The sequence below is a fragment of the Oncorhynchus keta genome, chromosome 10, assembly GCF_023373465.1.
Source record: "Oncorhynchus keta strain PuntledgeMale-10-30-2019 chromosome 10, Oket_V2, whole genome shotgun sequence".
Lineage (NCBI taxonomy): Eukaryota > Metazoa > Chordata > Actinopteri > Salmoniformes > Salmonidae > Oncorhynchus > Oncorhynchus keta.
The window spans coordinates 80007677-80079765 of record NC_068430.1 but is presented as its reverse complement, the minus strand read 5'-3'; the positions used below and the strand labels follow the sequence as shown (position 1 = coordinate 80079765).

At 45.2% G+C, this 72089-nt stretch overlaps 3 protein-coding genes and 4 long non-coding RNA genes across 14 annotated transcripts; 3 read left to right on the top strand and 4 right to left on the bottom strand.

Annotated features, from left to right (window-relative positions):
• Window positions 1-13324: 13324 nt before the first annotated feature.
• On the bottom strand, window positions 13325-54360 carry LOC127931957 (uncharacterized). Its single transcript, XM_052526114.1, has 18 exons — window positions 54211-54360; window positions 52931-53129; window positions 52369-52471; window positions 51629-51778; window positions 51398-51525; window positions 43759-43907; window positions 43226-43673; window positions 43034-43109; window positions 42698-42779; window positions 42438-42595; window positions 42081-42239; window positions 39947-40106; window positions 37875-37950; window positions 31710-31784; window positions 30342-30995; window positions 29866-30054; window positions 28924-29129; window positions 13325-13500 (listed from the first exon to the last, which is right to left on the bottom strand). The coding sequence occupies exons 1-18, from the start codon at window positions 54358-54360 to the stop codon at window positions 13345-13347; spliced, it is 3318 nt and encodes a 1105-aa protein (XP_052382074.1). The 3' UTR covers window positions 13325-13344.
• LOC127932487 (pancreatic secretory granule membrane major glycoprotein GP2-like) lies at window positions 37659-40287 on the bottom strand. The gene is made up of 3 exons (XM_052528371.1): window positions 39947-40287; window positions 37875-37950; window positions 37659-37759 (listed from the first exon to the last, which is right to left on the bottom strand). The coding sequence occupies exons 1-3, from the start codon at window positions 40133-40135 to the stop codon at window positions 37740-37742; spliced, it is 285 nt and encodes a 94-aa protein (XP_052384331.1). The 5' UTR covers window positions 40136-40287; the 3' UTR covers window positions 37659-37739.
• Window positions 54361-55303: 943 nt separating the features above from the next.
• Window positions 55304-56333, top strand: LOC127932493 (uncharacterized). 2 transcript variants are annotated; one of them, XR_008145630.1, is made up of 3 exons: window positions 55304-55807; window positions 55925-55963; window positions 56081-56333. It is a non-coding gene; the product is annotated as an uncharacterized LOC127932493 (long non-coding RNA). The 2 variants fall into 2 exon arrangements; XR_008145629.1 differs by having other exon boundaries at window positions 55304-55836; window positions 55915-55963.
• A 2304-nt stretch (window positions 56334-58637) lies between these two features.
• Window positions 58638-59780, top strand: LOC127932498 (uncharacterized). Of its 4 annotated transcripts, XR_008145649.1 has the most exons (5): window positions 58638-58761; window positions 58872-58983; window positions 59039-59149; window positions 59429-59595; window positions 59652-59771. It is a non-coding gene; the product is annotated as an uncharacterized LOC127932498 (long non-coding RNA). The 4 variants fall into 4 exon arrangements; XR_008145648.1 differs by lacking the exon at window positions 59429-59595 and having other exon boundaries at window positions 59094-59372; window positions 59652-59780; XR_008145647.1 differs by lacking the exon at window positions 59429-59595 and having other exon boundaries at window positions 59039-59372; window positions 59652-59780.
• A 2618-nt stretch (window positions 59781-62398) lies between these two features.
• On the bottom strand, window positions 62399-63616 carry LOC127932504 (uncharacterized). Its single transcript, XR_008145668.1, has 4 exons — window positions 63541-63616; window positions 63257-63326; window positions 62694-63031; window positions 62399-62453 (listed from the first exon to the last, which is right to left on the bottom strand). It is a non-coding gene; the product is annotated as an uncharacterized LOC127932504 (long non-coding RNA).
• A 2878-nt stretch (window positions 63617-66494) lies between these two features.
• LOC127931956 (uncharacterized) lies at window positions 66495-71198 on the bottom strand. The gene is made up of 5 exons (XM_052526113.1): window positions 70826-71198; window positions 70517-70712; window positions 68557-68698; window positions 67851-67965; window positions 66495-66709 (listed from the first exon to the last, which is right to left on the bottom strand). Exons 1-5 carry the CDS (start codon window positions 71085-71087, stop codon window positions 66495-66497), a joined length of 930 nt encoding a protein of 309 aa, XP_052382073.1. The 5' UTR covers window positions 71088-71198.
• On the top strand, window positions 67127-67789 carry LOC127932490 (uncharacterized). Of its 4 annotated transcripts, none has more exons than XR_008145618.1 (3): window positions 67127-67246; window positions 67407-67622; window positions 67757-67789. It is a non-coding gene; the product is annotated as an uncharacterized LOC127932490 (long non-coding RNA). The 4 variants fall into 4 exon arrangements; XR_008145617.1 differs by having other exon boundaries at window positions 67407-67649; XR_008145615.1 differs by having other exon boundaries at window positions 67407-67676.
• Window positions 71199-72089: the final 891 nt, after the last annotated feature.

Below are 72089 nucleotides of genomic sequence, written 5' to 3'. Positions count from 1 at the left end.
GGATGGAGCATCCTCCTTCCCTCTAAACATGACATGTTTCCACCAGTGGTAGTATATATATATATATATAGACCCCAATGTGGGTGGAGCATCCTCCTTCCCTCTAAACATTACATGTTTCCACCAGTGGTAGTATATATATATATATATATATATATATATATAGACCCCAATGTGGATGGAGCATCCTCCTTCCCTCTAAACATGACATGTTTCCACCAGTGGTAGTATATATATATATAGACCCCAATGTGGATGGAGCATCCTCCTTCCCTCTAAACATTACATGTTTCCACCAGTGGTAGTATATATATATATATATATATATAATGTGGATGACCCTCAATGTGGATGGATGCATCCTCCTTCCCTCTAAACATGACATGTTTCCACCAGTGGTAGTATATATATATATATATATATATATATATATATATATATATATATATATATATATATATATATATATATATATACCCCAATGTGGATGGAGCATCCTCCTTCCCTCTAAACATGACATGTTTCCACCAGTGGTAGTATATATATATATATATATATATATATAGACCCCAATGTGGATGGAGCATCCTCCTTCCCTCTAAACATGACATGTTTCTACCAGTGGTAGTATATATATATATATATATATAGACCCCAATGTGGATGGAGCATCCTCCTTCCCTCTAAACATGACATGTTTCTACCAGTGGTAGTATATATATATATATATATATATATATATATATATATATATATAGACCCCAATGTGGGTGGAGCATCCTCCTTCCCTCTAAACATGACATGTTTCTACCAGTGGTAGTATATATATATATATATATATATATATATATATATAGACTCCAATGTGGATGGAGCATCCTCCTTCCCTCTAAACATGACATGTTTCCACCAGTGGTAGTATATATATATATATAAACCCCAATGTGGATGGAGCATCCTCCTTCCCTCTAAACATGACATGTTTCCACCAGTGGTAGTATATATATATATATATATATATATATAAACCCCAATGTGGATGGAGCATCCTCCTTCCCTCTAAACATGACATGTTTCCACCAGTGGTAGTATATATATATATATATAGACCCCAATGTGGATGGAGCATCCTCCTTCCCTCTAAACATGACATGTTTCCACCAGTGGTAGTATATATATATATATATATATATATAGACCCCAATGTGGATGGAGCATCCTCCTTCCCTCTAAACATGACATGTTTCCACCAGTGGTAGTATATATATATATATATATATAGACCCCAATGTGGATGGAGCATCCTCCTTCCCTCTAAACATGACATGTTTCCACCAGTGGTAGTATATATATATATATATATATATATATATATATATATATATATATATATATATATAAACTCCAATGTGGATGGAGCATCCTCCTTCCCTCTAAACATGACATGTTTCCACCAGTGGTAGTATATATATATATATAAACCCCAATGTGGATGGAGCATCCTCCTTCCCTCTAAACATGACATGTTTCCACCAGTGGTAATATATATATATATATATATATAGACCCCAATGTGGATGGAGCATCCTCCTTCCCTCTAAACATGACATGTTTCCACCAGTGGTAGTATATATATATATATATATATATAAACTCCAATGTGGATGGAGCATCCTCCTTCCCTCTAAACATGACATGTTTCCACCAGTGGTAGTATATATATATATATATATACCCCAATGTGGATGGAGCATCCTCCTTCCCTCTAAACCTGACATGTTTCCACCAGTGGTAGTATATATATATATATAAATATATATATAGACCCCAATGTGGATGGAGCATCCTCCTTCCCTCTAAACATGACATGTTTCCACCAGTGGTAGTATATATATATATATATATATATATAGACCCCAATGTGGATGGAGCATCCTCCTTCCTTCTAAACATGACATGTTTCTACCAGTGGTAGTATATATATATATATATATATATAGACCCCAATGTGGATGGAGCATCCTCCTTCCCTCTAAACATGACATGTTTCCACCAGTGGTAGTATATATATATATATATAGACCCCAATGTGGATGGAGCATCCTCCTTCCCTCTAAACATGACATGTTTCTACCAGTGGTAGTATATATATATATATATATATATAGACCCCAATGTGGATGGAGCATCCTCCTTCCCTCTAAACATGACATGTTTCTACCAGTGGTAGTATATATATATATATATATATATATAGACCCCAATGTGGATGGAGCATCCTCCTTCCTTCTAAACATGACATGTTTCTACCAGTGGTAGTATATATATAAACATACATATAGACCCCAATGTGGGTGGAGCATCCTCCTTCCCTCTAAACATGACATGTTTCCACCAGTGGTAGTATATATATATATATAGACCCCAATGTGGGTGGAGCATCCTCCTTCCCTCTAAACATGACATGTTTCCACCAGTGGTAAGGAGCATCCTCCTTCCCTCTAAACATGACATGTTTCCACCAGTGGTAGTATATATATATATATATATAGACCCCAATGTGGATGGAGCATCCTCCTTCCCTCTAAACATGACATGTTTCCACCAGTGGTAGTATATATATATATATAGACCCCAATGTGGATGGAGCATCCTCCTTCCCTCTAAACATGACATGTTTCCACCAGTGGTAGTATATATATATATATAGACCCCAATGTGGATGGAGCATCCTCCTTCCCTCTAAACATGACATGTTTCCACCAGTGGTAGTATATATATATATATAAACCCCAATGTGGGTGGAGCATCCTCCTTCCCTCTAAACATGACATGTTTCCACCAGTGGTAGTATATATATATATAGACCCCAATGTGGATGGAGCATCCTCCTTCCCACCAGTGGTAGTATATATATATATAGACTAAACATGACATGTTTCCACCAGTGGTAGTATATATATATATATAGACCCCAATGTGGGTGGAGCATCCTCCTTCCCTCTAAACATGACATGTTTCATATATAGACCCCAATGTGGATGGAGCATCCTCCTTCCCTCTAAACATGACATGTTTCCACCAGTGGTAGTATATATATATATATAGACCCCAATGTGGATGGAGCATCCTCCTTCCCTCTAAACATGACATGTTTCCACCAGTGGTAGTATATATATATAGACCCCAATGTGGTTGGAGCATCCTCCTTCCCTCTAAACATGACATGTTTCCACCAGTGGTAGTATATATATATATAGACCCCAATGTGGATGGAGCATCCTCCTTCCCTCTAAACATGACATGTTTCCACCAGTGGTAGTATATATATATATATACCCCAATGTGGGTGGAGCATCCTCCTTCCCTCTAAACATGACATGTTTCCACCAGTGGTAGTATATATATATATATAGACCCCAATGTGGATGGAGCATCCTCCTTCCCTCTAAACATGACATGTTTCCACCAGTGGTAGTATATATATATATATAAACCCCAATGTGGGTGGAGCATCCTCCTTCCCTCTAAACATGACATGTTTCCACCAGTGGTAGTATATATATATATAGACCCCAATGTGGATGGAGCATCCTCCTTCCCTCTAAACATGACATGTTTCCACCAGTGGTAGTATATATATATATATAGACCCCAATGTGGATGGAGCATCCTCCTTCCCTCTAAACATGACATGTTTCCACCAGTGGTAGTATATATATATATATATATATATATATATATATAATAAACTCCAATGTGGGTGGAGCATCCTCCTTCCCTCTAAACATGACATGTTTCCACTATATATATAGACCCCAATGTGGATGGAGCATCCTCCTTCCCTCTAAACATGACATGTTTCCACCAGTGGTAGTATATATATATATATAGACCCCAATGTGGATGGAGCATCCTCCTTCCCTCTATACATGACATGTTTCTACCAGTGGTAGTATATATATATATATATAAACCCCAATGTGGATGGAGCATCCTCCTTCCCTCTAAACATGACATGTTTCCACCAGTGGTATATATATATATATATATATATATATAGACCCCAATGTGGATGGAGCATCCTCCTTCTCTCTAAACATGACATGTTTCCACCAGTGGTAGTATATATATATATATATATATATATAGACCCCAATGTGGATGGAGCATCCTCCTTCCCTCTAAACATGACATGTTTCCACCAGTGGTAGTATATATATATATATATAGACCCCAATGTGGGTGGAGCATCCTCCTTCCCTCTAAACATGACATGTTTCCACTATATATATAGACCCCAATGTGGATGGAGCATCCTCCTTCTCTCTAAACATGACATGTTTCCACCAGTGGTAGTATATATATATATATATATATATATAGACCCCAATGTGGATGGAGCATCCTCCTTCCCTCTAAACATGACATGTTTCCACCAGTGGTAGTATATATATATATATAGACCCCAATGTGGATGGAGCATCCTCCTTCCCTCTAAACATGACATGTTTCCACCAGTGGTAGTATATATATATATATATAAACCCCAATGTGGATGGAGCATCCTCCTTCCCTCTAAACATGACATGTTTCCACCAGTGGTAGTATATATATATATATATAAACCCCAATGTGGATGGAGCATCCTCCTTCCCTCTAAACATGACATGTTTCCACCAGTGGTAGTATATATATATATATATAAACCCCAATGTGGATGGAGCATCCTCCTTCCCTCTAAACATGACATGTTTCCACCAGTGGTAATATATATATATATATAAACCCCAATGTGGATGGAGAATCCTCCTTCCCTCTAAACATGACATGTTTCCACCAGTGGTAGTATATATATATATATAAACCCCAATGTGGATGGAGCATCCTCCTTCCCTCTAAACATGACATGTTTCCACCAGTGGTAATATATATATATATATATATAGACCCCAATGTGGATGGAGCATCCTCCTTCCCTCTAAACATGACATGTTTCCACCAGTGGTAGTATATATATATATATATAGACCCCAATGTGGGTGGAGCATCCTCCTTCCCTCTAAACATGACATGTTTCCACTAGTATATATAGACCCCAATGTGGATGGAGCATCCTCCTTCCCTCTAAACATGACATGTTTCCACCAGTGGTAGTATATATATATATATATATATATATAGACCCCAATGTGGATGGAGCATCCTCCTTCCCTCTAAACATGACATGTTTCTACCAGTGGTAGTATATATATATATATAGACCCCAATGTGGGTGGAGCATCCTCCTTCCCTCTAAACATGACATGTTTCCACCAGTGGTAGTATATATATATATAGACCCCAATGTGGGTGGAGCATCCTCCTTCCCTCTAAACATGACATGTTTCCACCAGTGGTAGTATATATATATATATATATAGACCCCAATGTGGATGGAGCATCCTCCTTCCCTCTAAACATGACATGTTTCCACTAGTGGTAGTATATATATATATATATATAGACCCCAATGTGGATGGAGCATCCTCCTTCCCTCTAAACATGACATGTTTCCACCAGTGGTAGTATATATATATATAGACCCCAATGTGGGTGGAGCATCCTCCTTCCCTCTAAACATGACATGTTTCCACCAGTGGTAGTATATATATATATAGACCCCAATGTGGATGGAGCATCCTCCTTCCCTCTAAACATGACATGTTTCCACCAGTGGTAGTATATATATATATAGACCTCAATGTGGATGGAGAATCCTCCTTCCCTCTAAACATGACATGTTTCCACCAGTGGTAGTATATATATATATATATAGACCCCAATGTGGGTGGAGCATCCTCCTTCCCTCTAAACATGACATGTTTCCACTATATATATAGACCCCAATGTGGATGGAGCATCCTCCTTCCCTCTAAACATGACATGTTTCCACCAGTGGTAGTATATATATATATATATAGACCCCAATGTGGATGGAGCATCCTCCTTCCCTCTAAACATGACATGTTTCCACCAGTGGTAGCATCCTCCTTCCCTCTAAACATGACATATGGTATATATATATATATAGACCCCAATGTGGATGGAGCATCCTCCTTCCCTCTAAACATGACATGTTTCCACCAGTGGTAGTATATATATATATATATATATAGACCCCAATGTGGATGGAGCATCCTCCTTCCCTCTAAACATGACATGTTTCCACCAGTGGTAGTATATATATATATATATCCTTCCCTCTAAACATGACATGTTTCCACCAGTGGTAGTATATATATATATATAACCCCAATGTGGATGGAGCATCCTCCTTCCCTCTAAACATGACATGTTTCCACCAGTGGTAGTATATATATATATATAAACCCCAATGTGGGTGGAGCATCCTCCTTCCCTCTAAACATGACATGTTTCCACCAGTGGTAGTATATATATATATATATAACCCCAATGTGGATGGAGCATCCTCCTTCCCTCTAAACATGACATGTTTCCACCAGTGGTAGTATATATATATATATATATAGACCCCAATGTGGGTGGAGCATCCTCCTTCCCTCTAAACATGACATGTTTCCACCAGTGGTAGTATATATATATATAGACCCCAATGTGGGTGGAGCATCCTCCTTCCCTCTAAACATGACATGTTTCCACCAGTGGTAGTATATATATATATATATATAGACCCCAATGTGGATGGAGCATCCTCCTTCCCTCTAAACATGACATGTTTCCACTAGTATATATATATATATATATATATATATATATAGACCCCAATGTGGATGGAGCATCCTCCTTCCCTCTAAACATGACATGTTTCCACCAGTGGTAGTATATATATATATATAGACCCCAATGTGGATGGAGCATCCTCCTTCCCTCTAAACATGACATGTTTCCACCAGTGGTAGTATATATATATATATAACCCCAATGTGGGTGGAGCATCCTCCTTCCCTCTAAACATGACATGTTTCCACCAGTGGTAGTATATATATATATAGACCCCAATGTGGATGGAGCATCCTCCTTCCCTCTAAACATGACATGTTTCCACCAGTGGTAGTATATATATATATATACCCCAATGTGGATGGAGCATCCTCCTTCCCTCTAAACATGACATGTTTCCACCAGTGGTAGTATATATATATATATAGACCCCAATGTGGATGGAGCATCCTCCTTCCCTCTAAACATGACATGTTTCCACCAGTGGTAGTATATATATATATATAGACCCCAATGTGGATGGAGCATCCTCCTTCCCTCTAAACATGACATGTTTCCACCAGTGGTAGTATATATATATATAGACCCCAATGTGGATGGAGCATCCTCCTTCCCTCTAAACATGACATGTTTCCACCAGTGGTAGTATATATATATATAGACCCCAATGTGGATGGAGCATCCTCCTTCCCTCTAAACATGACATGTTTCCACCAGTGGTAGTATATATATATATATATATAGACCCCAATGTGGGTGGAGCATCCTCCTTCCCTCTAAACATGACATGTTTCCACCAGTGGTAGTATATATATATATAGACCCCAATGTGGGTGGAGCATCCTCCTTCCCTCTAAACATGACATGTTTCCACCAGTGGTAGTATATATATATATATATATAGACCCCAATGTGGATGGAGCATCCTCCTTCCCTCTAAACATGACATGTTTCCACCAGTGGTAGTATATATATATATATATATATAGACCCCAATGTGGATGGAGCATCCTCCTTCCCTCTATACATGACATGTTTCCACCAGTGGTAGTATATATATATATATAGACCCCAATGTGGATGGAGCATCCTCCTTCCCTCTAAACATGACATGTTTCCACCAGTGGTAGTATATATATATATATATAAACCCCAATGTGGATGGAGCATCCTCCTTCCCTCTAAACATGACATGTTTCCACCAGTGGTAGTATATATATATATATAGACCCCAATGTGGATGGAGAATCCTCCTTCCCTCTAAACATGACATGTTTCCACCAGTGGTAGTATATATATATATATATAGACCCCAATGTGGATGGAGAATCCTCCTTCCCTCTAAACATGACATGTTTCCACCAGTGGTAGTATATATATATATATATAGACCCCAATGTGGATGGAGCATCCTCCTTCCCTCTAAACATGACATGTTTCCACCAGTGGTAGTATATATATATATATATAGACCCCAATGTGGATGGAGCATCCTCCTTCCCTCTAAACATGACATGTTTCCACCAGTGGTAGTATATATATATATATATATATATAGACCCCAATGTGGATGGAGCATCCTCCTTCCCTCTAAACATGACATGTTTCCACCAGTGGTAGTATATATATATATATATATATATAGACCCCAATGTGGATGGAGCATCCTCCTTCCCTCTAAACATGACATGTTTCCACCAGTGGTAGTATATATATATATATAAACCCCAATGTGGATGGAGCATCCTCCTTCCCTCTAAACATGACATGTTTCTACCAGTGGTAGTATATATATATATAGACCCCAATGTGGATGGAGCATCCTCCTTCCCTCTAAACATGACATGTTTCCACCAGTGGTAATATATATATATATATATAGACCCCAATGTGGATGGAGCATCCTCCTTCCCTCTAAACATGACATGTTTCCACCAGTGGTAGTATATATATATATATAGACCCCAATGTGGATGGAGCATCCTCCTTCCCTCTAAACATGACATGTTTCTACCAGTGGTAGTATATATATATATATATATATAGACCCCAATGTGGATGGAGCATCCTCCTTCCCTCTAAACATGACATGTTTCCACCAGTGGTAGTATATATATATATATATAGACCCCAATGTGGATGGAGCATCCTCCTTCCCTCTAAACATGACATGTTTCTACCAGTGGTAGTATATATATATATATAGACCCCAATGTGGATGGAGCATCCTCCTTCCCTCTAAACATGACATGTTTCCACCAGTGGTAGTATATATATATATAGACCCCAATGTGGATGGAGCATCCTCCTTCCCTCTAAACATGACATGTTTCCACCAGTGGTAGTATATATATATAGACCCCAATGTGGATGGAGCATCCTCCTTCCCTCTAAACATGACATGTTTCCACCAGTGGTAGTATATATATATATATATAGACCCCAATGTGGATGGAGCATCCTCCTTCCCTCTAAACATGACATGTTTCTACCAGTGGTAGTATATATATATATATATATAGACCCCAATGTGGATGGAGCATCCTCCTTCCCTCTAAACATGACATGTTTCTACCAGTGGTAGTATATATATATATAGACCCCAATGTGGATGGAGCATCCTCCTTCCCTCTAAACATGACATGTTTCCACCAGTGGTAGTATATATATATATATAGACCCCAATGTGGATGGAGCATCCTCCTTCCCTCTAAACATGACATGTTTCTACCAGTGGTAGTATATATATATATAGACCCCAATGTGGATGGAGAATCCTCCTTCCCTCTAAACATGACATGTTTCCACCAGTGGTAGTATATATATATATATATAGACCCCAATGTGGATGGAGCATCCTCCTTCCCACTAAACATGACATGTTTCCACCAGTGGTAGAATATATATATATATATAGACCCCAATGTGGATGGAGCATCCTCCTTCCCTCTAAACATGACATGTTTCCACCAGTGGTAATATATATATATATATATAGACCCCAATGTGGATGGAGCATCCTCCTTCCCTCTAAACATGACATGTTTCCACCAGTGGTAATATATATATATATATAGACCCCAATGTGGATGGAGCATCCTCCTTCCCTCTAAACATGACATGTTTCCACCAGTGGTAGTATATATATATATATATATAGACCCCAATGTGGATGGAGCATCCTCCTTCCCTCTAAACATGACATGTTTCCACCAGTGGTAGTATATATATATATATATATATATATAAACTCCAATGTGGATGGAGCATCCTCCTTCCCTCTAAACATGACATGTTTCCACCAGTGGTAGTATATATATATATATATAGACCCCAATGTGGATGGAGCATCCTCCTTCCCTCTAAACATGACATGTTTCCACCAGTGGTAGTATATATATATATATATATAGACCCCAATGTGGATGGAGCATCCTCCTTCCCTCTAAACATGACATGTTTCCACCAGTGGTAGTATATATATATAGACCCCAATGTGGATGGAGCATCCTCCTTCCCACTAAACATGACATGTTTCCACCAGTGGTAGTATATATATATATATATATATATATAGACCCCAATGTGGATGGAGCATCCTCCTTCCCTCTAAACATTACATGTTTAATGCTGGGCAGGAAGTTAAGTGATGCAGGCAATAAACTGTTCTTCTCCCAATGTGACCTGACTTCCATTCCTCACTAACCCACATCTCTCCATCCTTATCAGTTCCTGCAACCATGTGATTGCCTCTCCTTTACCCAAAACATTCCAAGCTTAACTGCCTCCACCACAAACATTCCTCCTTCAGATAACCATTAACATCTGGTGTAGAAACCTGACTATGGTACTCAATATTTGAGGTTAAGGAGTCAGAACCCATCAGTATAGTTTTAGCTCTATTACACAGCCAGCTTCAGCTACATATCTTGTATCAAAACATATCAAAACAACGAGATGATGACCATGCACTATGTAGCGCACAGAGGCACTCATACACAACCATATCCCACATCGCAGGTGGGAAAAGGGACACACTAAGTACGATCCCCAATTAGAGGTAACGATTATCAGCTGCCTCCAATTGGGAACCATACACACACAAACATAGAAATATAATACCTAGAAACCCCCCTAGTCACGCCATGGCCTATTACACCATAGAGAACCTAGAGGGCTCTCTATGGTCAGGGTGTGACAACAGAGGAGGTGATAAACTCTTAACTAGTCATCTAAAGGATCATCAAGAACCACGGGTTTAGAGGATAAACTGTCTATACATTAACAGGATAATGACAGCTTGACATGTGTTAGCCTGCATTAACAGAATACTGACAGCTTGACATGTGTTAGCCTGCATTAACAGAATACTGACAGCTTGACATGTGTTAGCCTGCATTAACAGAATACTGACAGCTTGACATGTGTTAGCCTGCATTAACAGAATACTGACAGCTTGACATGTGTTAGCCTGCATTAACAGAATACTGACAGCTTGACATGTGTTAGCCTGCATTAACAGAATACTGACAGCTTGACATGTGTTAGCCTGCATTGTACAGAATACTGACAGCTTGACATGTGTTAGCCTGCAATGTACAGAATACTGACAGCTTGACATGTGTTAGCCTGCATTGTACAGAATACTGACAGCTTGACATGTGTTAGCCTGCAATGTACAGAATACTGACAGCTTGACATGTGTTAGCCTGCAATGTACAGAATACTGACAGCTTGACATGTGTTAGCCTGCATTAACAGAATACTGACAGCTTGACATGTGTTAGCCTGCATTGTACAGAATACTGACAGCTTGACATGTGTTAGCCTGCATTAACAGAATACTGACAGCTTGACATGTGTTAGCCTGCATTGTACAGAATACTGACAGCTTGACATGTGTTAGCCTGCATTAACAGAATACTGACAGCTTGACATGTGTTAGCCTGCATTGTACAGAATACTGGCAGCTTGACATGTGTTAGCCTGCATTGTACAGAATACTGACAGCTTGACATGTGTTAGCCTGCATTGTACAGAATACTGACAGCTTGACATGTGTTAGCCTGCATTAACAGAATACTGACAGCTTGACATGTGTTAGCCTGCATTAACAGAATACTGACAGCTTGACATGTGTTAGCCTGCATTAACAGAATACTGACAGCTTGACATGTGTTAGCCTGCATTGTACAGAATACTGACAGCTTGACATGTGTTAGCCTGCATTAACAGAATACTGACAGCTTGACATGTGTTAGCCTGCATTAACAGAATACTGACAGCTTGACATGTGTTAGCCTGCATTAACAGAATACTGACAGCTTGACATGTGTTAGCCTGCATTAACATAATACTGACAGCTTGACATGTGTTAGCCTGCATTAACAGAATACTGACAGCTTGACATGTGTTAGCCTGCATTAACAGAATACTGACAGCTTGACATGTGTTAGCCTGCATTAACAGAATACTGACAGCTTGACATGTGTTAGCCTGCATTGTACAGAATACTGACAGCTTGACATGTGTTAGCCTGCAATGTACAGAATACTGACAGCTTGACATGTGTTAGCCTGCATTGTACAGAATACTGACATGTGTTAGCCTGCATTGTACAGAATACTGACAGCTTGACATTTGTTAGCCTGCATTAACAGGATACTGACAGCTTGACATGTGTTAGCCTGCATTGTACAGAATACTGACAGCTTGACATGTGTTAGCCTGCATTGTACAGAATACTGACAGCTTGACATGTGTTAGCCTGCATTGTACAGAATACTGACAGCTTGACATTTGTTAGCCTGCATTAACAGGATACTGACAGCTTGACATGTGTTAGCCTGCATTGTACAGAATACTGACAGCTTGACATGTGTTAGCCTGCATTAACAGGATACTGACAGCTTGACATGTGTTAGCCTGCATTGTACAGAATACTGACAGCTTGACATGTGTTAGCCTGCATTAACAGGATACTGACAGCTTGACATGTGTTAGCCTGCATTAACAGGATACTGACAGCTTGACATGTGTTAGCCTGCATTGTACAGAATACTGACAGCTTGACATGTGTTAGCCTGCATTAACAGGATACTGACAGCTTGACATGTGTTAGCCTGCATTAACAGGATACTGACAGCTTGACATGTGTTAGCCTGCATTGTACAGAATACTGACAGCTTGACATGTGTTAGCCTGCATTAACAGAATACTGACAGCTTGACATGTGTTAGCCTGCATTGTACAGAATACTGACAGCTTGACATGTGTTAGCCTGCATTAACAGAATACTGACAGCTTGACATGTGTTAGCCTGCATTGTACAGAATACTGACAGCTTGACATGTGTTAGCCTGCATTGCGTTACAGGGGCGCAACTTTGTTTTTAGAAGTTGGGGGGGCATAGTTATTATTGTTTTTAAATCGAGTCGGATACCCAGCCTACCCAACCACTCGGAGGCGTCCGCATGGTCCTAAAGTACACCGCTGCCTCGTATTGTATCACATTCCAATGATAAAACTGGTCAAAGATGCGCCCCTGTTGTGTTACATTGTCCATGTTTTACAGTGTTTACTGTAACGTCACGTCTCCACTTACGACAGGTAGGGTTTGATGGCCACATCCAGGCTGGTCTCTGATTCCAGAGGGTAGGCACAGGAGAAAGGCACGCTCACGGGTCGGCTGAAGGACACGTCGGGGACGTGGTAGATGAATAAACTGTTGGAAAAGATGGCGTCCGTTCCGTTTGTCTGGTGAAAGGGGGAAAAGGGAAGAAGATTAGAAGCCAGGAGAGGACCTCTCACCAGTTCTCACAATAATATCACTCTTGGACTATTTCAGTTCATCTGTTCATCATTTTCTGTTGATGGCAACATGTCTCTCTAGCCCGAGTCCCGTCTCTTTATCTCAAATTCCATTTGTTGCCACTCCTTGTCATTGCCAAAGAGACTTGGCTTTCGGCGATCTCGATGCTCAGTGTCCTGTCGTATTTACGGCGCAGTTGCTGATTGGTAGTTGGAAAAAACATTGATATTTTCCATGACAACGTTACGGAACATGAGGTGAGCGCAAATCTGGCACAATATAGAATAAGAATCTTATGAGCAACAACAAACAGCCGTTACGACCTGCTGCTGTAATTACCTTGTGAGAAGGCAGTGTCTATGATAACAGGATGAACAGGCAGTGTCTATGATAACAGGGTGAGAAGGCAGTGTCTATGATAACGGGGTGAGAAGGCAGTGTCTATGATAACGGGGTGAACAGGCAGTGTCTATGATAACGGGGTGAACAGGCAGTGTCTATGATAACGGGGTGAACAGGCAGTGTCTATGATAACGGGGTGAACAGGCAGTGTCTATGATAACGGGGTGAGAAGGCAGTGTCTATGATAACGGGGTGAACAGGCAGTGTCTATGATAACGGGGTGAACAGGCAGTGTCTATGATAACGGGGTGAGAAGGCAGTGTCTATGATAACGGGGTGAGAAGGCAGTGTCTATGATAACGGGGTGAACAGGCAGTGTCTATGATAACGGGGTGAACAGGCAGTGTCTATGATAACGGGGTGAGAAGGCAGTGTCTATGATAACGGGGTGAGAAGGCAGTGTCTATGATAACGGGGTGAACAGGCAGTGTCTATGATAACGGGGTGAGAAGGCAGTGTCTATGATAACGGGGTGAGAAGGCAGTGTCTATGATAACGGGGTGAGAAGGCAGTGTCTATGATAACGGGGTGAGAAGGCAGTGTCTATGATAACGGGGTGAACAGGCAGTGTCTATGATAACGGGGTGAGAAGGCAGTGTCTATGATAACGGGGTGAACAGGCAGTGTCTATGATAACGGGGTGAACAGGCAGTGTCTATGATAACGGGGTGAACAGGCAGTGTCTATGATAACGGGGTGAGAAGGCAGTGTCTATGATAACGGGGTGAGAAGGCAGTGTCTATGATAACGGGGTGAACAGGCAGTGTCTATGATAACGGGGTGAGAAGGCAGTGTCTATGATAACGGGGTGAACAGGCAGTGTCTATGATAACGGGGTGAGAAGGCAGTGTCTATGATAACGGGGTGAGAAGGCAGTGTCTATGATAACGGGGTGAACAGGCAGTGTCTATGATAACGGGGTGAGAAGGCAGTGTCTATGATAACGGGTGAACAGGCAGTGTCTATGATAACGGGGTGAACAGGCAGTGTCTATGATAACGGGGTGAACAGGCAGTGTCTATGATAACGGGGTGAACAGGCAGTGTCTATGATAACGGGGTGAACAGGCAGTGTCTATGATAACGGGGTGAGAAGGCAGTGTCTATGATAACGGGGTGAACAGGCAGTGTCTATGATAATGGGGTGAACAGGCAGTGTCTATGATAACGGGGTGAACAGGCAGTGTCTATGATAACGGGGTGAACAGGCAGTGTCTATGATAACGGGGTGAACAGGCAGTGTCTATGATAACGGGGTGAACAGGCAGTGTCTATGATAACGGGGTGAACAGGCAGTGTCTATGATAACGGGGTGAACAGGCAGTGTCTATGATAACGGGGTGAACAGGCAGTGTCTATGATAACGGGGTGAACAGGCAGTGTCTATGATAACGGGGTGAACAGGCAGTGTCTATGATAACGGGGTGAACAGGCAGTGTCTATGATAACGGGGTGAGAAGGCAGTGTCTATGATAACGGGGTGAACAGGCAGTGTCTATGATAACGGGGTGAACAGGCAGTGTCTATGATAACGGGGTGAACAGGCAGTGTCTATGATAACGGGGTGAACAGGCAGTGTCTATGATAACGGGGTGAACAGGCAGTGTCTATGATAACGGGGTGAACAGGCAGTGTCTATGATAACGGGGTGAACAGGCAGTGTCTATGATAACGGGGTGAACAGGCAGTGTCTATGATAACGGGGTGAGAAGGCAGTGTCTATGATAACGGGGTGAGAAGGCAGTGTCTATGATAACGGGGTGAACAGGCAGTGTCTATGATAACGGGGTGAGAAGGCAGTGTCTATGATAACGGGGTGAACAGGCAGTGTCTATGATAACGGGGTGAACAGGCAGTGTCTATGATAACGGGGTGAGAAGGCAGTGTCTATGATAACGGGGTGAACAGGCAGTGTCTATGATAACGGGGTGAACAGGCAGTGTCTATGATAACGGGGTGAACAGGCAGTGTCTATGATAACGGGGTGAACAGGCAGTGTCTATGATAACGGGGTGAACAGGCAGTGTCTATGATAACGGGGTGAACAGGCAGTGTCTATGATAACGGGGTGAACAGGCAGTGTCTATGATAACGGGGTGAACAGGCAGTGTCTATGATAACGGGTGAACAGGCAGTGTCTATGATAACGGGGTGAACAGGCAGTGTCTATGATAACGGGGTGAACAGGCAGTGTCTATGATAACGGGGTGAACAGGCAGTGTCTATGATAACGGGGTGAACAGGCAGTGTCTATGATAACGGGGTGAACAGGCAGTGTCTATGATAACGGGGTGAACAGGCAGTGTCTATGATAACGGGGTGAGAAGGCAGTGTCTATGATAACGGGGTGAGAAGGCAGTGTCTATGATAACGGGGTTAGAAGGCAGTGTCTATGATAACGGGGTGAGAAGGCAGTGTCTATGATAACGGGGTGAACAGGCAGTGTCTATGATAACGGGGTGAACAGGCAGTGTCTATGATAACGGGGTGAACAGGCAGTGTCTATGATAACGGGGTGAACAGGCAGTGTCTATGATAACGGGGTGAACAGGCAGTGTCTATGATAACGGGGTGAACAGGCAGTGTCTATGATAACGGGGTGAACAGGCAGTGTCTATGATAACGGGGTGAACAGGCAGTGTCTATGATAACGGGGTGAGAAGGCAGTGTCTATGATAACGGGGTGAGAAGGCAGTGTCTATGATAACGGGGTGAACAGGCAGTGTCTATGATAACGGGGTGAGAAGGCAGTGTCTATGATAACGGGGTGAGAAGGCAGTGTCTATGATAACGGGGTGAGAAGGCAGTGTCTATGATAACGGGGTTAGAAGGCAGTGTCTATGATAACGGGGTTAGAAGGCAGTGTCTATGATAACGGGGTGAGAAGGCAGTGTCTATGATAACGGGGTGAGAAGGCAGTGTCTATGATAACGGGGTGAACAGGCAGTGTCTATGATAACGGGGTGAACAGGCAGTGTCTATGATAACGGGGTGAACAGGCAGTGTCTATGATAACGGGGTGAACAGGCAGTGTCTATGATAACGGGGTGAACAGGCAGTGTCTATGATAATGGGGTGAACAGGCAGTGTCTATGATAACGGGGTGAACAGGCAGTGTCTATGATAACGGGGTGAACAGGCAGTGTCTATGATAACGGGGTGAACAGGCAGTGTCTATGATAACGGGGTGAACAGGCAGTGTCTATGATAACGGGGTGAACAGGCAGTGTCTATGATAACGGGGTGAGAAGGCAGTGTCTATGATAACGGGTGAGAAGGCAGTGTCTATGATAACGGGGTGAGAAGGCAGTGTCTATGATAACGGGGTGAGAAGGCAGTGTCTATGATAACGGGGTGAGAAGGCAGTGTCTATGATAACGGGGTGAACAGGCAGTGTCTATGATAACGGGGTGAACAGGCAGTGTCTATGATAACGGGGTGAACAGGCAGTGTCTATGATAACGGGGTGAGAAGGCAGTGTCTATGATAACGGGGTGAGAAGGCAGTGTCTATGATAACGGGGTGAACAGGCAGTGTCTATGATAACGGGGTGAGAAGGCAGTGTCTATGATAACGGGGTGAGAAGGCAGTGTCTATGATAACGGGGTGAGAAGGCAGTGTCTATGATAACGGGGTGAGAAGGCAGTGTCTATGATAACGGGGTGAACAGGCAGTGTCTATGATAACGGGGTGAACAGGCAGTGTCTATGATAATGGGGTGAACAGGCAGTGTCTATGATAACGGGGTGAGAAGGCAGTGTCTATGATAACGGGGTGAACAGGCAGTGTCTATGATAACGGGGTGAACAGGCAGTGTCTATGATAATGGGGTGAACAGGCAGTGTCTATGATAACGGGGTGAACAGGCAGTGTCTATGATAACGGGGTGAGAAGGCAGTGTCTATGATAACGGGGTGAACAGGCAGTGTCTATGATAACGGGGTGAACAGGCAGTGTCTATGATAACGGGGTGAGAAGGCAGTGTCTATGATAACGGGGTGAACAGGCAGTGTCTATGATAACGGGGTGAGAAGGCAGTGTCTATGATAACAGGGTGAGAAGGCAGTGTCTATGATAACGGGGTGAACAGGCAGTGTCTATGATAACGGGGTGAACAGGCAGTGTCTATGATAATGGGGTGAGAAGGCAGTGTCTATGATAACGGGGTGAACAGGCAGTGTCTATGATAACGGGGTGAACAGGCAGTGTCTATGATAACGGGGTGAACAGGCAGTGTCTATGATAACGGGGTGAACAGGCAGTGTCTATGATAACGGGGTGAGAAGGCAGTGTCTATGATAACGGGGTGAACAGGCAGTGTCTATGATAACGGGGTGAACAGGCAGTGTCTATGATAACGGGGTGAACAGGCAGTGTCTATGATAACGGGGTGAGAAGGCAGTGTCTATGATAACGGGGTGAACAGGCAGTGTCTATGATAACGGGGTGAACAGGCAGTGTCTATGATAACGGGGTGAACAGGCAGTGTCTATGATAACGGGGTGAGAAGGCAGTGTCTATGATAACGGGGTGAACAGGCAGTGTCTATGATAACGGGGTGAACAGGCAGTGTCTATGATAACGGGGTGAACAGGCAGTGTCTATGATAACGGGGTGAACAGGCAGTGTCTATGATAACGGGTGAACAGGCAGTGTCTATGATAACGGGGTGAACAGGCAGTGTCTATGATAACGGGGTGAACAGGCAGTGTCTATGATAATGGGGTGAACAGGCAGTGTCTATGATAACGGGGTGAGAAGGCAGTGTCTATGATAACGGGGTGAACAGGCAGTGTCTATGATAACGGGGTGAACAGGCAGTGTCTATGATAACGGGGTGAAAGGCAGTGTCTATGATAACGGGGTGAACAGGCAGTGTCTATGATAACGGGGTGAACAGGCAGTGTCTATGATAACGGGGTGAACAGGCAGTGTCTATGATAACGGGGTGAACAGGCAGTGTCTATGATAACGGGGTGAACAGGCAGTGTCTATGATAACGGGGTGAGAAGGCAGTGTCTATGATAACGGGGTGAACAGGCAGTGTCTATGATAACGGGGTTAGAAGGCAGTGTCTATGATAACGGGGTGAAAGGCAGTGTCTATGATAACGGGGTGAACAGGCAGTGTCTATGATAACGGGGTGAACAGGCAGTGTCTATGATAACGGGGTGAACAGGCAGTGTCTATGATAACGGGGTGAACAGGCAGTGTCTATGATAACGGGGTGAGAAGGCAGTGTCTATGATAACGGGGTGAACAGGCAGTGTCTATGATAACGGGGTGAACAGGCAGTGTCTATGATAACGGGGTTAGAAGGCAGTGTCTATGATAACGGGGTGAGAAGGCAGTGTCTATGATAACGGGGTGAGAAGGCAGTGTCTATGATAACGGGGTGAACAGGCAGTGTCTATGATAACGGGGTTAGAAGGCAGTGTCTATGATAACGGGGTGAGAAGGCAGTGTCTATGATAACGGGGTGAGAAGGCAGTGTCTATGATAACGGGGTGAACAGGCAGTGTCTATGATAACGGGGTGAACAGGCAGTGTCTATGATAACGGGGTGAACAGGCAGTGTCTATGATAACGGGGTGAACAGGCAGTGTCTATGATAATGGGGTGAACAGGCAGTGTCTATGATAACGGGGTGAACAGGCAGTGTCTATGATAACGGGGTGAACAGGCAGTGTCTATGATAACGGGGTGAACAGGCAGTGTCTATGATAACGGGGTGAACAGGCAGTGTCTATGATAACGGGGTTAACAGGCAGTGTCTATGATAATGGGGTGAGAAGGCAGTGTCTATGATAACGGGGTGAACAGGCAGTGTCTATGATAACGGGGTGAACAGGCAGTGTCTATGATAATGGGGTGAGAAGGCAGTGTCTATGATAACGGGGTGAACAGGCAGTGTCTATGATAACGGGGTGAACAGGCAGTGTCTATGATAATGGGGTGAGAAGGCAGTGTCTATGATAACGGGGTGAACAGGCAGTGTCTATGATAACGGGGTGAACAGGCAGTGTCTATGATAACGGGGTGAACAGGCAGTGTCTATGATAACGGGGTGAGAAGGCAGTGTCTATGATAACGGGGTGAACAGGCAGTGTCTATGATAATGGGGTGAAAGGCAGTGTCTATGATAACGGGGTGAACAGGCAGTGTCTATGATAACGGGGTGAACAGGCAGTGTCTATGATAACGGGGTGAACAGGCAGTGTCTATGATAACGGGGTGAACAGGCAGTGTCTATGATAACGGGTGAACAGGCAGTGTCTATGATAACGGGGTGAACAGGCAGTGTCTATGATAACGGGGTGAACAGGCAGTGTCTATGATAACGGGGTGAACAGGCAGTGTCTATGATAACGGGGTGAACAGGCAGTGTCTATGATAACGGGGTGAGAAGGCAGTGTCTATGATAACGGGGTGAGAAGGCAGTGTCTATGATAACGGGGTGAACAGGCAGTGTCTATGATAACGGGGTGAGAAGGCAGTGTCTATGATAACGGGGTGAGAAGGCAGTGTCTATGATAACGGGGTGAACAGGCAGTGTCTATGATAACGGGGTGAACAGGCAGTGTCTATGATAACGGGGTGAACAGGCAGTGTCTATGATAACGGGGTGAACAGGCAGTGTCTATGATAACGGGGTGAACAGGCAGTGTCTATGATAACGGGGTGAACAGGCAGTGTCTATGATAACGGGGTGAACAGGCAGTGTCTATGATAACGGGGTGAACAGGCAGTGTCTATGATAACGGGGTGAACAGGCAGTGTCTATGATAACGGGGTGAACAGGCAGTGTCTATGATAACGGGGTGAACAGGCAGTGTCTATGATAACGGGGTGAACAGGCAGTGTCTATGATAACGGGGTGAGAAGGCAGTGTCTATGATAACGGGGTGAACAGGCAGTGTCTATGATAACGGGGTGAACAGGCAGTGTCTATGATAACGGGGTGAACAGGCAGTGTCTATGATAACGGGGTGAACAGGCAGTGTCTATGATAACGGGGTGAACAGGCAGTGTCTATGATAACGGGGTGAACAGGCAGTGTCTATGATAACGGGGTGAACAGGCAGTGTCTATGATAACGGGGTGAACAGGCAGTGTCTATGATAACGGGGTGAGAAGGCAGTGTCTATGATAACGGGGTGAGAAGGCAGTGTCTATGATAACGGGGTGAACAGGCAGTGTCTATGATAACGGGGTGAACAGGCAGTGTCTATGATAACGGGGTGAACAGGCAGTGTCTATGATAACGGGGTGAACAGGCAGTGTCTATGATAATGGGGTGAGAAGGCAGTGTCTATGATAACGGGGTGAACAGGCAGTGTCTATGATAACGGGGTGAGAAGGCAGTGTCTATGATAACGGGGTGAACAGGCAGTGTCTATGATAACGGGGTGAACAGGCAGTGTCTATGATAACAGGGTGAGAAGGCAGTGTCTATGATAACGGGGTGAAAGGCAGTGTCTATGATAACGGGGTGAACAGGCAGTGTCTATGATAACGGGGTGAACAGGCAGTGTCTATGATAACGGGGTTAACAGGCAGTGTCTATGATAACGGGGTGAACAGGCAGTGTCTATGATAACGGGGTGAACAGGCAGTGTCTATGATAACGGGGTGAACAGGCAGTGTCTATGATAATGGGGTGAACAGGCAGTGTCTATGATAACGGGGTGAACAGGCAGTGTCTATGATAACTATGGGGTGAGAAGGCAGTGTCTATGATAACGGGGTGAACAGGCAGTGTCTATGATAACGGGGTGAACAGGCAGTGTCTATGATAACAGGGTGAGAAGGCAGTGTCTATGATAACGGGGTGAACAGGCAGTGTCTATGATAACGGGGTGAACAGGCAGTGTCTATGAACAGGCAGTGTCTATGATAACGGGGTGAACAGGCAGTGTCTATGATAACGGGGTGAACAGGCAGTGTCTATGATAACGGGGTGAACAGGCAGTGTCTATGATAACGGGGTGAACAGGCAGTGTCTATGATAACGGGGTGAACAGGCAGTGTCTATGATAACGGGGTGAACAGGCAGTGTCTATGATAACGGGGTGAACAGGCAGTGTCTATGATAATGGGGTGAACAGGCAGTGTCTATGATAATGGGGTGAACAGGCAGTGTCTATGATAACGGGGTGAACAGGCAGTGTCTATGATAACAGAAGGCAGTGTCTATGATAACGGGGTGAACAGGCAGTGTCTATGATAACGGGGTGAACAGGCAGTGTCTATGATAACGGGGTGAACAGGCAGTGTCTATGATAACGGGGTGAACAGGCAGTGTCTATGATAACGGGGTGAACAGGCAGTGTCTATGATAACAGGGTGTGAACAGGCAGTGTCTATGATAACGGGGTGAACAGGCAGTGTCTATGATAACGGGGTGAACAGGCAGTGTCTATGATAACGGGTGAACAGGCAGTGTCTATGATAACGGGGTGAACAGGCAGTGTCTATGATAACGGGGTGAACAGGCAGTGTCTATGATAACGGGGTGAACAGGCAGTGTCTATGATAACTGAACAGGCAGTGTCTATGATAACGGGGTGAACAGGCAGTGTCTATGATAACGGGGTGAACAGGCAGTGTCTATGATAACAGGGCAGTGTCTATGATAACGGGGTGAACAGGCAGTGTCTATGATAACAGGCAGTGGATAACGTGAACAGGCAGTGTCTATGATAACGGGGTGAACAGGCAGTGTCTATGATAACGTGAACAGGCAGTGTCTATGATAACAGGGGTGAACAGGCAGTGTCTATGATAACGGGGTGAACAGGCAGTGTCTATGATAACGGGGTGAACAGGCAGTGTCTATGATAACAGGGTGAACAGGCAGTGTCTATGATAACGGGGTGAACAGGCAGTGTCTATGATAACGGGGTGAACAGGCAGTGTCTATGATAACAGGGTGAACAGGCAGTGTCTATGATAACGGGGTGAACAGGCAGTGTCTATGATAACGGGGTGAACAGGCAGTGTCTATGATAACGGGGTGAACAGGCAGTGTCTATGATAACGGGCAGTGTCTAACAGGCAGTGTCTATGATAACGGGGTGAACAGGCAGTGTCTATGATAACAGGGTGAACAGGCAGTGTCTATGATAACAGGGTGAACAGGCAGTGTCTATGATAACGGGGTGAACAGGCAGTGTCTATGATAACGGGGTGAACAGGCAGTGTCTATGATAACGGGGTGAACAGGCAGTGTCTATGATAACAGGGTGAACAGGCAGTGTCTATGATAACGGGGTGAACAGGCAGTGTCTATGATAACGGGGTGAACAGGCAGTGTCTATGATAACGGGGTGAACAGGCAGTGTCTATGATAACGGGGTGAACAGGCAGTGTCTATGATAACGGGGTGAACAGGCAGTGTCTATGATAACGGGGTGAACAGGCAGTGTCTATGATAACAGGGTGAACAGGCAGTGTCTATGATAACGGGGTGAACAGGCAGTGTCTATGATAACGGGGTGAACAGGCAGTGTCTATGATAACGGGGTGAACAGGCAGTGTCTATGATAACGGGGTGAACAGGCAGTGTCTATGATAACGGGGTGAACAGGCAGTGTCTATGATAACGGGGTGAACAGGCAGTGTCTATGATAACGGGGTGAACAGGCAGTGTCTATGATAACGGGAGAAGGCAGTGAACAGGCAGTGTCTATGATAACGGGGTGAACAGGCAGTGTCTATGATAACGGGGTGAACAGGCAGTGTCTATGATAACAGGCAGGCAGTGTCTATGATAATGGGGTGAACAGGCAGTGTCTATGATAACGGGGTGAACAGGCAGTGTCTATGATAACGGGGTGAACAGGCAGTGTCTATGATAATGGGGTGAACAGGCAGTGTCTATGATAACAACAGGCAGTGTCTATGATAACGGTGAACAGGCAGTGTCTATGATAACGGGGTGAACAGGCAGTGTCTATGATAACGGGGTGAACAGGCAGTGTCTATGATAACGGGGTGAACAGGCAGTGTCTATGATAACGGGGTGAACAGGCAGTGTCTATGATAACGGGGTGAACAGGCAGTGTCTATGATAACGGGGTGAACAGGCAGTGTCTATGATAACGGGGTGAACAGGCAGTGTCTATGATAACGGGGTGAACAGGCAGTGTCTATGATAACGGGGTGAACAGGCAGTGTCTATGATAACGGGGTGAACAGGCAGTGTCTATGATAACGGGGTGAACAGGCAGTGTCTATGATAACGGGGTGAACAGGCAGTTGCTCGGGTGGTTGTTGGCCTTGATGATCTTTTGGCCTTCCTGTGACATCGGGTGCTGTAGGTGTTCTGGAAGGCAGGTCTTTTGTGATACAGTGCGACAGGATGCTCTCGAATGTGCATCTGTAAAAGTATGTGAGTGTTTCTTCAGACTTCTGAGGTTGAAGAGGCACTGTTGTGCCTTCTTCACCATGCTGTCTGTGTGGGTGGACCATTTCAGTTTGTCTGTGATGTGTTCGCCAAGGAACATAAAACTTTCCACCTTCTCCAATACTGTCCCATTGATGTGGATGCTCCCTCTGCTGTTTCCTGAAGTGTACCATCATCTCCTTTGTTTTGTTGACGTTGAGTGAGAGGTTATTTTCCTGACACCACACTCCGAGGGCCCTCACCTCCTCCCTGTAGACTGTCTCGTCGTTGTAGGTAATCAAGCCTACCACTGTCGTCTGTAAACTTGATGATTGAGTTGGAGGCGTGCATGGCCATGCAGTCATGGGTGAACAGGGAGTACAGGAGAGGGCTGAGCACGCACCCTTGTGGGGCCCCAGTGTTGAGAATCAGTGAAGTGGAGGTGTTGTTTCCTACCCTCACCACCTGGAGGCGGCCCGTCAGAAAATCCAGGACCCAGTTGCACAGGGTGGAGTTAAATGCTGAGCTGTAGTCAATGAACAGCATTCTTACATAGGTATTCCTCTTGTCCAGATAGGATAGGGCAGTGTGCAGTGTGATGGCGGTAAGCAAATTGTTTTGGGTCGGCCTCTGGGGTAAGATCCCATGTCCAGGGTGGAGGTCTGCTATTCCTGGGAAAGTGGTATTCCTGGTCGTACTGTAGGGAAGTGGTATTCCTGGTCGTACTGTAGGGAAGTGGTATTCCTGGTCGTACTGTAGGGAAGTGGTATTCCTGGTCGTACTGTAGGGAAGTGGTATTCCTGGTCGTACTGTAGGGAAGTGGTATTCCTGGATGTACTGTAGGGAAGTGGTATTCCTGGTCGTACTGTAGGAAGTGGTATTCCTGGTCGTACTGTAGGAAGTGGTATTCCTGGTGGTATTCCTGGTCTTACTGTAGGGAAGTGGTATTCCTGGTCGTACTGTAGGGAAGTGGTATTCCTGGTCGTACTGTAGGGAAGTGGTATTCCTGGTCGTACTGTAGGGAAGTGGTATTCCTGGTCGTACTGTAGGGAAGTGGTATTCCTGGTCGTACTGTAGGGAAGTGGTATTCCTGGTCTTACTGTAGGGAAGTGGTATTCCTGGTCGTACTGTAGGGAAGTGGTATTCCTGGTCGTACTGTAGGAAGTGGTATTCCTGGTCGTACTGTAGGGAAGTGGTATTCCTGGTCGTACTGTAGGGAAGTGGTATTCCTGGTCGTACTGTAGGGAAGTGGTATTCCTGGTCGTACTGTAGGGAAGTGGTATTCCTGGTCGTACTGTAGGGAAGTGGTATTCCTGGTTGTACTGTAGGGAAGTGGTATTCCTGGTCGTACTGTAGGGAAGTGGTATTCCTGGTCGTACTGTAGGAATTCCTGGTGGTATATTCCTGGTCTTACTGTAGGGAAGTGGTATTCCTGGTCGTACTGTAGGGAAGTGGTATTCCTGGTCTTACTGTAGGAAGTGGTATTCCTGGTCGTACTGTAGGGAAGTGGTATTCCTGGTCGTACTGTAGGAAGTGGTATTCCTGGTCGTACTGTAGGGAAGTGGTATTCCTGGTCGTACTGTAGGGAAGTGGTATTCCTGGTGGTATTCTGTAGGGAAGTGGTATTCCTGGTCGTACTGTAGGGAAGTGGTATTCCTGGTCTTACTGTAGGGAAGTGGTATTCCTGGTCGTACTGTAGGGAAGTGGTATTCCTGGTCGTACTGTAGGGAAGTGGTATTCTGGTCGTACTGTAGGGAAGTGGTATTCCTGGTCGTACTGTAGGGAAGTGGTATTCCTGGTCGTACTGTAGGAAGTGGTATTCCTGGTCGTACTGTAGGAAGTGGTATTCCTGGTCGTACTGTAGGGAAGTGGTATTCCTGGTTGTACTGTAGGGCAGTGGTATTCCTGCACAATCCAGGTGTGGAAAGCTCTAGGATATTTATTTTATTTTATTTGACCTTTATTTAACTAGGAAGTCAGTTTAAGAACAAATTCTTATTTACAAAGACGGCCTACCGGGGAACATTGGGTTAACTGCCTTGTTCGGGGCAGAATGACAGATTTGTACCTTGTCAGCTCTGTGATTCGATCCAGAAACCTTTCGGTTACTAGACCAACGTGGACTTACAGCTGTAATTGCTACCAAAGGTGCTTCTACAAAGTATTGGCTCAGCGGTGTAAATACTTGTGTAAATTAGATTTTTCTGTATTTCATTTTCAATACATTTGCAAAACTTTCTAAACACATGTTTTCACTTTGTCATCGTGGAGTATTGTGTGTAGATGTGAAAAAGTAATCTGTTGAATTCAGGCTGTAACACAACAACATGTGGAATATGTCAAGGGGTCTGAATACTTTCTGAAGGCTCTGTGCATCCTATAAGGAAACATCAATCAAATCCACCACCGCACCTCAGACACCCTCAAATGAAATTTCTCCTTTCCTAAAAACGTATCTTGGCTTCAATATAGCATAATGCTGAAATAATGTTTATTTGTGTATATGTTTCTAATTATTTATTATATTATTTGCCAATCATTATTTGTCCATCTTTAATCTTTTATTTTTAATTGGCCAGTCTGAGTTGTGGCTTTTTCTTTGCAACTCTGCCTAGAAGGCCAGCATCACGGAGTCGCCTCTTCACTGTTGGCGTTGAGACTGTTGAGACTGGTGTTTTGCCGGTACTATTTAATGAAACTGCCAGTTTACGACTGTTTCTCAAACTAGACACTCTAATGTACTTGTCTTCTTGCTCAGTTGTGCACCGGGGCCTCCCACTCCTCTCTATTCTGGTTAGCGCCAGTTTGCACTGTCCTGTGAAGGGACTAGTACACAGCGTTATACGAGATCTTCAGTTTCTTGGCAAATTTCCCAAGGAATAGCCTTCATTTCTCAGAACAGGAAAAGACTGATGAAATTCAGAAGAAAGTTATTTGTTTCTGGCCATTTTGAGCCTGTAATCGAACCCACAAATGCTGATGCTCCAGATACTCAACTAGTCTAAAGAAGGCCAGTTGTATTTCTTCTTTAAATCAGAACAACAGTTTTCAGCTGTGCTAACATAATTTCTAATGATCAATTAGCCATTTAAAATGATAAACTTGGATTAGCTAACACAACATGCCATTGGAACACAGGAGTGATGGTTGCTGATAATACGGTTCTGTCACCTACTTTTAGGGTCTCTGTACCTCCTCTGTAGATATTCCATTCAAAATCAGCCGTTTCCAGCTACAACAGTCATTTACAACATTAACAATGTCTACACTGTATTTCTGATCAATTTGATGTTATTTTAATGAATTTCTTTCTTTCCCAAACTTTTGAACGGTTGTGTATATGTATGTATATTTATGTTGTGTTACACAGCATTTGAAAAAAGAGACCTAGACCTCAATATGTCTTCCGTGTTAAAATGTAACATAAAAATAAACCGTCTGTTTTCACTGTTTCATTCTTACGCAATTCATGCATCTCCGCTGGCCTCTCTCTCTTCCAACCTCATGTCCCAGAAGTAGCCACCTACAGTATTCCTCTCAACCAGTAGCCCAATCATGTCCCAGAAGTAGCCACACTACAGTAGTTCTGTCACCTACTTTTAGCCCAAGCATGTCCCAGAAGTAGCCACCTACAGTAGTTCTGTCACCTACTTTTAGCCCAATCATGTCCCAGAAGTAGCAAACTACAGTAGTTCTGTCACCTACTTTTAGCCCAATCATGTCCCAGAAGTAGCCAACTACAGTAGTTCTGTCACCTACTTTTAGCCCAATCATGTCCCAGAAGTAGCCACCTACAGTAGTTCTGTCACCTATTTTTAGCCCAAGCATGTCCCACAGTAGCCAACTACAGTAGTTCTGTCACCTACTTTTAGCCCAAGCATGTCCCAGAAGTAGCCAACTACAGTAGTTCTGTCACCTACTTTTAGCCCAATCATGTCCCAGAATCATGTAGCCAACTACAGTAGTTCTGTCACCTACTTTTAGCCCAATCATGTCCCAGAAGTAGCCAACTACAGTAGTTCTGTCACCTACTTTTAGCCCAATCATGTCCCAGAAGTAGCAAACTACAGTAGTTCTGGCACCTACTTTTAGCCCAATCATGTCCCAGAAGTAGCAAACTACAGTAGTTCTGTCACCTACATTTAGCCCAATCATGTCCCAGAAGTAGCAAACTACAGTAGTTCTGGCACCTACTTTTAGCCCAATCATGTCCCAGAAGTAGCAAACTACAGTAGTTCTGTCACCTACTTTTAGCAATAAATAAATATGTATGTATATATATATTAGAGGGGAAAAGTACCTTCCTCTTACTGGACATAAAATAGGCTTCAGGCTCCAGCGCTCACAATGAACTGGCGGGGAAGTTTGAAGGGCGAGAGCTTCTCTGGTGTGACTGGTCACATTGGCTGGTGATAAACATGCAATAAATGGACTGTTCATAATTGAAGGCCTGTGTCTTTGGCAATGACAAGGATTGGCAATGAGTGGAATATTAGCTAAAGAGACTGGTATCCAGGGTTATGTCTCACAGCAAGTGCTCTCTTTTGATAGTTTTGGTGAGGGTCGGGGTCTGTTCTCACCACCAGGGTGTTTCCGCAGGCGCCCTCCTTGCGCTCCACCTGGTACCATACCATGCCGCCACGCTCTTCGTGAGCGTTACACCGGGGGTCGGCCAGGTTAGCGGTGGTGGCGTCCAGACCAGCGGCCTCCAGGTTAGTCCTGTTGAGACCCACCTGTACCAGGCTCCGCCCACATACTACCTCTGGGTGCAGCAAAACAGGCTGATCTGTAAGAGAGGAAGAGAGAGACAGAGGGATGAGAAACAGGCTGATCTGTAAGAGAGGAAGAGAGAGAGACAGAGGGATGAGAAACAGAGGGATGAGAAACGGGCTGATCTGTAAGAGAGGGAGAGAGAGGGATGAGAAACAGGCTGATCTGTAAGAGAGGAAGAGAGAGACAGAGGGATGAGAAACAGGCTGATCTGGAAGAGAGGAAGAGAGAGACAGAGGGATGAGAAACAGGCTGATCTATAAGAGAGGAAGAGAGAGACAGAGGGATGAGAAACAGGCTGATCTGTAAGAGAGGAAGAGAGAGACAAAGGGATGAGAAACAGGCTGATCTGGAAGAGAGGAAGAGAGAGACAGAGGGATGAGAAAATAAAGACAACAGAAAATAAGTTATTCAAGAACCCAAAATGAAAAGAAGGAATTACAAATGATCATATAAACTCTTCGAAAAAAGGGTTCCAAAAGGGTTCTTCGGCTGTCCCCATAAGAGAACCCTGTGAAGAACCCTTTTTGGTTCCAGGTAGAACCCTTTTTGGTTCCAGGCAGGGGTTCTACTTGGAACCCAATAGGGTTCTACCTGGAACCAAAATGGTTATAGCTGGCACCAAAAAAGGGTTCTTGACAGGGTTCTCTTATGGGGACAGCCGAAGAACCATTTTAGGTTCTAGATAGCACCTGTTTTTCTAAGAGAGTACAGTACATAGGTCCTCAAACAGGTGTTTTCTGAGAACTCACCTGGCCTCTCACACCGCCAAGTGACCCCATCGGTGCTCACGCAGGTCTCCCCCGCTCTGCAGGTACCACACATTGCTTTTGGCGTAGTCGTGGCAACCTGTGACTGTGTTGTTGTTGTGGTGCGATTGTTCTCTACTGGCATTTCTGTAGATGTGACTGGTTTTGGTGTTGTGGTGGGAGCTGACACATCTGGAACAAGGAGTTAAACAGGAGACACAGTTATGAGGGAACATTCATCGCTCATGTTTTGAAAGAACTAGTATGCTGGTATTACCAGAATCAATATGAATGAATGGATGAATATGCTGAGTACTGTTAATATCCAGGGCCATAAGAAAAACATCAAGGTGTATATAACCAGCTGATGAATGACTAAGTAGTAAACAGTTTAAAAATACAATAACTTCAATTCAAAAGGCAGAACAACATCAACAAGCCCCACTCAGAACTTGGCAAAGCAGCAGGCGAAACCTTACATGCACAATAGGCGAAGTAGCACCCGGGAGGCATGACGAACTTGTACACAAAGTAGTTCCCAGGGCATGCCTTGACGTGGATGGGCTGAGACTGCACCCAGCAGCAGTCCCCATTGAAGCTGGCGCAGACTGCACTCTGGACAATTTCATCCACCTGCTGGGGGGGAGGAAACGCCAGCCACAAGGGAGCCTGGGTGCCGCACTGGAAGGAATCCACGCACTTGTCCGGCATGGACACGCTCTGGTTGCCGATGAACATGCGGTAATAGCCGTCCCAGCGGACGTTGCGGTCGCAGTGCCTGTTGCCCCCGTGGTTGTTGGTGGAACGCCAGGCGTCGTTCAGGACCGTGTAGATCTTACAGGGGTTGGAGCACTGCTGGATGCCGGCGACCGTGATGCAGTCCTCCCCGTCGGCGCACTCGTTGAAGCCGCAGCTGAACCGGACATGGGCAAGGTTGGTGTTGGAGGTGGGGTAGGAGCGGCGGACACGGCGAGGGGCGTGGTGGTGGTCGGCGGTGGCGGTGTGGCCAGGTAAACAGATGAGGCCGTCTCCGGAGAAGCCCTTCTTACAGGTGCATGTGATGTCACCTGCCATGGGCGAGGTGTGGCAGACGGCTTGTTCGTGACACGCCTCGCAGCTGGTGACAATCGTATCTGTGGGAATTTGGGAATATATGAGTTCATCGTCTTTTTTTGAGGTTGAGGTATCAGTGTGTGGTGGGTTATATAATATTATACTGTATAAAAACACTTAACACACAATCCAATTTGTAAGTCAGCTCTGGATAAATGAGCGTCTGCTAAATGACTTAAATGTAAATGTAAATGTACCTGAGGTGTCCAGCTGTTGATTTATTAAATATATAGTATATATGTGTGTACCTGAGGTATGTCCAGCTGTTGATGTATTAAATATATAGTATATATGTGTGTACCTGAGGTATGTCCAGCTGTTGATGTATTAAATATATAGTATATTTGTGTGTACCTGAGGTATGTCCAGCTGTTGATTTATTAAATATATAGTATATTTGTGTGTACCTGAGAGTCTTGGTATGTCCAGCTGTTGATGTATTAAATATATAGTATATATGTGTGTACCTGAGGTATGTCCAGCTGTTGATGTATTAAATATATAGTATATTTGTGTGTACCTGAGGTATGTCCAGCTGCTGATGTATTAAATATATAGTATATTTGTGTGTTGACCTGAGGTATGTCCAGCTGTTGATGTATTAAATATATAGTATATATGTGTGTACCTGAGGTATGTCCAGCTGTTGATTTATTAAATATATAGTATATTTGTGTGTACCTGAGGTATGTCCAGCTGTTGATGTATTAAATATATAGTATATTTGTGTGTACCTGAGGGACGTCCAGCGCTGGACAGAACCAGTAGAGGCACCAGCAGAGCCACCAGGATCATCCTCATCAACACTAGTTACTTCTACAGGGGCAGAAACGGGGAACACAACCTGAAGGAAAATACACTTATTATATTAATCCACATTTTACATCTACTGGAACGTCAGGCACGTTTAAATGCAAGTTTGACCTGATTTAATTTGACTGTATCTATACAGGTCATCCTATGGTGATAAAACACATTTTATTTTCTGTCACAAGACTGCAATAAACCCCATTACAAAACATCTAATACAATAATAGATATTAAGCATGGACACACATTCTCTGGAGGATATTATAACATCTAATACAATAATAGATATTAAGCATGGACACACATTCTCTAGAGGATATTATAACATCTAATACAATAATAGATATTAAGCATGGACACACATTCTCTGGAGGATATTATAACATCTAATACAATAATAGATATTAAGCATGGACACACATTCTCTAGAGGATATTATAACATCTAATACAATAGTAGATATTAAGCATGGACACACATTCTCTAGAGGATATTATAACATCTAATACAATAATAGATATTAAGCATGGACACACATTCTCTGGAGGATATTATAACATTTCAAACTCAGTGCAGGTATATTAATTTCACCAAACCAAAAATAACTTTGTTTAACCATACAGTATGAATAGTGATCTGAGAGGAGTACTGACTTACCAAATGTTGATGCTGACTGCTGGAACCACCTGTAAACGAGGCATTTATACACTGGTTATCGGGGAGGGGGGAAGCAGGTCACATTGTGCAATATTCCCAGGGACAAGACCTTAGCCTGGGTCCCAGTCTTTCAGCTCTCATTCCACTCCTTGTCATGATAAACTGTTTGGCAATGACCCTGAGTAAAGGAGTGAAATGTCAGACAAAACTGACTGGATTTCAGACTAACAATAAGTGTGGAAGAGGTTGAATGACAACTATAGATCCCAACTACAGTATCATCTTAATTTGATCACTCTGTTGTTGCTGAACATTTCCCAGTGTATTAAGAAGGCTTCTAAAGTTTGTCATTTCCACTCAGAAATATCAGACTTGATTTTATTTTACAAAAAATGTATCAACCCCTAATTATAATCCACGTAGTCATTCACATTTTCTGTTGCTGCAGGATTATTTTCCTTCTGTAGCAAACTGGCTCAAATTACGATCCTACATCTGTATCATCGTTGAAATGTAAGGAATGCATAACCATAAAACCCTGGGGTGTGGTTAAGGTAAAGTCTATATGCTCTGTTGGGTGGCGGCAGATACAATGGATGTTTTCAAACTAATTAAGTGACAGGGCAAGTGGCTAGTGGCTGGCTGGTGGCTGGTGGCTGGTGGCTGGTGGCTGGTGGGTGGTGGCTGGTGGGTGGTGGGTGGTGGCTGGTGGCTGGTGGCTGGTGGTGGGTGGTGGCTGGTGGCTGGTGGGTGGTGGGTGGTGGCTGGTGGCTGGTGGCTGGGTGGTGGGTGGCTGGTGGCTGGTGGCTGGTGGGTGGTGGGTGGCTGGTGGCTGGTGGCTGGTGGCTGGTGGCTGGTGGCTGGTGGCTGGGTGGTGGGTGGCTGGTGGCTGGTGGCTGGTGGCTGGTGGCTGGTGGCTGGTGGCTGGTGGCTGGTGGCTGGGTGGTGGGTGGCTGGTGGCTGGTGGTGGGTGGTGGCTGGTGGCTGGGTGGCTGGTGGCTGGTGGGTGGTGGGTGGTGGCTGGTGGCTGGGTGGCTGGTGGCTGGTGGTGGTGGCTGGTGGGTGGTGGCTGGTGGCTGGTGGCTGGTGGCTGGGTGGCTGGGTGGCTGGTGGCTGGTGGCTGGTGGCTGGGTGGCTGGGTGGCTGGTGGCTGGTGGGTGGTGGCTGGGTGGCTGGTGGCTGGTGGCTGGTGGCTGGTGGCTGGTGGCTGGTGGCTGGTGGCTGGGTGGCTGGGTGGCTGGTGGCTGGTGGGTGGTGGCTGGGTGGCTGGTGGCTGGTGGGTGGTGGCTGGTGGCTGGTGGCTGGGTGGCTGGTGGCTGGGTGGCTGGGTGGCTGGTGGCTGGTGGCTGGTGGCTGGTGGCTGGTGGCTGGGTGGCTGGTGGCTGGTGGCTGGGTGGCTGGTGGCTGGTGGCTGGGTGGCTGGTGGCTGGTGGCTGGTGGCTGGTGGCTGGTGGCTGGTGGCTGGTGGGTGGTGGGTGGTGGCTGGTGGCTGGTGGCTGGTGGCTGGTGGGTGGTGGGTGGTGGCTGGTGGCTGGGTGGCTGGTGGGTGGTGGCTGGTGGCTGGTGGCTGGTGGCTGGGTGGCTGGTGGCTGGGTGGCTGGGTGGCTGGTGGGTGGTGGGTGGTGGCTGGTGGCTGGTGGGTGGTGGCTGGTGGCTGGTGGCTGGTGGCTGGTGGCTGGTGGCTGGTGGGTGGGTGGCATTAGGTCAACACCGTGTGATTAATGAGGTAAATAATGCCTCACAATATCCCAGAGAACCACTTAACATTTGGCTGACTTCTTACCTCTCGGGCTCTGTTATAAAGACCATGTGTCATGGGTTGCTGGTGCTATTGGATAGGCCAACACCCTTGTTTTAATGTCATTTCCACCCTCTTCCATCAGTTTTTCAATCAGTTTATTTGTCTTATGTTTGCACTGTAGATGTCTGTTTCAACTGTGCAGTATTTCAATCTGTTTTCTGTTGTTTGTATGTACTATATACACTGCTCAAAAAAATAAAGGGAACACTAAAATAACATATCCTAGATCTGAATGAATTAAATATTCTTATTAAATACTTTTTTCTTTACATAGTTGAATGTGCTGACAACAAAATCACACAAAAATTATCAATGGAAATCAAATTTATCAACCCATGGAGGTCTGGATTTGGAGTCACACTCAAAATTAAAGTGGAAAAACACTACGGGCTGATCCAACTTTGATGTAATGTCCTTAAAACAAGTCAAAATGAGGCTCAGTAGTGTGTGTGGCCTCCACGTGCCTGTATGACCTCCCTACAATGCCTGGGCATGCTCCTAATGAGGTGGTGGATGGTCTCCTGAGGGATCTCCTCCCAGACCTGGACTAAAGCATCCACCAACTCCTGGACAGTCTGTGGTGCAATGTGGCGTTGGTGGATGGAGCAAGACATGATGTCCCAGATGTGCTCAATTGGATTCAGGTCTGGGGAACGGGCAGGACAGTCCATAGCATCAATGCCTTCCTCTTGCAGGAACTGCTGACACACTCCAGCCACATGAGGTCTAGCATTGTCTTGCATTAGGAGGAACCCAGGGCCAACCGGCATATGGTCTCACAAGGGGTCTGAAGATCTCATCTCGGTACCTAATGGCAGTCAGGCTACCTCTGGGGAGCACATGGAAGGCTGTGCGGCCCCCAACGAAATGCCAACCCACACCATGACTGACCCACCGCCAAACCGGTCATGCTGGAGGATGTTGCAGGCAGCAGAACGTTCTCCACGGTGTCTCCAGACTCTGTCACGTCTGTCACATGTGCTCAGTGTGAACGTGCTTTCATCTGTGAAGAGCACAGGGCGCCAGTGGCGAATTTGCCAATCTTGGTGTTCTCTGGCAAATGAAAAACATCCTGCACGGTGTTGGGCTGTAAGCACAACCCCCACCTGTGGACGTCGGGCCCTCATTCCACCCTCATGGAGTCTGTTTTTGACCGTTTGAGCAGACACATGCACATTTGTGGCCTGCTGGAGGTCATTTTGCAGGGCTCTGGCAGTGCTCCTCCTGCTCCTCCTTGCACAAAGGCGGAGGTAGCGGTCCTGCTGCTGGGTTGTTGCCCTCCTACGGCCTCCTCCACGTCTCCTGATGTACTGGCCTGTCTCCTGGTAGCGCCTCCATGCTCTGGACACTACGCTGACAGACACAGCAAACCTTCTTGCCACAGCTCGCATTGATGTGCCATCCTGGATGAGCTGCACTACCTGAGCCACTTGTGTGGGTTGTAGACTCCGTCTCATGCTACACTAAAGTGAAAGCACCGCCAGCATTCAAAAGTGACCAAAACATCAGCCAGGAAGCATAGGAACTGAGAAGTGGTCTGTGGTCCCCACCTGCAGAACCACTCCTTTATTGGGGGTGTCTTGCTAAATGCCTATAATTTCCACCTGTTGTCTATTCCATTTGCACAACAGCATGTGAAATTTATTGTCAATCAGTGTTGCTTTCTTAAGTGGACAGTTTGATTTCACAAAAGTGTGATTGACTTGGAGTTACATTGTGTTGTTTAAGTGTTCCCTTTATTTTTTTGAGCAGTGTATATATGCTTCTTTCGACCTGGCCATGCTTTCGGATACACCCTAGCTGGATAACCATTGTCCCATTTTTATCAATCAGTTTTTTTTTTGTCTTCTGTTTGTGATATAGATATGCCTGTTTCAACTGTGCCGTGCTGACAGATAGGCTACCTCTAAGTGTTCTTGACATTGTTCCCTTTATCTTTAAGTTTTTTGTCTTCTGTTTGTATTATAGATATGCCTGTTTCAACTCTCTCCATTTAATACATCTCCATTTAGTCACGCTGAATCAGCGGATGAATAACAAGAAAAGATCTGACCTGATCCCTTTGTCTTATTCCAAACCCTTTTCTCTTTGCTCTAGATGACCAACAATAGCCAGTTGTCACCATGGTGACATCATATCAACTATTCACACTGAGGGAAAGGTGACCTGTTCCCACTCATCTAAACACAGACTCAAATGGCACCCTATTCCCTATATAGTGCACTACTTTTGTTTACTAAGATGGTCAAAAGTAGTGCACTAAATAGGAATAGGGTGCCATAAATAGGGAATAGGGTGTCATTTGAAACGGAGCCATAGTGTTCCACAGGCATTATCCCTCTCTCTATGGCTTATAGACGATACAGCAAGTTTTGCTATTTGTTTTAGTGTTAAGTCACTTCTACATGCCTGAACAATTTGAGAGCTTGGTATTTAATGTTTAGAGTCCCTGGGAATCCATGAGTATGAAGTTGGCATATGCTTAAAAAATGTCTCCATCAAAAAATGTCTCCATAAGGGAATACAAATAACATTAAGCCTTAGTAAATAACATACTCAACACCTTAGCAACGAGCCTAAAACCAAATATGGTCATATCAGGAAGTCTACTTGATGAAGAAGGAAGCAAACCCTCAATGCTTTAGATCCTGCTGTTTAGTCAAGTTAAGTGTGAAACTGTCACGACTTCCGCCGAAGTCGGTCCCTCTCCTTGTTCGAGTGGCGTTCGGCGGTCGAGGTCACCGGCCTTCTAGCCACCTCTGATCCACTTTTCATTTTCCATTTGTTTCGTCTTACACACCTGGTTTCAATCCCCTAATTACTTGTTCATTGTTTAACCCTCTGCCCCCCCCATGTTTGTTTGTGAGTAATTGTTTGTATGTAAGACGGTCCGTTATGTGGGCTCGCTTTATTGTATTATATTTGTCTATTTTGAGTAAATTACGTTTATTTACTCACATCTGCTGTCCTGCACCTGACTCCTCTACACACAGAGCACATTACAGAAACAATAAGTAGAAAATAATAAAGAAAATAAAAGACAGGAACAAGATTAAATTATATCAGATTCTCTGTTTACAGGTGTTGTATCTTAATTTGATCAGTTTCTCACAGCAGGAAAATAATACCGCAGCAACAGGAAATACTAATTATTGTGTGGCTTATATTTAAATTGACACTTTTGTAGGGGTTGATATTTTTTTAGTTAGAGCAAATTAAGTCTGAAATGTTCAAGTGGAAATTACAAACTTTAGATGCCTTTTTAAACTTTGAATACATGAGACATGTGCATTTCCTGCAACAACAAGGTGATCAAATTAAGATTTAACATCTGTAACCCTAACTCTGCTTCGCCAACAGACCAGACCAAGAGATAACAGAGAACATACATTGATATAATGACACAAGACTGATATAATAGTAAAGTTTCACTTTATTATCTAATAATCATTAAGATACAGAAGCTCTCTGCTGTCCCATTGCAGTGCTGTTTGGTTCACTCTGGCCCTTTGGTCCCTAGAAGACAAACAGTGCAAAGAGAAGGTTACTAGTGAGGGGTGTGTGTGTATGTGTGTGTATGACTGCTCACAAGTTACTTTGAGGTGAGTGTGATGATATCAAAAATACTCACAGGTGATTGGTCCGATGGTAAGGGGCTTTTGGGAGGCCGAGGTGGAGACAGAGCGGGATATTCTTCTACCACAGTTCTGAGGAGAGAGACCAAAGACAGTCAGAGAGAACTGACCTTGAGGAGAGAGACCAGGGAGACACCAGACACTGAGGCAGAAACACCAGGAGACACCAGACACTGAGGCAGAAACACCAGGGAGACACCAGACCCTGAGGCAGAAACACTGGGGAGACACCAGGAGACACCAGACACTGAGGCAGAAACACCAGGGAGAGACCAGACACTGAGGCAGAAACACCAGGGAGAGACCAGACACTGAGGCAGAAACACCAGGGAGACACCAGACCCTGAGGCAGAAACACCAGGGAGACACCAGACACTGAGGCAGAAACACCAGGGAGACACCAGACACTGAGGCAGAAACACCAGGAGACACCAGGGAGACACCAGACACTGAGGCAGAAAAACCAGGAGACACCAGACACTGAAGTAGAAACACCAGGGAGACACCAGGGCGACACCAGACACTGAGGCAGAAACACCAGGGAGACACCAGACAATGATGAAGAAACACCAGGAGACACCAGACACTGAGGCAGAAACACCAGGAGACACCAGACACTGAGGCAGAAACACTGGGGGAGACACCAGACACTGATGCAGAAACACCAGGAGACACCAGACACTGAGGCAGAAACACCAGGGAGACACCAGACACTGATGCAGAAACACCAGGGAGACACCAGACACTGATGCAGAAACACCAGGGAGACACCAGACACTGATGCAGAAACACCAGGGGAGACACCAGACACTGATGCAGAAACACCAGGGAGACACCAGACACTGAGGCAGAAACACCAGGGAGACACCAGACACTGAGGCAGAAACACCAGAGAGACACCAGACACTGAGGCAGCAACACCAGGGAGACACCAGACACTGAGGCAGAAACACCAGGGAGACACCAGACACTGAGGCAGAAACACCAGAGAGACACCAGACACTGAGGCAGCAACACCAGGGAGACACCAGACACTGAGGCAGAAACACCAGGGAGACACCAGACACTGAGGCAGAAACACCAGAGAGACACCAGACACTGAGGCAGCAACACCAGGGAGACACCAGACACTGAGGCAGAAACACCAGGAGACACCAGGGAGACACCAGACACTGAGGCAGAAACACCGGGAGACACCAGACACTGAGGCAGAAACACCAGGGAGACACCAGACACTGAGGCAGAAACACCAGGGAGAGACCAGACACTGAGGCAGAAACACCAGGGAGACACCAGACACTGAGGCAGAAACACCAGGGAGAGACCAGACACTGAGGCAGAAACACCAGGGAGACACCAGGGAGACACCAGACACTGAGGCAGAAACACCAGGGAGACACCAGACACTGAAGCAGAAACACTGGGGGAGACACCAAACCCTGAGGCAGAAACACCAGGGAGACACCAGACCCTGAGGCAGAAACACCAGGGAGACACCAGACACTGATGCAGAAACACCAGGGAGACACCAGACACTGAAGCAGAGACACCAGGGAGACACCAGACACTGAAGCAGAGACACCAGGGAGACACCAGACACTGAGGCAGAAACACTGGGGAGAGACCAGACACTGAGGCAGAAACACCAGGGAGACACCAGACCCTGAGGCAGAAACACCAGGGAGACACCAGACCCTGAAGCAGAAACACTGGGGAGACACCAGGAGACACCAGACACTGATGCAGAAACACCAGGGAGAGACCAGACACTGAGGCAGAAACACCAGGGAGACACCAGGGAGACACCAGACACTGATGCAGAAACACCAGGGAGAGACCAGACACTGAGGCAGAAACACTGGGGAGACACCAGACCCTGAGGCAGAAACTACAGGGAGAGACCAGACACTGAGGCAGAAACACTGGGGAGAGACCAGACACTGATGCAGAAACACCAGGGAGAGACCAGACCCTGATGCAGAAACACCAGGGAGACACCAGGAGACATCAGGGAGACATCAGCGACACACTCAGTAGGACTAGAGAGAGAGATGAGTTGAGGACTAACCGGAGTGCAGGAGGAGCTCCTCTGGTCACACAGGCTGAGTCTGCAGTGCAGGAAGACATCCCGGTAGTCCCCCTGGTACAGGAACAGCAGAGCAGAGAAGCGAGCCCTGAGAGACGAGCCGCTCTCCTCCACCCTCACCTGATGATGGTCGCTAGGGCACCTGTGACAGAATAATTTCACGCAGAGCATAGAAAAACTCTATTAAATACAATGCCTTCAGAAAGTATTCACACCCCTTGACTTTTTCCATATGTTGTTGTGTTACAGCCTGAATTTAAAATGGATTAAACTGTGATTGTGTTTCACTGGCCTACACACAATACCCCATAATGTCAAAGTGGAAATATATATTTTTTTTAAATGTTTACAAATTCGTTAAAATGTTAAGCTAAAATGTCTTGAGTCAATAAGTGTTCAACCACTTTGTTATGACAAGCCTTAATAAATTCAAGTAAAAATCTACTTATCAAGTTATGTCCCTTTGAGTATTGTGAAGTTATTATTTACACTTTAGATGGTGTATTAATAAACCCAGTCACTACAAAGATACAGGCATCCTTCCTCAGTTGCCGGAGAGGAAGGAAACTGCTCAGGGATTTCATCATGCAATGGTAACTTTAAAACAGTTAGAGTTAGTTTAATGGCTGTGATGGAAGAAAACGATGCGTGGATCAAGAACATTGTAGATACTCCACAATCCTAACCTAAATCACACAGTGAAAATAAGGAATCCTGTACAGAATACAAATATTCCAAAACATACAATCTGTTTGCAATAAGGCACGAAAGTAAAACTGCAAAACATTTGGCAAAGAAATTAACTTTACGTCCTGAATACAACTTGTTATGTTTGGGGCAAATCCAACACAACACATCACTGAGACCCACTGGCCATATTTTCAAGCATGGTGGTGGCTGCATCATGTTATGAGTATGATTGTCATCGGCAAGGACTGGGGAGGTTTTTAGGATAAATAGAAACGGAATAGAGCTAAACACAGGCAAAATCATAGAGGAAAACCTGGTTCAGTCTGTTTTCCAACAGTCACAGGGAGACAAATTCACCTTTCAGCAGGACAATAACATAAAACACAAAGCCAAATATACACTGGAGTTACTTACCAAGATGACATTGAATGTTGCTGAGTGGCCTAGTTAAAGTTTTGACTTAAATCAGCTTCAAAATCTATGGCAAGACTTGTCTAGCAATGATCAACAACCAACCTGACAGAGCCTGAAGAAGGACTTTTTAAAATATGGATTTTTTTAAATAATAATGTGTCAATATTGTACAATCTATGTGTGCAAGGCCCTTAGAGACTTACCCAGAAAAAAAAAAAAAAGGCCCTTAGAGACTTGCAGAAAAACTCACCGTTGTAATCATTGCCAAAGGTGAGTCGAACATGTATTTACTCAAGGGGGTAAATGAGATATTTCTGTATTTCAGTTTCAATAAATGTGCACAGATAAACAGCACATTTTCACTTCGTCATTCTGTGTTATTGTGTGTAGATGGGTGAAACAAATACATATTTAATCCATGTTGAATTCAGGCTGTAACACAAAATGTGGAATAACTCAATGTATGAATACAATTAGTATTTTATGTATTTAACCAGGTAAGTTGACTGAGAACATTCTCATTTACAGCAACGACCTGGCGGAATTTGTATTAGGACACGGGGTTACCACCCCCTACTCTTACAATAAGTCCCATGGGATATTTAGTGACCACAGAGAGTCAGGACACCTGTTTAACATCCCATCAAAAAGACAGCACATCACACAGGGCAATGTCCCCAATCACTGTCCTGGGGCATTGGGATATTTTTTTTTAGACCAGAGGAAAGGGTGCCTCGTACTGGCCCTCCAACACCACTTCCAGCAGCATCTGGTCTCCCATCCAGGGACTGACCAGAACCAACCCTGTTTAGCTTCAGAAGCCAGCCAGCAGTGGGTGATATGCTGCTGGGAAATAAATATTTAAATATTCATACAGAAAAATAGTTTTAGTAAATGGTCAGACACAACTCAAGAAGGCACAGACAGACCTGTTCTGAATAAGGACGTATCGCATAAGATCATCAAAGTTGGGGTGTGAGTCGCGTAGCAATTCTCCAGCACCACCACTAACTGGTCGTATGTCTCGTCCACAGACACGCCCACGTGCAAGGCAGAGCCCACTGGCAGGAGGACTTCTCCAGGTGGGTACGCCTCTGTGAAGTTGGCGTTTCGATACAGAGACATGAAGGATTCGGCCTTGGCACCTAAACCTGAAACTCCACCCTCCGTCCTGTCGAGAGGTGAACATGAAGCAACCAGATATGAGACAGACTCATCCTTGTTACTGGCGTTTGGAAGTCAGATCTGTCATGGAATGATAAGACTAAATGTAGCTCATCATGACAGCTTGAGTTGATGATGAAGTTAGATGATGATGAGGAAATGCAAAACAAACCGTCCTACAAAAATACTCAATCCTATTTCTCACAGCAGGTAGGGTTTGATGGCCACATCCAGGCTGCTCTCTGTCTCCAGGGGATAGGCACAGGAGAATGGAATGCTCAGGGGTTGGGAGAGAGACTCGTTTCTTGCATTTAATGGGTAAACAAATAAGCTGTTGGAGTAGACAGCATGGGTGCTGTTGGTCTGGAGAAAAAAGACAAAAAAAGGTCATAAGATAGATGTAATACATGCATACTCCTCCAGTGCATCCATTTTTTGGGACAAATTGAGGTAACGTGTTCTCACCTCCAGAGTGTTTCCACAGCGTCCCTCCCTTCGCTCCACCTGGTACCACACCGTGCCGTTAGCCTCCTGGTGGGCGGAGCAGCTGGGGTCGCCAGGTGACCAGAGGAAGGATCCAGGCGTCCGGCCTCCAGGTTAACCATCTGAAGACCCACCCTGTATGAGTTAGGCCCACAGACCAGCTCCAGAGCTCAGCAAAAAACACAGAATGTTACAAAACAAAAACACACAAAACAAAGATATATGGATTCACTTCTGATCTTTGCTGTGGTGTCTCTGTTGGGACAATATTTACACCTCTTTATTTAGTTATTCTTTAACACTCACCTTTCCTCTCACACCTCCAGTTGATCTTTATCATCACTCACACAGGCGTCAAATACTCCACATGTAGAACACACCTTGGTGTTGACATCTAGAAGGACAGGAGGGAGAGGGGTAATAGATTTGATGTGACTAATTGGAGTGCATTCCAGACATCTTAAATATTCTTGTCGTCCTTAAGAATCAGAGACGATCATTGTACTATACCTGCACAGTAGGCCAAGTTGCATTGTGTTGGAGGGACAAACTTGTAGACATAGTAATTTCCATAGCAGGCTTTAACATGGATGGGATTTTCTCTAAAACGGCAGCATTCTGAGAACCAGTGTCCACAGACACCCCTCTGAACCACCCCATCTAACAGCTGGGGATGAGGTTCTGTGAGCCACATGGGGGCAGCGGTTCCACACATGTACCTTTCCACACACCTCTCTGGCATCTGAACACTGGTGTCCCCAAGGAACAGGCGATACCAGCCCTGCCAGTTGATGCTCTGGTCGCAATGCTCGCCATTAACGTTGCCGTTGTTGGTGGTGGAACGCCAGGCATCATTCAGTACAGTGTAGTGCAGGCAGGGGTCTGCACAGAGGACGTTCCACCAACACTGATACAGTCCTCTCCCACTGGACACCGTCTCCCCCGCACTGAAACTGCACTGAACGGGAGTCACCAGGACTGGAGTGGAGGTCGTCTTCAGGAGGCACCAAGCAGTTGAAGGATCCGGGGGTGTTCTCACAGACCTGAGGAGGGCTGCAGGGTTGGTCTGGGAGGGAACACTCGTCAACGTCCACACAGCCTAACTCCGTTGACCAGCTGTAACCTTGATGACAGCAGGAGCCGCCAGCGCAGAGCTTGAGGTCGTAGCAGGTGATGCCGTTGCCGACAAAGCCTGGTTTACAGTTGCAAGTGACTAACTTGAATGAGGAAGACTCAACCTCATTGTTGAGTAGAGAGGCAAGACAGGTAGCATGAGGGTGGCATGCCTCACAGCTGGTGACGACAGAACCTGTGAAGGAAACAACTACTATTGACTTTCCTTGAGTTAAAGCCATGGCTAATATCAAGGAGTTTAGAGACCGCTACGGGACAGTACAGCAACAGAACAGTAAAAAAAAATACAAGTAACAATAATATGGAGACCACAACGGAATCAAGTCTTTACTTTTTGTGTATGTCTCCTAAACTATTTTGGGTACCTGTTGCCTGGAGCAACATAGAATGTATTTTGAATGAATTGTCAAATCAAATATAACAAAATCCCATACAGGATGTTAAGATGTTAACGTAGATAATCTTGTCTAGATGCACTTACTCAATTGCATGTTGTTCAACCTTACCGGAGCTATCAGCTGTGATGGCAGGTATCAGCATTAGAAGTAGTAAGCCTGGCATTATCAGAGGATGACCCATGTTACTGCTCGTCATGCCTTGAGGGTGTAAAGAACCAGATGTAATCCTTTTCCTAACAAAACAGAGAAATGTGGAAAGAATTTTATGACTCCTCTTTTACATATTCCACATATTTCTTGAAGCACAACATGTAACAGTATCCCTTTCCTGCCGTCAAAGGACCTTCAAAGGACCTTTGAAATGTTATTAATACTTTTCATAATTAATAAAGATTTTTTTTTTTAAATCTTAAATGTCTAACAGTTTTGCTATATTTCAGTCTTATGTGATGTACCTATATATAAAGTGTAATATTGGGAAGCAAACTCAAAATTGAATACATTTCAACTCTATATCTGACATGGTACAGGTGTGTTATTTAAATTTATAAGCCCATAACCATGTGTGTGTGAGGTGGATACTTTGGTTTCAAAGTAGATATATTTAAGACTACCAAGAAACACTTTGTGTGACCCTGATTTACCCCAATGCAGTAAAAGGTTAATCAATAGTGTACAACTTGAATGCACTTCACTTCTAAAGACACATTTAATTAAGCTCCAGATTTGGTTGCATGGCTAGTTTTTAAAGTACGAGACCACTAAACTTATCATGAATACTATCAATTGCCTAAGAAACTTGTAAACTTACCTGTGCTTTGATGTGAACTGTCAATCTCTCTGTTTTTCTGACATTATAAACCCTGCCAGGACTACGAGTGTGTTCCAGACAGTGATGTGGGTATGACATCATCACTGTTGTATATCGTTTCTGAAACAATAAGTGGGGTCATCAGATTGTAGCAAAGCAATATTTAACCTGACCTCAAACTACAAGTTAACTAAATGAAAGGCTTGTCTATCTCTTTGTTATCTCTTTAATAAAAGACAGTGTGCCAGGGACTGGTAGTCTTGGTGTTACAGCAGGTATGCATATACTCCAGAGGCAGCTTAGACCAGGGCCACGTGCTGACTTTCTTCTATGGTCTCTAATCCCATTCTACCTGTGTCCTCCAACCTGTGACCACTCTTCCTGTGACCCGCCCTCCAATGTATCTGCACAGGCTTTCCTGTCCTGTCGGCCCTGGTCCCCCCTTCCTAATTCCACCCATGATCCATCTTCAACAAAAAGGGTAAGATGACGATTAGGGGGAAGAATAAAACATCTATTGAAGCTCCCTCTCTGAGGAGACTTGTGGTGCTCTCCATCTGATGGAGCCCTGCTTCCCCAGCCCCAAACCTAACTGTCATATACTCTGAACAACTGTCTGACCTAGATGGTCATATGGTAGAAAGCAGGGGTTTTACTCTCACCAAAGTAACAGTGGTCAAGACTTAGTAATTAGTTGTAGTCACAATCAGGTTATAACTCCAAAAATATATATGTTTTGGGGTTTTAAATATGTATTAACTTATTTTCAGATAACCGAACTACCCACAATCACCAATGTCATTAAGAGAACCTGCCCTGCTACCGAGTCCATGCTGCTGGCTCACTAGCTGGCATGAGCTATGTAACATAGCCGCTAAGCATGCGAGCATTACTGATCAGCGTGCATTCCTACCGTGGGGCATTCTGCGTTCAGCTCCAACAGGCAGGCTCTGAAAGCAATTATGTCTGACTTTGGAATTCTGATCAGTTGTGATCGGTTTGTAAAAAATGTGGGTGTAACTTTGATTTGCTTCACTTTAACCTTATACTTGAAACCTTTACTTCTGCCACTGTGCAAGGCAGTTAACCCCCAACAACAACTGCTCTCCGGGTGCCAATGCCGTAGATGTGAATTAAGGCTGCCCCTCGCACCTCTCTGACTTAGAAGGGTTGCGTTAAATGTGCAAGACACATTTCAATTTCAAAATACAAGATATCCAATCTTGTAAATGCATCGAGGCCTTCAGGGGTAGTGTTCTGGGCCCACTGGTTAAGAATCACTGACCTAAATCACTTTAGTGCCACATAGTTAATACCCGTGAATAAACAAACCACTTCTGCTCCATGCCAAACATTTTATGACGGAAATGAGGAAATTAATTTTACGAGGATACTCATGTCTGATACAACCAGAACAAAACACTGATAAAAAGTAATGCACAGAGTACAATATTAAAGTATTCTGACCACTTCCCTTTTCAGATGTTGTTACAGCCTTATTCTAAAATGCATAACATTTAATTTTCCCTCATCAATCTACACACAATACCCCATAATGATAAAAGCGAAAACAAGTTTTTATTTAGATTAGTATTCCCGACCTAAATGTGTTTCTGTGCATGCACATTTTTATTTGCTGTGTTTAGTTAAAAACGCTGGAGAACTTGAATGCGTGCATTTTTTTTAAACCTCTTAACTTCTTGTTAATCCGGCCACAGTGTCAGATTCCAAAAGGCTTTGGCGGCAAACCATGCAATTATCTGAGGACAGGATCATAAAGGTCATTTTGTTCAAATAATTATGTTGTTATATCCCCAAAATGTCCATTGATTTGACACGTTTGATTCAGAAAAACACGGTTCCAACTCGCCCAACATGACACAAGTTATCTAATAAATTACCTGTAATCTTGGTCCAAACATTTCAAACAACTTTCCTAATCCAACTTTAGGTATTATAAAAGGTAAATAATCGATAACATTTTAGACGGGATAAACTGTGTTCAAAAGCGGATAAAATCAAAGTGGAACGAGCTTCAGGTCCCGCACCCCAAACAAAACAGTCCCCATGGCTATACACCCAGAAAGGAAAGGGCTACTTCTTCATTACTCAAAGGAAAAACATCAACCAATTTCTAAAGTCTGTTGACATCTAGTGGAAGCCATAGGAACTGCAAACATATTTCTATTAAAACGAGCTTGCCATAGAAACCTAATAGAAAATGGTTGACCTAAAACAAAGAATACCTGGATGGATTGTGCTCGGGGTTTCGCCTGCCAAATCAGTTCTGTTATACTCACAGACATTATTCAAACAGTTTTAGAAACAGTTTTAGAAACATATTACATATCCTAGCTTCTGGGCCTGAGTAGCAGGCAGGTTACTTTGGCACGCTTTTCATCCGGATGTGAAAATACTGCCCCTATCCCAGAGGGATCATCTATGAGCAGAACAACTGTTTTACCTCAATTATCTACTAAATTCTTAGCTTGAAAGTGACTGTTTTGGGAAGCTGTGTGAAGGCTATTTTGAGTACTACAATTTGAATTCCCAGCGAATGAGCTTCAGCACCTTGCCATTTAATTAAAAAAATGTATTTCACCTTTATTTTAAACATATAGGCTAGTTGAGGACAAGTTCTCATTTACAACTGCGACCTGGCCAAGATAAAGCAAAGCAGTGCAACACAAAGATGGAATAAACAAACATACAGTCAAGAATACAATAGAAAAATATATATAGTGTGTTTCTTCTCAGGTTTTTGCCTGCCCTATGAGTTTTGTTATACTCACAGACATCATTCAAACAGTTTTGAAACTTCAGAGTGTTTACTATCCACATCTACTAATAATATGCATATTCTAGCTTTTGGGCCTGAGTAGCAGGCAGTTTACTCCTGGGCACCTTATTCATCCAAGCTACTCAATACTGCCCCCTAGTCCCAAAGAAGTTTTAAGCGTGTCCCAGTTTAGGTCACCTAACAGCACGAGCTCTGAAGAAAGATGGGGGCAATCAATTCACATATGTTGTTGTCATGACGTTGGCCTGTTGGGGAGGTTTATGACCCCCATACATTCCTTTCCCCTTTCTCCTCTCTAGTCTACTGATGTGACTATTGAAAATCCCTTTGTTAACATAGAGTCTGGTAACATCAAAGGTGGCAAAATGAACCATATTTCGGTAATCAACCAGTTGAAAATATGCATTGGTACTTAATGAATATAATGTCAGATCAGTTGGCGTCTGAGACATTATTACTGATGATAGGACGACATAAACTGTGTCTTGGAAAGTCTACACATTCTAGTTATCAGATTCATATGGAATTGTTGTGCAATTTAAATGTTTAAATATGAAACTATTTGTGAAAAGATTAAATGTAATTTTAGCGTCTTAAATGAGAGAACGGTTTGTCATAGAGAAACCTCCTAGCCGTTGCGTTAGCGCAGCAACTGTAGACGTGGGCTAGGAGAGGATGGACAGAGTATCCATTCTACCACGCTCCAGTTCACCACCAGACATTCTTCAGAGGACCAGAGATCCATGCTGGACCACCCCGCCTTCTATCTACGACCAATCTGCCACGCATTTTCAAATGGGTGTTATTTAGAATGCATAAGATTCTGTATTTATGATAGCATAGCTTCTCCCTTTGTTCCTCAGTCTTCCCGCTCTTTCATTCAAAACCCAACCCCTTTTCTTTGTGTAACCAGCCATCATATCTGTTCCATCCACTAGGGACGTTTCCCGTTATGACATCATTTGTAATCAATGTATGATCCATTCAGTGTAGATGTAATTCTGTGTGGTTATTTAGGTATTTAGTAAATAAATAATTAAACCACATGTTTTATTACTGATTCGACTTGTTAGCCAGGGTTCGTGAAGATAACCAAGAATTTACAACTTTCAGATGAGACTGAATAAAGTGACTATTAAATATTGACTCCTACTGATGTAAAAAGATTACTAGGTCTTTAGAGTTTATTCTGAAGATAACAGCTCTATAAACATTATTTAGTGTAGTGCCCTGACTTTCTAGTTAATTATATTTACCTGATTAGCTTAATCATGTAATATTAATTACAGATACATTATTTTATAGAATAGCATGTCCTATCACTTAATCAGCATAGCCAAAGACACGACAGCGTCAGGGCACAGCTGAGCGCAGAAGTGGTCTATAGCAATCGGCAACAGTGAGAGACCTGTTTCAAATGTGGATTTTATAAGTAGGAGCTCTATCTTGTCGGAAAATGTTATAGTTAGGGATGGAAATTTCAGTGGTTTTGGTGGTCTTCCTAAGCCAGGATTCAGACACACCTAGGACATCCGGGTTGGCAGAGTGTGCTAGGGCAGTGAATAAAATAATCTTAGGGAGGAGGCTTCTAATGTTAACATGAATGAAACCTTTTACGGTTACAGAAGTCAACAAATGAGAGCGCCTGGGAATGGGAGTTGAGCTAGGTACTGCAGAGCCTGGATTAACCTCTACATCACCAGAGGAACAAAGGAGGAGTAGGATAAAGGGTACGGCTAAAGGCTAAGAGAACTGGGCGCAGGTTTCTGGGCAAGGTATAATAGATTCAGGCATAATGCACAGACAAAGGTATGGTAGGATGTGAATACAGTGGAGGTAAACCTATGCACTGAGTGACGATGAGAGATATTGTCTCTCAAAATATAATTTAAACCAGGTGAGGTCACCGCATGTGTGGGAGAGTGGAATTAAAGGGTTATCTAAGGCGTATTTCCCTTTTCCCTGTTTGACCGCAAGGTTTTTATGTATTATGACACCTCCACTGTGGGGCCCTATATTGCATACAAATGGTACGCGCTAAATAGTATGCGAAAGATGAGTACATAGTATACAGTTTAAGTATGGTGAACGCTAGTATGGGTATTCAAAGTACGACCCTTTTCTTCTTCTTAAGTGCTCTGAGGGTAATAAATACCAACCACATGTTTCTTATCAGCAACCAATAAAATGTTATTGAGCTGCCCTGCTCTTAAAGGAAATAAATGCCAACACAGCAAAACACAACAGTCTCTAAACATTAACTAACTTATCTAATTGGCTAGCCTTACTGGCACACCATGGTTTTATCAGCCCATCAAGTTCAGAGTCAAATGTCCAGTGGAACAGGTGTCCAGTCAAACCAAATGGCCAGTGGAACAAATGTCCAGTGAAACCAAATGGCCAGTGAGCCAAATGTCCAGTGAAACCAAATGTCTAGTGTAATTGTCCAGTCAAACCAAATGGCCAGTGGAACCAAATGGCCAGTGAAACCAAATGTCCAGTGAAACCAAATGGCCAGTGGAACCAAATGGCCAGTGAAACCAAATGGCCAGTGGAACCAAATGTCCAGTGAAACCAAATGGCCAGTGGAACCAAATGTCATGAAACCAAATGGCCAGTGGAACCAAATGTCAGTGGAACCAAATGTCCAGTGGAACCAAATGGCCAGTGGAACCAAATGGCCAGTGAAACCAAATGGCAGGTAAACAACCACATAAAAAATGGCTTCGTTCTCCCCAATTAAGGTGCCACCAACCTCCTGTGTTTCATGGGCCACCTAATATCACCATGCTCAATTCAAAGCGTCGTCTGGAGTGGAGTAAAGCAATAGCAATATAATAATACCTAAATAATACATTTCAAAACTTCTTAAGCTTCATGGCTGGCTTATTCCTGAATGATTTAGAGTTATTATGTTGTTTAAACATCAATGCAGGGAACAAAACAGCCTGGCGCCCTCGAGCACCAGAGAGGGGAGCGGGAACAGGCGTGACAGGTGGTACACTGTCGCTTCTCTCAGCACATATCAAAGCTGCAGGCTAAAGTTCAATTCTTGACTTGGTTTCCTCTATAAGTAATCACTCCGCTTTCCCCTCAGCTGCCAAACTATCCCTGATTCAAATGACCATCCTACCCATGCTAGACCACGGAGATGTAATATAGATCGGCAGGTAAGGGCGCTCTCGAGTGGCTAGATGTTCGTTACCATTCTTTACCACAATAATTGGGAATTGAAACCAGGTGTGTAAAGCAAAAGATAATACACATGGAAAATGAAAAGTGGATAGGCCATGGCTAGAAGGCAGTGCGTTGACCGCCCGAATGTCGCCTGAACAAGGAGAGGACTGACCCCGGCGGAAGTTTGGATGACAGTACCCCCCGAGCCGCGCATTGACACCGACCTCGAGGACGACCCGAAGGAAGAGGCGCAGAGTGATCGGATGACATGGAAATCCCATAGCAATGAAGGGTCCAAACGTCCTCCACCGGCACCCAGCATCTCTCCTCCAGACCGTACTCCTCCCACTCCCACGAAGTACTGAAGGCCCCTCGCCCGGCGCCTCGAGTCCAGTATGGCTCAAACAACATACGCCGGGGCACCTCGATGTCCAGAAGGGGCGGAGGAACCTCCCGCACCTCAGACTCCTGGATGACAACCACCACTGGCCTGAGGAGAGACACATGGGAAACGAGGGTTAATACGGTAATCTGGAAAACTGTAACCTGTAGCAAACCTCGTTCAGTCTCCTCAGGACTTTGAATGGACCCACAAACCGCTGGACCCAGCTTCGGCAGGGCAGGTGGAGGGGCAGGTTTGGGTCGAGAGCCAGACCCGGTGCCTCACTGCGGTGGCGATCACACTTGCCTCTGACGCCTCATGTCCCGTTGCAGGTGCACATGAGTGGCGTCCCAGGTCTCCTCTGAGCACATAAACCATTCGTCAACTGCAAGAGCCTCGATCTGGATCTAATGCCAAGGTGCCGGCCCTGGCAATAAGACCGCAGAAACCAACCCACATCCTGGTTTACTCTTCCACCTGCCCGTTACTCTCGGGGTGAAACACTATATACACAGGCACCCCGTAGTGCTGGAAGACGTGTGTAAACAGGGCCTCCACAGTCTGTAGGGCCATAGGTCGTGGTGTTGCCCTGTGTGGGAGGAAAATCTGTGAGGAAAGCCACCGATAGGTACGACCACGGCCGTTATGGAACGGGTAAGGGCTGTAACTTCTCTCTGGGCAGGTGCCTAGGGGCCTTGCACTGGGCGCACACCGAGCAGGAGGAAACATAAACCCTCACGTCCTTGGCCAAGGTGGACCACCAGTACTTCCCACTAAGACAGCGTTCCTGTCCGACCGATGCCAGGATGACCAGAGGAGGGTGACATGTGGCCCAATAGATCAAACGTCGTGGACAGCAGACGGAACGTACAGACGCCCAGCTGGACACTGGGGAGGAGTGGGCTCTGTGCGTAATGCCTGCTCAATATCCGCGTCCAGCTCCCACCCCACCGTGCCACCAAGCAAAAGGCCGGAAGCATGGGAGTGTGATCCATGGACCGCTCCTCTGTGTCATACATCCGGGACAGTGCGTGTGCCTTGGCGTTCTGGGAACCTGGTCGGTAGGACAGGGTGAAAACAAAACGGGTAAAGAACATGACCCACCTTGCCTGGCGAGGGTTCAGTCTCCTCACCACGCCAGATTGCGGTGGTCAATCCAGATCAGAAAAGGGTGTTTAGCCCCTCAAGCCAATGTCTCCACGGCTTCTTGACAACAGCCAACAGCTCCCGGTCCCCACATCATAGCTTTGCTCCCCCCCGGGCTGAGCGTGTTTGAAAAGAAAGTACTGGGGCGGGCTTTGGTGGCGTACCCGAGCGCTGAGAGAGCACGGCTCCTATCCCAGCCTCGGACTAGCCACCTCCACTATGAACACCAAAGAGGGATCCGGATGAGCCAGCATGGGAGCCGAGGTAAACAGAGCCTTCAGGTGACCAACAGCCTGTCCGCCTCAGCCACCCACTGCAGGCGCACTCCTTCCCTTCAGCAGCGAGGTAATGGGAGCCGCTACCTGACCAAAGCCCCAGATAAACTTCCGGTAGTAGTTGGCAAACCCTAGAAACTGCAGCACTTCCTTTGCCGTGGTGGGAGTTGGCCAATTACACACGGCTGAAATGCGGTCACTCTCCATTTCCACCCCTGAAATGCGTAACCCTAGGAAGGAGACAGACTGCTGAAAGAACAGGCACTTCTCATCCTTGACGTACAGGTCATGCTCCAACAGACGACCAAGCACCCTGTGCACCAGGGACACATGCTCGGTGCATGCTGCGGAGTATATCAGAATGTCGTCGATATACACCACTACACCCTGCCCGTGCAGGTCCCGGAACATCTCGTCTACAAATGCCTGGAAGACTGATGAAGCATTCATCAACCCGTATGGCATGAGGTACTCATAGTGACCTAGGTGGTACTAAATGCAGTCTTCCACTCATCCCCCTCCTGGTTATGCACCAGGTTGTAAGTGCTCCTGAGATCCAATTTTGTGAAGAAGAACGCCATGTGCATTGACTCTATCACGGTGATTTGGTTGATACCTCGATAGTCAATGCACGGGCTCAGACCTTCATCCTTCTTCTTCACAAAAAGAAACTCGAGGAGGCAGGTGAAGTGGAAGGCCGAATGTACCCCCACCCCAGGGATTCGGAGACATGTGTCTCCATAGCCGCCGTCTCCCTGTGACAGGGGATACACGTGACTCCTGGGAACTGCTGCGTCTACCAGGAGATTTATCGCACAATCCCTCCGTCGATGGGGTGGTAATTGAGTCGCCTTCTTCTTACAGAAGAGAGCCAAATCGGCATATTCAGAGGGGATGTGCACGGTGGACACCTCGTCTCAACTTTCCACCGTAGTTGCACCGACGGAAACCCTACACAACTCCCGAGCACTTTCGTGACCACCCCTTGAGAGCCCTCTCTTGCCACGAAATAGTGGGGTCAAATCTTTTAAGGGAAAGGATTACGCATCCTAGGTAGAGGTGGGGTTTAGTAGTCAAAAAGGAAAAGACTAATTCTCTCCTTGTGACCCTCCTGCATAACCATGCCCAGTGGTGCAGTGGCCTCCCTAGTTAGCCCTGACCCTAATGGACGACTATCTAAGGCGTGCACAGGGAAGGAATACCCACAGGAACAATGGGGATCCTAAACTATGGGCAAATGCTCTGTCAATAAAATTCCCATCTGCGCCGGAATCTATGAGCGCCTTGTGCTGGGAATGCGGGAAAACCCAGGAAAATGTATACAAAAACATGCGATCAACAGGGGCTCTGAGTGAGCCTGGTGCCGACTCACCTGGGGTGACACGAGTGCCCTGCCTGCAGCCTCGACTCCCAGAGGAACCTCCCCAGCATCGGCCAGCAGTGTGCCCTCTGTGGCCACAGATGGTGCAGGGAACGCTCTCCTCCTCCGATCGCCCCTAAGCGCAGCACCTCCCAGCTTCATGGGCGTTGGAGCAGTGGTGCTGGGGGATGGAACTTACAGGCTCCGATCCGGACATCCGCCAGCTGGTAGGTTATCAGCCGGATGGACAGCTCCACCAGCTGGTCCAACCTGAGTGTTGTCCCTGCAGGCCAACTCTGACGGACGTCCTAGCGCAGACTGCACCAGTAGTGATCGATCTGGGCCTTGTCGTTCCATCCTGCGCTGGTTGCCAGGGTCCGGAAGTCAGAGCGAACTCCTGTGCGCTCATCGTCGCCTCAACTGGAACACATCCATCTCTGCGTAATGGTCCTACACCGCTTCTTCTTCCCCCATACGGGCGTTGGCCCCTCTCCAGGACGTTCCCATACGGCGTTGGCCCTCTCCAGGGCTTTCCCATACGGCGTTGGCCCTCTCCAGGGCTTTCCCATACGGCGTTGGCCCTCTCCAGGGCTTTCCCATACGGCGTTGGCCCTCTCCAGGACTTTCCCACATGGCGTTGGCCCCAGGGCTTTCCCATACGGCGTTGGCCCACTCCAGGGCTTTCCCATACGGCGTTGGCCCACTCCAGGGCTTTCCCATACGGCATTGGCCCACTCCAGGGCTTTCCCCATACAGCGTTGGCCCCACTCCAGGGCTTACCCATACGCGTTGGCCCTCTCCGGGGCTTTCCCATACGGCGTTGGCCCTGTCCAGGACTTTCCTGAGAGACAGGAGAAGAGGGCGGACACGCTCTCACGTCCCGAAGGAGCTGGGTGGATGGTCGCCAGGTAGAGTTCCAGCTGGAATAGGAACCCCAGGCATCCGGCAGCCGTCCCATCATACTCCTCGGGAGCGCGAGCCGAATCCCACTGGGACCAGGTGAAGGAGGGTGAACTGTGGTGCCTGTTGGAGTGGTGGTGGTGCTGGCAGAACTCTCTCCCATCGGTCCATCATCTGCAGCACGGGATCCATGGGGGTGCCGAGACGTTGCAACATGGTCGCATGCTGCTGGACGCGCTCCTCGACCGCCAAAGTGGGGTTGTATGCTCCTGCTAACTCGATTTAGAAGGTGCGTTATTCTGAGTAACACACGTGATATAATGCTGTGTTCTCTCCAGGTTGTTCCAGGTGTCTATAGGTCCTGATATAATGTTGTGTTCTCTCCAGGTGTCTATAGGTCCTGATATAATGTTGTGTTCTCTCCAGGTGTCTATAGGTCCTGATATAATGCTGTGTTCTCTCCAGGTGTCTATAGGTCCTGATATAATGTTGTGTTCTCTCCAGGTGTCTATAGGTCCTGATATAATGTTGTGTTCTCTCCAGGTGTCTATAGGTCCTGATATAATGTTGTGTTCTCTCCAGGTGTCTATAGGTCCTGATATAATGCTGTGTTCTCTCCAGGTGTCTATAGGTCCTGATATAATGCTGTGTTCTCTCCAGGTGTCTATAGGTCCTGATATAATGTTGTGTTCTCTCCAGGTGTCTATAGGTCCTGATATAATGTTGTGTTCTCTCCAGGTGTCTATAGATCCTGATATAATGTTGTGTTCTCTACAGGTGTCTATAGATCCTGATATAATGTTGTGTTCTCTCCAGGTGTCTATAGGTCCTGATATAATGCTGTGTTCTCTCCAGGTGTCTATAGGTCCTGATATAATGTTGTGTTCTCTACAGGTGTCTATAGATCCTGATATAATGCTGTGTTCTCTCCAGGTGTCTATAGATCCTGATATAATGTTGTGTTCTCTCCAGGTGTCTATAGGTCCTGATATAATGTTGTGTTCTCTCCAGGTGTCTATAGGTCCTGATATAATGCTGTGTTCTCTCCAGGTGTCTATAGGTCCTGATATAATGTTGTGTTCTCTCCAGGTGTCTATAGGTCCTGATATAATGTTGTGTTCTCTCCAGGTGTCTATAGGTCCTGATATAATGTTGTGTTCTCTCCAGGTGTCTATAGGTCCTGATATAATGTTGTGTTCTCTCCAGGTGTCTATAGGTTCTGATATAATGCTGTGTTCTCTCCAGGTTGGTCCAGGTGTCTATAGGTTCTGATATAATGTTGTGTGTCCAAGTCTTCGTTCTTCTATTTTAGGAACTTAAATACAAACTTCATGTACTTTATGTTCTCTCTGCCCTCCCTCTCTCTCATCACTCTTTGCAGTCTTACAACTATGTAGTTCCCTATTTCTGCATCTCGCTCACTCTCTCTACTAGTTCAAACCCTCCTACCACATGTTATGTCTGACAGCCCCTCCCTCTTCCTCCTTAACCAATCACATCTTTGTTCCTACATCGCACAGTAGAGAGAGAGAGAGAGAGAGAGAAAATGAGATCAGTGAGAAAAAGAGAGTGAGAGAGTCCTGTATAGATCATAGCACAGAAACACATTCATACACTCATGCAGACTGGAGGCTGTCAACAGAGAAGAGAAACAGAGTTATTCTGTCTACAGAGGAGAGAAACAGAGTTATTCTCTCTACAGAGGAGAGAAACAGAGTTATTCTACCACTGGAGGGCGACCTCCCTCCATCTCTCTCTCCCTCCATCTCTCTCTCCCTTCATCTCTCTCTCCCTTAATCTCTCTCTCCCTCCATCTCTCTCTCCCTTAATCTCTCTCTCCCTCCATCTCTCTCTCCCTCCATCTCTCTCTCCTTCATCTCTCTCTCCTTCATCTCTCTCTCCCTTAATCTCTCTCTCCTCCATCTCTCTCTCCCTTCATCTCTCTCTCCCTTCATCTCTCTCTCCCTCCCTCTCTCTCTCCCTTCATCTCTCTCTCCCTTAATCTCTCTCTCCTCCATCTCTCTCTCCCTCCATCTCTCTCTCCCTTCATCTTCTCTCCCTTCATCTCTCTCTCCCTCCATCTCTCTCTCCTCCATCTCTCTCTCCCTTCATCTCTCTCTCCTTCATCTCTCTCTCCCTCCATCTCTCTCTCCTCCATCTCTCTCTCCCTCCATCTCTCCCTTCATCTCTCTCTCCCCTTAATCTCTCTCTCCCTCCATCTCTCTCTCCCTTCATCTCTCTCTCCTTCATCTCTCTCTCCTCCATCTCTCTCTCTCCATCTCTTTCTCTCCATCTCTCTCCCTCCATCTCTCTCTCCTTCATCTCTCTCTCCTTCATCTCTCTCTCCCTCCATCTCTCTCTCCCTCCATCTCTCTCTCCCTTCATCTCTCTCTCCCTCCATCTCTCTCTCCCTTCATCTCTCTCTCCCTTAATCTCTCTCTCCCTTCATCTCTCTCTCCCTCCATGTCTCTCTCCCTTCATCTCTCTCTCCCTCCATCTCTCTCTCCCTTCATCTCTCTCTCCTTTCATCTGTCCCTCCATCTCTCTCTCCCTCATCTCTCTCTCCCTCCATCTCTCTCTCTCCCTTCATCTCTCTCTCCCTCCATCTCTCTCTCCTCATCTCTCTCTCCCTCATCTCTCTCTCTCCCTTCATCTCTCTCTCCCTCCATCTCTCTCTCCCTCATCTCTCTCTCTCCCTTCATCTCTCTCTCCTCCATCTCTCTCTCCCTTCATCTCTCTCTCCCTCCATCTCTCTCTCCCTCCATCTCTCTCTCCCTCCATCTCTCTCTCCCTTCATCTCTCTCCATCTGTCCCTCCATCTCAGCTCTGTGTGTCTAGTGACAGTGGTACATGTGTACAGTGGACTGACAAACAACATAACAAATAAACAAACAGATGATTTGAACTAACGAATGATGAATGAATGAATGGACGTGCTGAATGTAATGACTGACAAACAACATAACAAATAAACAAACAGATGATTTGAACTAACGAATGATGAATGAATGAATGAACGTCCTGAATGTAATGACTGACAAACAACATAACAAATAAACAAACAGATGATTTGAACTAACGAATGATGAATGAATGAATGGACGTGCTGAATGTAATGACTGACAAACAACATAACAAATAAACAAACAGATGATTTGAACTAACGAATGATGAATGAAGGAACAAACAAAAAATACATGAATGAATATATGAACAAATTAAAAGAATATATATTTTTTTTAAATCAATAAAAATTTGAATGAATTAACAAACAAATAATGAATGAACGGACGGAACGACTAACTAAATAGTGAATGAACAGATGATTTAACTAGCGAATGATTAATGAACGAACAAATAAATTAATACACGATATGAAAAAAAATATGAATAATGAACAAACTAATGAATTCATTATTAAATGAATATTTGAACTAATTAACAAATGAACGATCAAATAAATGAATTATTTAAAAGCACAAATGAATGACTAAATGACAACATGAAAACATGAACAAATGACAACATTAATTAATGCTGTTCCATACAGATCAGTGACAGTAGTAGACTATGTAGCAGAGTGTTTAATGGTGCAGTACATTATGAGGTGTCTACAGTAGTAGACTATGTAGCAGAGTGTTTAATGGTGCAGTACATTATGAGGTGTCTACAGTAGTAGACTATGTAGCAGAGTGTTAATGGTGCAGTACATTATGAGGTGTCTACAGTAGTAGACTATGTAGCAGAGTGTTAATGGTGCAGTACATTATGAGGTGTCTACAGTAGTAGACTATGTAGCAGAGTGTTTAATGGTGCAGTACATTATGAGGTGTCTACAGTAGTAGACTATGTAGCAGAGTGTTTAATGGTGCAGTACATTATGAGGTGTCTGCAGTAGTAGACTATGTAGCAGAGTGTTAATGATGCAGTACATTATGAGGTGTCTACAGTAGTAGACTATGTAGCAGAGTGTTAATGATGCAGTACATTATGAGGTGTCTACAGTAGTAGACTATGTAGCAGAGTGTTTAATGGTGCAGTACATTATGAGGTGTCTACAGTAGTAGACTATGTAGCAGAGTGTTAATGATGCAGTACATTATGAGGTGTCTACAGTAGTAGACTATGTAGCAGAGTGTTTAATGGTGCAGTACATTATGAGGTGTCTACAGTAGTAGACTATGTAGCAGAGTGTTTAATGGTGCAGTACATTATGAGGTGTCTACAGTAGTAGACTATGTAGCAGAGTGTTTAATGGTGCAGTACATTATGAGGTGTCTACAGTAGTAGACTATGTAACAGAGTGTTTAATGGTGCAGTACATTATGAGGTGTCTACAGTAGTAGACTATGTAGCAGAGTGTTTAATGGTGCAGTACATTATGAGGTGTCTACAGTAGTAGACTATGTAGCAGAGTGTTTAATGGTGCAGTACATTATGAGGTGTCTACAGTAGTAGACTATGTAGCAGAGTGTTAATGATGCAGTACATTATGAGGTGTCTACAGTAGTGGACTATGTAGCAGAGTGTTTAATGGTGCAGTACATTATGAGGTGTCTACAGTAGTAGACTATGTAGCAGAGTGTTTAATGGTGCAGTACATTATGAGGTGTCTACAGTAGTAGACTATGTAGCAGAGTGTTTAATGGTGCAGTACATTATGAGGTGTCTACAGCTGTTGGGGGAGTGTCTGGGGGTTACTAGAATCAGAGTCTTTACTGAAGGTAAGATGGCGCTGACAGAGATGGCTGCCTTGCTTCACGTTCTTAGCAAACTATGCAGTGTTCTGTTTTTTTATGTATTATTTCTTACATTGTGACCCCAGGAAATCTGAAGTCTTATTACATACAGCCGGGAGGAACTATTGGATATCAGAGCAACGTCAACTTACCAACATAACGACCAGGAATACGACTTTCCCGAAGCGGATCCTCTGTTCGGACCACCACCCAGGATAATGGATCTGATCCCAGTAGACGACCCAAAACAACCGAAGGGGCAGACGGGGCGGTCTTTTGGTCAGGCTTCGTAGGCACATCGCTCTCCGCTCCCGAGTATACTACTCGCCAATGTCCAGTCCGTTGACAACAAGTTCGATGAAATTCGAGTAAGGGTTGCCTTCCAGAGAGACATCAGAGACTGTAACATTCTCTGTTTCACGGAAACATGGCTCACTCTGAATATGTTGTCAGAGTCGGTACAGCCACCTGGTTTCTTCACGCATCGCGCCGACAGAAACAAGCATCTCTCTGGTAAGAAGAAGGGCGGGGGTGTATGCCTTTTTAATTAATGACTCATGGTGTAATCATAACAACATACAGGCGCTCAAGTCCTTCTGTACACCTGACCTAACAAAGCTAATCTGAAAACAAGGCTCGCTAAATTTTATCAGCATATCAAATGCGCAACTCGAACTGGCAGCATTCTGGATCATTGCTACTCTAACTTCTGCGACACATACAAAGCCCTCCCCCCACCCTCCTGTTGGCAAATCTGACCATAACTCCATTGTTGTTGCTCCCAGCCTATAGACAGAAACTAAAACAGGAAACGCCCGTGCTCAGGTCTGTTCAACGCTGGTCCGACCAATCGGATTCCACGCTTCATGATTGCTTCGATCATGTGGACTGGGATATAACCTAAGACAACAACATTGATGTATGCACTGACTCGGTGAGTGATTTTCTTAGTAATTGCATCGGTGACGTTGTACCCATTGTGACTATTAAAACCTTCCCTAACCAGAAACTGTGGATTGATGGCAGCATTAGGGAAACACTGAAAGTCTTTGCTTCTCAGCTCACTGGTCACCATAGCAGCAGTGGCACTGTGTTTGAGGACAAAACAGTGCCACTGACACGGCCCGCTACCAAAACCTGTGGGCTCTCCTTCACCGTGGCCAACGTGAGTAAAACATTTAAACGTGTTAACCCTCGCAAGGCTGCCGGCCCAGACGGCATCCATAGACGTGTCCTCAGAGCGCAGACCGGGTGGCTGGTGTGTTTACGGACATATTCAATCAGTCCCTATCCCAGTCTGCTGTGCCCACATGCTTCCAGAGGGCCACCATTGTTCCTGTTCCCAAGAAAGCCGAGGTAACTGAGCTAAATGACTATCGCCCCATAGAGCTCACTTCTGTCATCATGAAGTGCTTTGAGAGACTAGTCATGGACCATATCACCTCCACCCAACCTGATACCCTACACCCACTCCAATTGCTTACCGCCCCAATAGGTCCACAGACGACTCAATCACAATCACACTGCACACTGCCCTATCTTATTTGGACAAGAGGAATACCTATGTAAGAATGCTGTTCATCGACTACAGCTCAGCATTTAACACCATAGAACCCTCCAAACTCGTCATTAAGCTCGAGACCCTGGGTCTCGATCCCGCCCTGTGCAACTGGTCCTGGACTTTCTGATGGGCTGCCCCCAGGTGATGAGGGTAGGAAACAACATCTCCACCCTGCTGATCCTCAACACTGGGGCCCCACAAGGGTGCGTTCTCAGCCCTCTCCTGTACTCCTGTTCACCCATGACTGGGTGGCCATGTACGCCTCCAACTCAATCATCAAGTTTGCAGACGACACTATAGTGGTAGGCTTGATTACCAACAACAACAAGATGGTCTACAGGGAGGAGGAGGGACCCTCGGAGTGTGGTGTCAGGAAAATATCTCCCACTCAACGTCAACAAAGCAAAGGAGATGATCGTGGACTTCAGGAAAGAGCAGACGGACCACCCCTATCCACATCGACGGGACGGCAGAGGAGAAGGTGGAAAGTTTTAAGTTCCTCTGTGTACAAATCACGGACAAACTGAAATGGTCCACCCACACAGACAGCGTGGTGAAGAGGGCGCAACCTCAGGAGGTTGAAGAAATTTGGCTTGTCACCGAAAACACTCACAAACTTTTACAGATGCACAATCGAGAGCATCCTGACGGGCTGTATCACCGCATGGTAAGGCAACTGCTCGGCCCACAACCGTAAGACTCTCCAGAGCCTACACTACACCCTACACTACTACTGTTACAGTACCTTCACTACACCCTACACTACTCCTGTTACAGTACCTTCACTACACCCTACACTACTCCTTTCACAATACCTTCACTACACCCTACACTACTCCTGTCACAGTACCTTCACTACTCCTTTCACAGTTTCACACTCCTGTTACAGTACCTTCACTACACCCTACACTACTCCTGTTACAGTACCGTCACTACACCCTACATTACTCCTGTTACAGTACCTTCACTACACCCTACACTACTCCTGTCACAGTACCTTCACTACTCCTGTTACAGTACCTTCACTACACCCTACACTACTCCTGTTACAGTACCTTCACTAGACCGTACACTACTCGTGTCACAGTACCTTCACTACTCCTGTCACAGTACCTTCACTACACCCTACACTACTCCTGTCACAGTACCTTCACTACACTACTCCTGTTACAGTACCTTCACTACCCCTACACTACTCCTGTCACAGTACCTTCACTACACCTACACTACTCCTGTTACAGTACCTTCACTACACTACTCCTGTTACAGTACCTTCACTACACCTTTCACAGTACCTTCACTACACCCTACACTACTCCTGTTACAGTACCTTCACTACACCCTGCACTACTCCTGTTACAGTACCTTCACTACACCCTACACTACTCCTGTTACAGTACCGTCACTACACCCTACATTACTCCTGTTACAGTACCTTCACTACACCCTACACTACTCCTGTTACAGTACCTTCACTACACCCTACACTACTCCTGTCACAGTTCCTTCACTACTCCTGTTACAGTACCTTCACTACACCCTACACTACTCCTGTTACAGTAACTTCACTACACCCTACACTACTCCTGTTACAGTACCTTCACTACACCTTACACTACTCCTGTTACAGTACCTTCACTACACTACTCCTGTTACAGTACCTTCATAACACCCTACACTACTCCTGTCACAGTACCTTCACTACTCCTTTCACAGTACCTTCACTACACCGTACACTACTCCTGTTACAGTACCTTCACTACACCCTGCACTACTCCTGTTACAGTACCTTCAATACACCCTACACTACTCCTGTTACAGTACCGTCACTACACCTACATTACTCCTGTTACAGTACCTTCACTACACCCTACACTACTCCTGTTACAGTACCTTCACTACACCCTACACTACTCCTGTTACAGTACCTTCACTACACCCTACACTACTCCTGTCACAGTTCCTTCACTACTCCTGTTACAGTACCTTCACTACACCCTACACTACTCCTGTTACAGTACCTTCACTACACCGTACACTACTCGTGTCACAGTACCTTCACTACTCCTGTCACAGTACCTTCACTACACCCTACACTACTCCTGTCACAGTACCTTCACTACACTACTCCTGTTACAGTACCTTCACTACACCCTACACTACTCCTGTTACAGTACCTTCACTACACCTTACACTACTCCTGTTACAGTACCTTCACTACACTACTCCTGTTACAGTACCTTCACTACACCCTACACTACTCCTGTCACAGTACCTTCACTACTTCTTTCACAGTACCTTCACTACACCGTACACTACTCCTGTTACAGTACCTTCACTACACTACTCCTGCTACAGTACCTTCACTACACTACTCCTGCTACAGTACCTTCACTACACTACTCCTGCTACAGTACCTTCACTACACCGTACAGTACTCCTGCTCCAATACCTTCACTACACTACTCCTGCTACAGTACCTTCACTACACTACTCCTGCTACAGTACCTTCACTACACCGTACAGTACTCCTGCTCCAATACCTTCACTACACTACTCCTGCTACAGTACCTTCACTACACTACTCCTGCTACAGTACCTTCACTACACCGTACAGTACTCCTGCTCCAATACCTTCACTACACTACTCCTGCTACAGTACCTTCACTACACTACTCCTGCTACAGTACCTTCACTACACCGTACAGTACTGCTGTCACACTACGAGTCTGCTCTCTCTGTGGTGTGTCAGTCAGGCGGTTCAAGTCTAGAAGACTCTTCCTCTTTCTTTACATGTGCACAAACACACTGACAATCACACACACACACACACATACACACACACACACACACACACACACACACACACACACACACACACACACAGAAACACACTGACAAACACACACTACAAACACAAACTCAAGCACATAAACAAACACACACACACTGACAAACACACACTACACACACACACTGGCAAACACACACTACACACACACACTCAAGCACATAAAGAAACACACACACACATAAACACGCACTTGACTATTTTGATGTTTTAATGAAATGCTTTAAAAGGCACAGTGTATATACATACACAATAGATATGTAAATCTCAAAGGTAGAACGGACTCTTATGGTATTACTGTCTTCATTATTATAACAGACTAAATGAAGACAAGATTTGACAAACACATAATTCATATTTACACAAATATTTACAATGATGTTGGTTGACTTTCACAAAATCTGGAGATAAAAGTGATTTTAAAGCCAGATGTTCATATTTACATACATTATATACAGTAAAACCATGAGCTGTTTTAATACAATGTGTCAAGGAGGATTTGAAACATGAAAGGGATTGTTTTTTTAATGTCATTCCAAGATGGCGGCTCTGTGGTGACAACCCTTCTTCCTCTGCTCTCATCCTTCTAGACCTATCGGCTGCCTTCGATACTGTGAACCATCAGATCCTCCTCTCCACCCTCTCCGAGTTGGGCATCTCCGGCGCGGCCCACGCTTGGATTGCGTCCTACCTTACAGGTCGCTCCTACCAGGTGGCGTGGCGAGAATCTGTCTCCTCACCACGCGCTCTCACCACTGGTGTCCCCCAGGGCTCTGTTCTAGGCCCTCTCCTATTCTCGCTATACACCAAGTCACTTGGCTCTGTCATAACCTCACATGGTCTCTCCTATCATTGCTATGCAGACGACACACAATTCATCTTCTCCTTTCCCCCTTCTGATGACCAGGTGGCGAATCGCATCTCTGCATGTCTGGCAGACATATCAGTGTGGAGGACGGATCACCACCTCAAGCTGAACCTCGGCAAGACGGAGCTGCTCTTCCTCCCCGGGGAAGGACTGCCCGTTCCATGATCTCGCCATCACGGTTGACAACTCCATTGTGTCCTCCTCCCAGGCGCTAGAACCTTGGCGTGATCCTGGACAACACCCTGTCGTTCTCAACTAACATCAAGGCGGTGGCCCGTTCCTGTAGGTTCATGCTCTACAACATCCGCAGAGTGACCCTGCCTCACACAGGAAGCGGCGCAGGTCCTAATCCAGGCACTTGTCATCTCCCGTCTGGATTACTGCAACTCGCTGTTGGCTGGGCTCCCCTGCCTGTGCCATTAAACCCCTACAACTCATCCAGAACGCCGCAGCCCGTCTGGTGTTCAACCTTCCCAAGTTCTCTCACGTTCTCTCACGTCACTCTCACGTCTCCACTGGCTTCCAGTTGAAGCTCGCATCCGCTACAAGAACATGGTGCTTGCCTACGGAGCTGTGAGGGGAACGGCACCTCAGTACCTCCAGGCTCTGATCAGGCTCTACACCCAAACAAGGGCACTGCGTTCATCCACCTCTGGCCTGCTCGCCTCCCTACCACTGAGGAAGTACAGTTCCCGCTCAGCCCAGTCAAAACTGTTCGCTGCTCTGGCCCCCCAATGGTGGAACAAACTCCCTCACGACGCCAGGACAGCGGAGTCAATCACCACCTTCTACCTGAAACCCCACCTCTTTAAGGAATACCTAGGATAGGATAAGTAATCCTTCTCACCCCCCTAAAAGATTTAGATGCACTATTGTAAAGTGGCTGTTCCACTGGATGTCATAAGGTGAATGCACAATTTGTAAGTCGCTCTGGATAAGAGCGTCTGCTAAATGACTTAAATGTAAATGTAAATCTCTCTACAGGGAGCTTCTCTTCTTCCCAGATGGCACCTTGTTCCCTATAGAGCACTGCCTTTGACCAGGGTCCATATGGGGGATAGATAATAGGGTGTCATTTGGGACACATTCCTTGTATATATTCTATAGTACTACATTATTGTGGGTAGCTGAGCTGTAGAGTAGAGGGCATCTTCTGGAGTGTCTTTAGAGGTGCACAGCAGGGTATCTTGTAGATTCTACAGTATCTTTGGGTAGCTGAGCTGTAGCCAGTAGATGGTGTCTTCTGGAGTGTCTTTAGATGCACAGCAGGGTATCTAGTAGATTCTACAGTATCTTTGGGTAGCTGGGCTGCAGAGTAGATGGCATCTTCTGGAGTGTCTTTAGAGGTGCACAGCAGGGTATCTTGTAGATTCTACATTATTGTGGGTAGCTGGGCTGTAGAGTAGGGGCATCTTCTGGAGTGTCTTTAGAGTGCACAGCAGGGTATCTTGTAGATTCTACAGTATCTTTGGGTAGCTGGGCTGTAGAATAGATGGAATCATCCTGGTTTCCACTGGCTGTTGGAGGACATGAAGAGACTCTAGAATCTGTAGGTAGATCCACACTGGAGTAGATGAGAGAAGCTGGTTGATCTGCAGTAGAATATGGATTTATATCATCTTTGGGAAGTCAACAGTAGAATAACATGGCAGGTTAGGATAATTAACGTGGGAGGTTAGTAGAAATAAAATAGCAGGTTAGGAAAATGTACATTGCCATTCAGGATAACGTGACAGGTTAGGAAAATCAGGTTAAGGTTAGGAAAAGAGTTAGGGTTAGCTAAAATACTACAAGGAAGCAGCAAGCAGCCACTCAAATAGACATTAAGTGGCCAACAAACTGCCCAATTAGCTGGGCAGTTTGTTGTTTGAATTTTCCATAGACCCATTGATGTTGCTCTTCCCACTTATGTGTCAACGCCCACTTTCAAACACACTCCACCTATGCAGTTACACATGAATCTGTGGAAGACCTGTGGCAGAGCTAGCAGGGTAGGTTGTAGAGCTCGGCCAGCAGGGTAGGTTGTAGAGGCTTGGCCAGCAGGGTAGGTTGTAGAGGCTTGGCCAGCAGGGTAGGTTGTAGAGGCTTGGCCAGCAGGGTAGGTTGTAGAGGCTTGGCCAGCAGGGTAGGTTGTAGAGGCTCGGCCAGCCGGGTAGGTTGTAGAGGCTTGGCCAGCAGGGTAGGTTGTAGAGGCTTGGCCAGCCGGGTAGGTTGTAGAGGCTTGGCCAGCAGGGTAGGTTGTAGAGCTTGGCCAGCAGGGTAGGTTGTAGAGCTTGGTCAGCAGGGTAGGTTGTAGAGGCTTGGCCAGCAGGGTAGGTTGTAGAGGCTTGGCCAGCAGGGTAGGTTGTAGAGGCTTGGTCAGCAGGGTAGGTTGTAGAGGCTTGGCCAGCAGGGTAGGTTGTAGAGGCTTGGCCAGCAGGGTAGGTTGTAGAGGCTTGGCCAGCAGGGTAGGTTGTAGAGGCTTGGCCAGCAGGGTAGGTTGTAGAGGCTTGGCCAGCAGGGTAGGTTGTAGAGGCTTGGCCAGCAGGGTAGGTTGTAGAGGCTTGGCCAGCAGGGTAGGTTGTAGAGGCTTGGCCAGCAGGGTAGGTTGTAGAGGCTTGGCCAGCAGGGTAGGTTGTAGAGCTTGGCCAGCAGGGTAGGTTAGAGAGGCTTGGCCAGCAGGGTAGATTAGAGGCTTGGCCAGCAGGGTAGGTTGTAGAGCTTGGCCAGCAGGGCAGGTTGTAGAGGAATGACCAGTAGGGTAGATTGTAGAGTTGGTAGGTGATTTGACAGTAGAGTAGACTGAAGAGATGACCACAGGAAGTGTGTCTGTCTGTCTGTCTCTGATCTCCTCGTACACACAGACAACCTGCATAAAGAACCAATGAGGATTACTACATACATACATGGTCAATATGGAAAACCAACGTGAGTCAAGGTTCAAACCAAAACATGTCAATGAAGAACTACATTGTTAATATGGCTGCATTTACACAGGCAGCCCTTTATTTGGCTAAATATATAATGTGATTGGTCAAAAAGACCCATCATTAAGATCAGAATTGGGCTGCCTGTGTAAACGCAGCCTATGAGTCTGAGAATCCATCATGTGTTGAAACTGAGCTGTCTAATGAACAAGTGTTGTTTGTAGGAGGTTCTTCCAGTTGACAGATTGAGGACTGATAACAGACTACAGTAGAATCCCACTAGAGGCTGTAGACTCACACACTCAACCCTTAATGTTTAGTTTACCACCTCCCTGTCTATCACCTCTACACTACAAGTTATCATGGACACACACACACACACACACACACACACACACACACACACACACACACACACACACACACACACACACACACACACACACACACACACACACACACACACACACACACACACACACACACACACACACACACACACACACACACACACCCCTCCTTGTATCTCTCACCTCTCCAGCAGGGTCAGGTTGTGTGTTGGAGGAACTGGTGGTGTTCCCCTGGTTCCTCTCCTCTGTCTGTAGAACAGGAGCAGGACCAGACCTAACACTGTCACCATGACTACCAGACCAACACTGGTCCACACCATCAGACCTGACCACAGACAGGAGGGAGAGACTTTACAGAGTACTGTATATATCATAGATACCACCACAGACAGGAGAGAGACTCAGACCTGACCACAGACAGGAGGAGAGACTTTATGAGGGTTGAACAAAGCAGGTCAGTTTGCTAAAATAACCAGATTTTTGCAAACCCGATGCTTTCAGACTATAAATATCATAGATGGATACAACTGTCATTTGGTCGGTTGGATGGTAGACTGGTGGATAGATCAGTCAATAAGATAAGATAGATTGGATGGTAGTCAGTTGTATGGTCCTACAGACAGACAGGACTGTATAGATTATAGATAACATGAATTACAACGTTCATTCGATCAGTTGGTTTTTCAGTAAGGCAGGAAGACAGAAAGACAGGCAGAAGGCAGACAGACAGAAAGATAGGCATGAAGACAGACAGACAGGCAAGAAGGCAGACAGACAGAAAGACAGACAGACAGACAGACAGACAGACAGACAGACAGACAGACAGACAGACAGACAGACAGACAGACAGAGAGAGACAGACAGACAAGAAGGCAGACAGACAGACAGGCAAGAAGGCAGACAGACAGAAAGACAGACAGAAAGACAGACAGAGACAGACAGACAGACAGACAGACAGACAGACAGACAGACAGACAGACAGACAACAGACAGAAGGCAGACAGACAGAAAGACAGACAGACAGAAAGCAGAAGACAGACAGACCAGCAGGCAGAAGACAGACAGACGGAGCAGTGAAAATAAAGGTGTGAAAAAGGAAGAGACTTCACTATCTTGCTAGTTATGGGATGATAAATATAAAGGATGAGACTTCACTATCTTGCTAGTTATGGGATGACAGATATAAAGGAAGAACTTCACTATCTTGCTAGTTATGGGATGATAAATATAAAGGAAGAAACTTCACTATCTTGCTAGTTATGGGATGATAAATATAAAGGAAGAGACTTCACTATCTTGCTAGTTATGGGATGATAAATATAAAGGAAGAGACTTCACTATCTTGCTAGTTATGGGATGATAAATATAAAGGAAGAGACTTCACTATCTTGCTAGTTATGGGATGACAAATATATAAAGGAAGAGACTTCACTATCTTGCTAGTTATGGGATGACAAATATAAAGGAAGAGACTTCACTATCTTGCTAGTTATGGGATGATAAATATAAAGGAAGAGACTTCACTATCTTGCTAGTTATGGGATGATAAATATAAAGGAAAGAGACTTCACTATCTTGCTAGTTATGGGATGACAAATATAAAGGAAGAGACTTCACTATCTTGCTAGTTATGGGATGATAAATATAAAGGAAGAGACTGAGTAAGATAGTGACCATAGTAACCATGGTGTCAGCAGCTGCTTTTCCCCCAAAACGTCAAATGTTGCATCACTTCCTGCATCCCCATGACAACATAGTCCCTGCTACAACATAATAGAACACCATTATATATTAGGCACCACTGAAATCAGTATACATGAAACTTAACAGCACTCTGTCCTGCAGAGAGTATTCCTATTGAGGAGAATCTAGATGAGAGGGAGAGAGAGGGACAGAGAAAAGAGACAGGGAGTGAAAAGGAGAGAGAGAGAGAGAAACAGACAGAGGGTGGGGTGTCAGAGATAGAGAGAGATTGGAGTGAAAACAAAGAGAGATAGAGAGAGATTGAGTAAAAGAAAAGCGAGAGAGAAGTAGTGACATTTGTCCAATGATTGAACAGGAACAATTGATTTTCATCCAGCATTACAGCATTTCATATCACAACATATTAATTGTAATGTCTAAGATGAGAGATTCATCATACCAGCTCTTGATAGGTGACCACTGATGTGGTTTGGGAGGGTTGAGGAGGTGTTTGGGGATGTTGGAGAGGTTTGGGAGGGTTGTGGAGAGGTTAGAGGATGTTGTAGAGAGGTTTGGGAGGGTTGTAGAGAGGTTTAGAAGGGATGTGGAGACATGGCGTCGGGAGGTGACAGGTGAGGTTGTAGAAGTGGGAGGAGCTGTGAGTCAATAGAAAGTACAGATAAACACCAATACTGAAACAACTTCATGTCAGGAAATAAGTCAGGAAGTGAATTACTAGATAACAATTCATATGGAGAAATTCACTTACCATCTGTAACTGTGAGATGCACCTCTTGGTATGAGTCTAGGCCATATCTCTCCACTCCACACCAGTAGGTCCCAGAGTCTGTCTTCATCAGGTTCTTGATGGTCACATAGAAGACTCCATCTCTGTTGTCTTCTATACTGTATCGATCTTGAGTTACATTCTTGCTACCATTAGTTTTAACCAGAATGTCTTTACCAGAACATGTCCCCTTGCAGAAGTATTTGTTGTTGGTTCCTGCCAACGTGAACGAGCAGCCGAACATGACATGTCCTCCCACCACTTCCTTAGTGCCAGCTGACTCCACAACACACAGAGCTGTCAAACAGAAACACACAGTAGAGTCACAACTGATGACCTGTGAGATAAACTTTAACCCTGCTCATCTAACATTAACCCTGCTCATCTAACATTAACCCTGCTCAAATCTAACATTAACCCTACTCACATCTAACATTAACCTGCTCATCTAACATTAACCCTGCTCACATCTAACATTAACCCTGCTCACATCTAACATTAACCCTGCTCACATCTAACATTAACCCTGCTCATCTAACATTAACCCTGCTCACATCTAACATTAACCCTACTCACATCTAACATTAACCCTGCTCACATCTAACATTAACCCTGCTCAAATCTAACATTAACCCTGCTCATCTAACATTAACCCTGCTCAAATCTAACTTTAACCCTGCTCACATCTAACATTAACCCTGCTCAAATCTAACATTAACCCTGCTCATCTAACATTAACCCTGCTCACATCTAACATTAACCCTGCTCACATCTAACATTAACCCTGCTCACATCTAACATTAACCCTGCTCATCTAACATTAACCCTGCTCAAATCTAACATTAACCCTGCTCACATCTAACTTTAACCCTGCTCACATCTAACATTAACCCTGCTCAAATCTAACATTAATCCTGCTCACATCTAACATTAACCCTGCTCACATCTAACTTTAACCCTGCTCATCTAACTTTAACCCTGCTCAGATCTTACTTTTAACCCTGCTCACATCTAACTTTAACCCTGCTCAAATCTTACTTTAACCCTGCTCAAATCTAACTTGAACCTTGCTCAAATCTAACTTTAACCCTTTTCAAATCTAACTTTAACCCTGCTCAAATCTAACTTTAACCCTTTTCAAATCTAACTTTAACCCTGCTCAAATCTAACATTAACCCTGCTCAAATCTAACATTAACCCTGCTCATCTAACATTAACCCTGCTCAAATCTAACATTAACCCTGCT

Coding starts and splice junctions, on each gene's coding strand:
- LOC127931957 (XM_052526114.1), bottom strand. CDS start 54,360: ATGAAGCTGGGAGGTGCTGCGCTTAGGGGCGATCGGAGGAGGAGAGCG. Junction 29,130..29,865: donor TTGGCGGTGTGAGAGGCCAG/GTGAGTTCTCAG, acceptor CCTCTCTTACAG/ATCAGCCTGTTTTGCTGCAC. Junction 13,501..28,923: donor CCTGCGGAAACACCCTGGTG/GTGAGAACAGAC, acceptor CCCTTTCACCAG/ACAAACGGAACGGACGCCAT.
- LOC127931956 (XM_052526113.1), bottom strand. CDS start 71,087: ATGTTCGGCTGCTCGTTCACGTTGGCAGGAACCAACAACAAATACTTC. Junction 67,966..68,556: donor AACCTGACCCTGCTGGAGAG/GTGAGAGATACA, acceptor TTCTTTATGCAG/GTTGTCTGTGTGTACGAGGA. Junction 66,710..67,850: donor CTCTACAATCTACCCTACTG/GTCATTCCTCTA, acceptor ATTCTACTGCAG/ATCAACCAGCTTCTCTCATC.
- LOC127932487 (XM_052528371.1), bottom strand. CDS start 40,135: ATGCTCTGCGTGAAATTATTCTGTCACAGGTGCCCTAGCGACCATCAT. Junction 37,951..39,946: donor GGAGCTCCTCCTGCACTCCG/GTTAGTCCTCAA, acceptor CTCTCTCCTCAG/AACTGTGGTAGAAGAATATC. Junction 37,760..37,874: donor TACCATCGGACCAATCACCT/GTGAGTATTTTT, acceptor TTTGTCTTCTAG/GGACCAAAGGGCCAGAGTGA.